This window comes from Callospermophilus lateralis, chromosome 10, assembly GCF_048772815.1.
Source record: "Callospermophilus lateralis isolate mCalLat2 chromosome 10, mCalLat2.hap1, whole genome shotgun sequence".
NCBI lineage: Eukaryota > Metazoa > Chordata > Mammalia > Rodentia > Sciuridae > Callospermophilus > Callospermophilus lateralis.
The window spans coordinates 64,835,480-64,907,568 of NC_135314.1; the positions used below are offsets into that span (position 1 = coordinate 64,835,480).

Below are 72,089 nucleotides of genomic sequence, written 5' to 3' on the forward strand. Positions count from 1 at the left end.
ATGTATATACTCACTATTAAACAAATTTTAAGTCAAAAGTGTTACAAAAAGACAAAAATGCCACTTAATATTGATAAAATGTTAATATGTTGTATACAATAGGTGATATACACTTATAAACATACACACCTAACAAAAAAGCTCCAGAATGCATGAAGTAGAAACTGACAGCAGATAGCAGAAATAGTTCTATAATAATTGTTGAAGATTTCAATTCCCTCCCTTCAATAATAGATAAAACAACTAGATAGATGGTAAGTATGGAAACAGAAGGCTGAAAGCACTATACACTACAATACGGCTAGACTCAACAGACAGATACACAACACTCCACCCCAAAACAACAGAATACAAATTTTTCTCAAGGGCACATGAAACAGTCCCCTGAATAGGACATATGTTAGGCCACAAACCAGTCTGAATAAATTTAAGAATGTAATAAGCTAAAAAGCATCTTCTCTGGAAACAATGTAATGAAAAGGAAATCAGTCTCAGAAGGGAAACTGGGAAGTTCACGAATATGTGGAAATTAAACAACTAATGGGACAAAGAAAAATCATGAGGAAATTAGGAAGTACATTGAGAAGAATAAAATTGATCTCAATATAACACTTAGGGGATGTAGTGTTTCTATTTCTTAGTGAAAAAATTATGACTATAAATGCCTATAATAAATAAGAACAGCTCAAATAAATAACCCTAAATGTACAACTTAAATAACTAGAAAAGAAAAACAAATTAAATCTAAAGCTAACAGAAAAAGAAAATGATAAAGACTAGAGTGGAGATAAAGATAAATCAATAATAGGAAAATAATAGTCAAGAGAACCAAAAGTTTGCTTTTAAAAGATAAATAAATTTGGCTAGTTGGCTAAAATAGAAAGAAAGAAGGAGGTTCAAATTTTTTGAAACTAGAAATGAAAGCAGGGACATTACTACTGACTTTATGGAAAGAAGAATTATGAGAGAACACTATGAATAAGAGTACACTAATAAATTAGGTAACCTATGTGAAATTAACAGCTTCTTAGAAACACACAAAGTACCAATACTGAATCAATAAGAATTAGAAAAATCTGCAGAAGGTCAAGGTAGGAGATCACAAGTTCAAGGCCAGCCTGAATAACAGAGTCCTTGTCTCAAAAACAAAACAAAACAAAACAAAAGGGCCAGGAATGTTCTCAGAGCATCTCTGGGTTCAACCCCCAGTACTTAAAATTAAAAAAAAAAAAAAAAAAAAGGAAATATGAATAGGCCTGCAACAAGGAAAGAGATTGAGTCAATAATCAAAAACTTCCTCACAGAAAAAAGGAACACGTTTATACTCTTGGTTGGACTGTAAATTAATATAACCAGTATGCAAACCAGTGCTGAGAGCCAGTGGAGTCTGTATGGCCCCTGGCATTTTGCCAACAGTATTGATTGACAGGCGAGGCATTACTATCCACCTCTGCCGCTACTTTTGAGTTCTCGCACTACTTTCGAGCTCTCGTGGGGATTTCCAGGGATTCCCCGGAAGTTCCCATTGGTTGAGGAAGTGCAGGAGGAGGGTTTTCCGGAGGAGATATTTCCGGCTGCCGGGTTCCTGCACCAGCCTCGGGGGATTCGGGAGAATTCCCCAGGAGCTTGTGTGAGGTTTTTTCTTGCAGTTTAAAAATAAAGTTTGTTCCTGCTTCAGTGGCTCGTGATTTGTGCCCAGCCAGACTGCGGCAAATCAGTATGGAGATTCCTCACAAGACTAGAAATGGAGCACTAAATGAGTCAGTTATACAACTCCTTGGTGTTTATCCTAAAGAATTAAAGTCAGTATGTTGTAGTGATACATGTATACCCATGTTTATAACATGTTTATAGTACAATTCACAATTGCCAAACTATGGAACAAGACTAGGTGTCCATCACTGAATGAATGGTTAAAGAAATTTTGGCATATACACATAATGGGCCATTAGGAAGAATGAAGTTATGTTGTTTTCAGCAAAATGGATGGGACTTGAGAGCATTATGTTAAGTGAAATAAGCCAAACTCAGAAAGTCAAGGGTCATATATTTTCTCTCATATGAGGACAGAAAAAGAAAGGTGTCAGAGGAATCACATGAAAGTTTAAGGGAAATCTGGTAGAGTAGAGTAAAGTGATGAGTGGGGTGGGTGCGGGGAGGTAGAGAAATAATCCTGGGGAATGCTATTGACCAAATTTTATTGTTAAAAAGTGTTCATGTATGACTATGTAACAGTGACTCTCGCTATTATGTATTATTATAATACACCAATAAAAAATATGGAGGGAAAGAACCTCCCTACAAATAAGGGCTCAGGACTAGATGACTTCATTGGTGAATACTACTAAACATTTAAACAGTTAACAAATTAAATTCTTCCAATACGTATAAGTGAACGGAGCACTTCCTAATTAATTCTATGAGAGCAACATTAACTTGATAACAAAGTCAGACAAAGACATCACAAGAAAATATAGAACAATATCTCTTACATATATTGATAGAAAAATCCTCTACAAAATCCTGACAAACATAATGCAGTAGCATCGTAAAAGCATTATACAGCATGTTAAGTGGAATTGAACCACAGAATGTAATGGTTCAACATATTAAAATTAATCAATGTAAGAAGCCACATTAATGTAATAAAGAAAAAACCCTACACATGATAATCTCAACAATACCAAAAAAAAAAAAAAAAAAAAGAACTACACAGAATCCAACACCCTTTCATGACAAGAACACTCAGTAAACTCAGAATACAGAGGGAACATACAAACATGATAGAGGACATTTATTGAAAACCCACAGCTGACAGAATGCTCAATGATGAAGTTCAGAAGCTTTGCCCCCAAGAACAGAAACAAGGCAAGAGGGCCCACTTTGTCCACTTTATTTGACATTCTACTAGAAGTTCTATTCAGAGCAATTTGGGAAGTAGAAGAAATAAACATTATCCCAAGTGGTGAGAAAGAAGTAAAATTACCTTACTCACATATGACATATGTCTTAAACATACCCACAAAGAAACCCCAAGCCCACGAGGACTAATGAAGAAATTCAGCAGGTTTTGGGGATACTAGAACAACATGCAAGAATGAGATGCATTTCTGCTGTATGCAGTGTAAATGCCTGTAATCACAGTGACTCAGGAGGCTGAGGCAAGAGGATCACAAGTTTGAGGCTTGCCTCAGCACCTTCATGAAGCCCTGTGCAATTTTGTCAGATCCTGTCTCAAAATAAAAAATAAAAAGGGCTGGGAATGTAGCTCAGTGGTAAGGCACTCCTGGGTTCAATTCCCAGTACCAACCAACCAACAAAAAAGAGATGCATTTCTATACATTAGCAATGAACAATCTGAAAAGAATACTAAACAATATTAAACAATTCAGAAGAATCTGAAAAGAATATTAAACAATTCGATTGACAAAAGCATCAAAAACATTGACATAGGAATTAATTTAATCAAGGGGTTACAAGACTTGTACAGTGAAAATTATAAAATATTGTCAAAAGAACTTCAGAAGATTTAAGTAAATGGAAATACATCGTATGTTCATGGGTTGGAGACAATATTGTTAAAAAGACAATACTTCTCAATAAGATCTACATATTCAATGCAATTCCTATCAAAATCCCAATGACTTTTTTCAGAAGTGAAAACCCTCATGTTCACATGGAATCTTAATTTAAACCAAAACAGTTAAAAATAATATTGAAAAAGAATAAAGTTGGAGGACTCACATTCCTAATTTCAAAACTGCCTACAAAGCTACAGAAATCAAAATAGTTTAGTACTGAAAAGATAGACACATAGGTCAATGGAATAGAATTGAGAGTTTAGAAATAAACCCACACTTTATGACTCACTGATTTTCTACAAATGAGCTAAGACCATTCATGGAGGAAGAATAGTCTATTCAATAAATAATAGCTTTGGTTTCTTTGGGCTTTGGTCTCTTTGGGGTTAATTTTTTATATGGTATGAATTATATGGTATTATTCACTACCTTGGATTTACAATAACTTAGTTGTTATGATACCATAAGGGCACAAGAATCTAAAGAAAACATTAAAAAATGAACTTCATCAAAATTATGACTTTTGTAGTACTGGTGGGTAAATATAGGTACTTGCATATGCTAGGAAAGTGCTCTACCTCTGAGGTACATCTTTTTAAAATTTTAAATTTTGAGATAAGGTCTCACTAAGTTGCCCAAACTGACCTCAGACTTGTGATTTTCCTGCCTCGGCATTCTGAGTAGCTGGAATTACAAGTGTATTCCATATATGTGGCATCAAAATTACAACTTTTGTGCATCAAAATATATTATCAGGAGAGTGAAAGATAACCTACATAACTTAAAAAAGAATTTTCAAATTATATGTAAGAAATTTTATAAATAACTTGTACCATTCGGAATAAACAATTTAATTTAAAAATAGCTGAAAGACTTGAACAGACATTTCTCCAAAGGAAATACACTAATAGTCAATGCATGCAATAAGATGGCCACTGTCACTAGTCATCAAAGAAATGCAAATCAAAACCACATGGAGATGCTACTTCATTCTCACTAGGATTGTTATAATGATAATTTTTAAGTGGAAAATAACAAATGTTGACAGTAATGTGCAGAAGTTTGAAAGCTTATATATTGGTGGTGGGAAATAAAAAAAAATTACAGCCATTATGAACAAAAATTTGGCAAGTTTTTAATAAGTTAAATAGAATTACAATATGGCCTTGAAATTCCACTCTAGGACCCAAAGAATTGAAAAGAGGTATTAAAAAACCTCTACAGTAATGTTCATAGTAGCACTATTAGGAATCGCCAAAATTGGAAACAACTCTCAAATCCATCAGCTAACAAATGTGTAAGCCAAATGTGGTATATCCAGACAACTGGATATTATTCAGTCATGACAAAGAATGTGTTTGTATACATGTGACATGGAAGAACCTTTGAAACATGTTGTATGAAAAAAGCCAGGTACAAAAGGCCACATATTATATGATCAGGTTTATATAAAATACCCATAAGAGGCATATTCATAGACATATGAAGCAGATGAGTGTTTTCCAGGGTTTGGGGCAGGGGGAATGGGGAGTGACGGCTAGAGGGATTCCCCTCCAGGTGATAAAAATCTCCTGAAACTTAGTACTGGTGGCCCAAGATACATTTTTTATTGTTAATTATAATTTCTACCGCGGATTAGTCAGTGTTCTCTAGAGGAACAGAATCCATACTGTGTGTATGAATAAACAAACAAACAAACAAACAAATAAATAATTTTGCCCAGGCTAGCCTTGAACGTGCAATCTTACCTCAGCTCCCAAGTAGCTGGAATTACAGGCAGGTGCCGCTGCACCTGGCTGTAAGTGCAAATCATCTAAAATTATATGGTAAAAATAATTCAGATTGATTTTTTGGCAATATTCTCAAGGTCTGAGAAAGGGTCCAACAGATTTGATTCTGGGAAAAGGACCTTTTAGGAGAATATTTTGGTGCATCAAGATGGTGATAAAAACACATTTGTTTTAGAGCAGGGGTTTCCCATTCATTAGCCATGACCCACAAAGCCTGCTGAACAATTAAAATGGGCTTAATGTGAACTGAAATGTGAACTGTGGAGCATGGGGATGGGAGACATGCAACGGTCCCTTTAGAACATGAATGAAAACGTCTCTACTGGTTTGGGAGTGTGTTGGTTTGCTAGGGCTACTGTAACAAAATACCATGAGCTAAATGGCTTCAACCACAGAAACATTGTTTTATTGTTCCGGAGCCTAGGAGTCTGAGATCAAGGTGTAGGGGAAGGGGATGTTGGTTTCTTTTGAAATTTATATAATATATATTTATATATTGTTAAAAACATATTTTATATACATGAATATATAAATTAGTATATATGTTATTAAAATATATATAAATGATGTATTGACTCAGTTTTGAGGCCCTTGTTGGGGCAACAAGTTTCCCTCTTGAGAACTGGTTGAAGCCAAACCTAAACCACGTCCCTTATCTGGGCTCTCATGCTCCTGGCTGCTATGCACCTGTTCTAATTGCCCTATGACCCTATACCAGACAACTAGGAATGGCCCTTATGCTTTGGAACCCACAAAATTATTCAAATTGCTGCACAAGGAGTCCAGGAAAGCTTGCCAGCATAACCTGGTTTGCAATAATATGCTGCCCCCACAATTCTAGCTGTGCCTGGTATGACCCTTGTGTGACCCTTTTGTGACTGTGTGACAATCCTCTCCTTTTGAAGTTGTCAGTAACAAGAGTTATTTTTACCAGAGCACTGTGTGGTGTCCCACAATCAATAGACTCTGAACTTTATGAAACAATTGGTGAGCAGAACAGCATGCTGATAAACTTGGTTCTGGCATAGCTTCTCAGAGGTCAGCTGTTGGCTTACTAATTGGTTTCAAAACCACCAGAAGAGCAGCTTGGGAAGGAGCTATTGCCTGTGGTGAGTTTTTGCTTTATATTTGCCTGCCGTCTGCTTCTATGTCTGCCTCTGGTTTCCACATCTCTCCTTTCCCACACTTCCTTTGTGTTGAAATATTAAAAATGAGCAGTTTGGGGCTGGGGTTGTAGCTCAGCGGTAGAGTGCTTGCCTAGCATGTGTGAAGCACTGGGTTTAATTCTCAGCACCACATAAAAATATATAAAGGTCTACCAACAACTAATATAATATTAAAAGAATTATGAGCACTTTTAATTGGCTAAACTTAGTGGGCTAGAGATTAGGCCAGATGGGGCTCTCTGGTAAGTCTATAGGAAGGACAGACCTCTTGAGTCACACTTTCCTGGACCAGGTGTTTCAGCGTGTTTCCTGTCAGCCTGTGGTTGGCAGAGGCCTATTCAGGAGGCCCTCACATTTTTGGCACTGGTATTTATTATTATTTGGGCAGCACCCTGGTTTGTTCTGTGTTTGTACAGCCCATATGGAGGAAAGTGGATGGGGCTTCCCCACAGAAGAGCAATGGTACCTGGGATACCAACCTATCTCAGGTGGGATAGCAACCTATCTATCTTCTTTACTGTAGCCGACCTGGCTGCTCTCACTGTGAACTTCATGCTCCCCAGACCCTCTTGAAGACCAGCTCCCGGTGTGGATTCTAAAGGAGTCCTCTGGAACAAGGGAACAAATAGTTCATCCTTATACTGCCAACCCCACCCCAGTGCTTGCCAAAGACACCCATTGATTAAACAATGTATAATCAATCCCCTGTTGGTGTGTTTGGGCCTTAACAAGTGCTACTGCATGACAACATTCAAGGGGACTGACACATGGGATTGTCTAAGTTAGGGTGCTAGAACAAAAATATCATAGATGAGGTGGCTTAAATAACAAATGTTTATTTCTCACATTTCTTACAGGAGGCTGCAAAGTCTAAGATCAAGACACTAGAAGATCTGTTATCTGGTGAGAGCTTGCTTCTTGGCTTACAGAAAGAATTCTTATATCCTCACACAGGGGGATACTTAATATATAATTTTTAGGGAAACACAAGCATTCAGTTCATAGCAGGAGCTTAATATGCTGTCTAAGGAGAGACATGTTTCCAGAGTCTTCATTTTTACTAAACTCACATTATAAAGCCTCGCGGAACACTGCTTATCCCCTTGAAAGTTCCAAATATAACTAATTGTAGCACACATTTCACCTCTTAAAAACACAATGCTGAACTCTTGGAAAAGGCATTCAGTAGAATTGTCATGTCCCTAATGAGACCCAAACAGCCTATTCAATGAGACATATTTATATCTTCACCTCATTTTTTAAGTCCAATCTGGCAAATGCATCCCTTAATAAGTCTTTATTTTGCTCCAGACCTTGATCTCTCATAATTTAAGGCCCCTTGGCCAATTCACACCGCACACCATTTTTTTTAAACTTTAACAGAATTCTTACATGTCCTTAAAGGGAGATTTATTCCACCTTCTAACATTAAGGACCAATTATATATGAAAACTTTTAATAATGTCTGATACAAGACCCATTTAGGTCTGAATTTCTACCACTCAAAACGCCCTCCCTCTATATTCAGATCATAGGGAGAGGGTAATTTATCTGGACTTTCCTTCTGCCACCCTCCAGGAAATTCAAATTAGTTCTCGAGGGTCATTACTGCAGACAGTTTGTATTACCAAGATGGAATATAGTCAATACAGTCTCCACATAGTCATTAAAAAATCATATTTACATATAATAGTAAAACCAATACCATATTAATTACAAACCCCAAACCATATAAAGCCTCCTTGCTAATAAGGCCTGCTAAAAAAAATCAGTATCAAACAATAAAAACCTTTCAAGTGGGCTGCACATCTTTTTGTTGCTGGATGCTCTTGTTACTATTTGTTTGTAGATTTGTGATCCAAAAACATAAACTATCCAAATAAGTCCTGTTTCAACCAAACATGATGAGTGCTTAGGCCTGCATGCTATCGAGTGGGGTTAATGCAAACCTTGCAGCCCAGGGGTCTCATTGGCTTGTCTATCATCAACCAAATTGACAACAGAGGCAAAGAGCCTGTGGTAATTGGCTGAACCAGAGAGCCTGCTCTAGTCTTAAGTTCCAATCTTAGCCCATATCTTAGTCTAATCTTAGACATTTTAATTAGCAAACAACTTGGCACTCTATCAGCTCAAATAAAGCTATATGATTTAAAATCTATTTGTAAGGGGCTACAGCTCAGTGATAGAGTGCAGGACTAGCATGTGTTAGGCCCTGGGTTCAATCCCCAGCATTCCCTGCCACCAATAGGATTAAAAATAAAAACTATTTGCAGCAAAACCTATATTATCATTCCAAACCTTAGACTGTTAGGAATTTTAGATTTGGCCATCCTTAACTGAAGTTTTAATTATGCCAGTGCATTCTGTGCTTTGTGCTTTATAGCAGTATCATGGATGCTTACATCACCTTTGTTTTCTGTGCACCCACAAAGCCCCTTGACTTTGAAAGACATTTGCAAGTCAACCTTCCAGGTCCAACATTGCATTTAAATTTTGTAAACTGCTCAACTTTGTATAATAGCATACAATCACAAAATAAAGACCTATATCAACCAAAATGGGTATCCACTTGAAAATAAGAGCCCTGTTCAATGTTGTAGAAGACATAGCTCCATCCCTGAGGGTTTTGGAACATATCATTCCAAGTCCTTTTGGATTTTAAAATTTTTGCTGAAAAATCAGAAGTATTTCTGATTGACTTGCCTCTATATGTGACCTGATATTTTTCTCTTGAGATTTTAAAATTCTATCCTTGTTCTGTATGTTAAGCATTTTAATTATCATATGTTATGGAAAGTTCTTTATTGATCTTGTCTATTTGGGGTTCTAAATGCCTTTTTAAAAATATTGTTTAGTTGTCAAATGATCTTTATTTTTATTTATTTATATATAGTGCTGAGAATGAAACCCAATGCCTTACACATGCTAGGCAGGCACTCTACCACTAAGCCACAACCCCCCTCCCCCAACCCAATAAAGTATTGTTGAAGTTTCAACATTGTTTACTTATGTGAGGAGCAAGTTGTACTCTGCTGATTTTAGCTCAGCAGCCAAGATTTTACCGTGTGAACTTGTGGTGTTCCAGTAATTTTCTGGCACCTCCCAGAAAAGGGTGAAACAAACAATACCAATAACAGAAGCAAATTACAGTATTACAATAAATACCTGGTGCCTACTATGACTTACACAACACTAATTACCACAGAAACAGGAATAGAGGGGTCCCCAACTGCCAAAAGCAAAACCAATAATTAGCCAGAAAGTAGATCTGGTACTAGAGTAAACTTCAGGTGTCAACTACTCCATACATAGTGTTAGTAAATTCAGCAACATGGATGGTGGGGGCTGGAATTGTATGAACCAAGTAACTCTAAAAGATGGTGAAAGTAGTTCACTAAGAGAAAATAAAATGTGATAGAAAGGTAGAGGAAAGTTGAGCATGTTCAAAATTTTAATAGAAAAAGCAGAAGAGATATAGCAAGTGATGGCTATAAAAAGGAAGAGAAATAATAAATAAAAGAATTAGTAAAGGGATTGAAAATGAGAGAAGAGAATTTGGCTATTAGAAGAAGAAGAGAGGAAACACTAGAAATAAGCACTAGAAATAAAGAGAAATAAAAACAAACAAACCCCAATCCCTCAAAAGACAAGACACAGAAAAATAACTAAATGCTAAAAGTGAGAAAAAAGAAACAAATATGTAAATGTACATATATCCACATGTACATCCATATATTCAGCTCAGCATGAATACACACACACATCACATAAATACCACCACTTCATGGAAAACAGACTCAATGAAAATGAAGAAATTTTCTTCACTGAGTTGGTCAAAACTGTCAAGGAGAATGTATGATCATTGCCTATTCCTGACTATCCTTTCCATTTCTTCCTGGGTGGTGTATCCCTTAGAGCAAGGGTTGAGTTTTTTCAAATCTTTTCTCTTTTTGTGTGGTTCATTGAACTGCCAGATGGCATGACCTCAACAGAGGCTGGTTGAAGTAGCTTTCAGCTTCCCTTCTCTCCAGTCTAAGGTAGGACAGAATGAGAAGTACGGTTGATAGGGATTTTGTCTGGACAAACTGGATCGAGACACTCTGAGGGTGGGGCTGCTTCAGAGATCTAAGTAGGCAGTTCTGGTGGCTTGGGTTTTCTTTTTTTTTTTTGTATTGAAAATTATTTATTCTTTTTTTTATTAATTTTTATTGTTGGTTGTTCAAAACATTACATAGTTCTTGATATATCATATTTCAGCAGAATACAACAGACACTAGTATGGCAATATGTAAATCAATGGATGTGTAACTGATGTGATTCTGCAATCTGTATACAGGGTAAAAATGGGAGTTCATATCCCACTTGAATCAAAGTGTGAAATCAAAGTGGCTTGGGTTTTCTAATCAGGCTTTTGGAACTTTGTTGGGTGGTACCTGCTCTAGAAAGATTAGATCAATGCACCCGTAGGGCCAGTCAGATGCCAATCTCTGCTGGATGGATCTCAGGAGCCCACCAAGAATTCTACTTTAATTTCACATTCTGCTGCCCACAAAATGGCCTTCCCAAATTCTATCCCTGAGGATATTCATGCCTGCCTGTTCAGTTTCCTGACCCTCTTCAGCTGGTCATGTGAGCCACCAGATTCAGCCTACCCTCCTTATGGTTAGCACCCCTCCATATCTCTGACTTGAGTCCTCCTGGGTACAATATTCTGTTTGTGCCTGTTTCAATTATGTTCTTGTAGGTACACTCTGGTCTTATGGTAGATAGATGCTTGCTAGGACAGTATGGCAATGTTTGCTCTGATCTTCTGAGCTCTCCAGCAGCAAGTTGCAATGTGGGCTCCTCATGATGGCTCCCTGTCTCATCTCTCTGTTTGCCAGTTGGGAAACAGAAATTTTCAAAGACAAGTTTGCTATGCAGTCTCTGAATCAGCTAAGTTCAAACTCTTTTCTATCCTACAGGTCTTTCCATGCCTTTGTCCATTATGCTTTTCTCTTTGTGCTATCCCTCCTCTCTGTGGTGAACTGGCACTGGTTCTGCAACTGGCCTGGCTCCAATGTACTCTTCCTTGTTCTTTGCACAATGCACCTAAATTTCTGAGTGTCTATGAGACTCTCACTTTATGATATTGAATTTCAGTGAATTCCCTCTTTGACCCAGAGAAGAAGTACACCTGCTGCTTGAATCCCAAGCAGTGGAGCAACGGGAAACTCAGATTTCCTCTGGTACATCATTTAGAGGCCTTGACTAGAAGCTGTTCATTTCCCTTCTTGAGCATCTGATTTAATTCCATGTCTCAACCACTTCTCTCGTGCAGATTTCACATTCCAGGTCATTGGTCACCCATCCTTAATTGTTCTAGAACCAGCTGTCGGAAAACTAGGAACCGCCCATACACAGCTATTCCAGATTTCATGAGATTATTCAAATTTTTCAATGTACAAGAAGCCATGGAGACCAGTCCCCTCTCCCTAGCTGGCCGTATATTCGTTGTCCTCTGTAGCTCCAGCTTGTTGTGATCGTATCTTCAGGTATAACTCCTGTGTAGACCTCTATGGGAGCCTTCTCTGATTTGTAGCTATAAGTAACAAAAAGTTATGCTCTTCATTTATCCAAGTGTCTTTGTGTTGTGGCCTTTTGTCAAATTAGTCTTTAAATTCTATAAAAACAAGAAGGAAGAATCCATTCCTTGTCTGTCTCTTCTACTTTCAGGTGTTCTGCTGACAATCTTTAGCACTTTTCTTAACTTACAGACAAAGGAATACCCTGGTCTCTGTCTTTATCTCACATGCTCTTTTCCTGTGTGCATGGTTAGCCTAATTTTCTTCTCGTTATAAGGACATTGGTCATATTGGATTTGGTCCAGGATTATTTCAATACACTTCATCTTAACAAATTATATTTGCAATGATGCCATTTCCAAATAAGATCATATCCCGAAGTAGTGGGGTTAGAACTTTAATATGAGAATGGGCAATTTGACTCAGGACAAGAAGTATTTATTAAAACCACATATACAACTTTCCTATGACCCATCAAATTCTTAAATTGTGCTTCATTTTATTTTATATTTGTTGTTTTTAGTTATACATGACAGTAGAGTGTATTTTGACTATTATATATAGAGTACGACCTATTCTAATTAGGATCTCATTCTTGTGGTTGTGGAGTTACACTGATAGTGTATTTATGAGCAAAGGAAAGTTATGTCAGATTCATTTTACCATCATTCTTATTCCCATCCTCCCTCCCTACCCTCCCTATGGTTAGCATCCACAGATCAGAGAGAACATTTGGCCTTTGTTTTTTGGGGACTGGCTTATTTCACTCAGCAGGATAGTCTCCAGATCCACCCATTTACTGACAAATGCCATAATTTTATTCTTCTTTATGATTGAGTAATATTCCACTGTGTACATATATAATGCATTTTATTTATCCATTCGTCTGTTGAAGGGCACCTAGGTTGGTTGCATAGCTTAGCTATTGTGAATTGAACTACTATAAACATCGATGTAGCTGCGTCACTGTAGTATTCTGACTTTAAGTCCTTTGGGTATAATCTGAGCATTGGGATAACTGGGTCAAATGGGGGATCCATTCCAAGTTTTCTAAGGAATCCTTAAACTGTTTTCCAGAATGGTTGCACCAATTTGCAGTTCCACCAGCAACGTATGATTAAACTTTCCCCCCGACATCCTCCTCAACATTTATTGTTACTTGTATTCTTAATCATTGCCTTTCTGACTGGAGTAAGATTGGGGTCTCAGTGTAGTTTTAATTTTATATCCTTAATTGTTAGAGATGTTGAACATTTTTTCATATTTTTTTGACCATTTTTATTTCTTCTTCTATGAAGTGCCTTTTCAATTCCTTTGCCCATTTATTCATTGAGTTATTATTATGATTATTATTTTTTGGGGGGGTTAAGTTTTTTGAGTTCTTTGTGTGTCCTGGATATTAATTGTTCTATCTGAGGTGCAGGTAGCAAAGATTTTCTCCCATTCTGTAATCTCTCTCTTCACATTCTTTTTTTCGGGAGGAGGTACCGGGAATTGAACTTAGGAGCACTTGACCACTGAGCCACATCTCCAGCCCTATTTTATATTTTACTTAGAGATTGGGTCTCACTGAGTTGCTTAGCACCTGCTGGTGCTGAGGCTGGCTTTGAACTTGCAATCCTCATGCCTCAGCCTCCCGAGCTTCTGGGATTACAGGTGTGCACCACCCTGCCAGCTGTCTTCACATTCTTAATTGTTTCCTTTGCTGTGAAGAGCTTTTTGGTTTGATACCACCCCCTTATTGATTCTTGATTTTCCTTCCTGTGCTTTAGGAATCTTATTGAGGAAATCCATTCCTGAAATGACATGATGGAGAGATGGGCCTACTTTTTGTTCTAGAAGGTACAGGATCTCTGGTCTAATGCCTACGTCCTTGACCCACTGTCAGTTGAGTTTTGTGCAGGGTCTTAAACAGGGGTTCAATTTCAATCTATTACATATGGATTTCCAGTTTTCCCAGCACCATTTGTTAAAGAGGCTATCTTTTCTCCAATGTATGTTTATGGAGTCTTTGTCTAGTATGAAATAACTGTATTTATGTGGGTATGTCTGTGTCTTTTGTTCTGTTCCATTGGTCTTCATGTCTGTTTTGGTGCCAATACCATGCCATTTTTGTTACTGTAACTCTGTGTTATAACTTAAGGTCTGATATTGTGTTGCCTCCTGCATACTTCTCTCACTATGAATTGTTTTGGCTATTCTGGATCTCTCTTTTTTTTTTCTCAAATGAAATTCATGACTGATTTTTCTATTTCTATGAAGAATGTTATTAGAATTTTAATAGGAATTGCACTAAATCTGTATAGCACTTTTGGTAATAGGGCCATTTTGACAATATTAATTCTGTCAATCCAAGAGTATGGGACAACTTTCCATGTTCTAAAGTATTCTTTAATTACTTTCTTTAGTGTTCTGTAGTTTTCATTGAGAGGTCTTTCTCCTCTTTATTAGATTCACAATTTTTTTGAGGCTATTGTGAACAGAACAGCTGATTTCTCTTGCAGCTGATTTGTCATTAGTGTATAGGAATGCAATCGATTTATCCATGTTAATTTTATATCCTGCTACTTTGCTGAATTCATTTATGAGTTCAATAAGCTTTCTGGTGGGCTTTTTTGGGTCTTCTAAGTATAGATTCATGTCATTGGCAAATGGGGACTGTTTGAGCTCTTGTTTTCTTGCTTGTATCGCTTTAATTTCTTTCTTTTGTCTAATTGCTCTAGCTAGGGTTTCAAGGACTATGTTGAATAGGAGCAGTGAAGGAGGGCATCACTGTCTTGTTCCAACTTTTATAGGAAATGCTTTCAATTTTTCTCCATTTAGAATGATGTTGGTCTTGGGTTTAGTGTATACAGCTTTTACAAAGTTGAGTTATATATCCCTAGTTTTTCTAATGTTTTGAGCATGAAGGGGTTCTGTATTTTTTCAAATGCTTTTTCTGCATATATTGAGATAATAATCATGTGATTCTTGTCTTTTTGTGATGAATTATGTGTATTAATTTCTGTATGTTGAACCAACTTTGCACCCTGGGAATGAACCCCACTTGATCATGGTACACTATTTTTTTTTTTTAATTTTGGTACTTGGTATTGAACTCAGGGGCATTCAGCCAGTAAGCCACATCCCCAACCCTATTTTGTATTTTTATTTAGAGACAGGGTCTCACTGAATTGCTCAGTGCCTCGCCATTGCTGGGGCTGGCTTTGAACTCACGCTCTCCTGCCTCAGGCTCCTGAGTCACTGGGATTACAGGTGTGCCCCACCACACCCAGCACACTATCTTTTAAATTTGTTTTTGTATGCATTTGCCAGTATTTATTAAGAATATTTGTGTCTGTGTTCATCAGGGATATTGTCCTGAAGTTTTCTTTCCTTGATGTGTCTTTGTCTGGTTTTGGTATCAGGGTAACACTAGCTTCATAGAATGAGTTTGGAAGGGTTTCCTCCTTTTCTGTTTCATGAATAATTGGAGAAGTGTTAATGTAAGTTCTCCTTTGAAGATCTGGTGGAACTCAGCTGAGAATCCATCTGGTCTTAGGCTTTTCTTTGTTGGTAGGCTTTTGATGGTGTCTTCAGTTTCATTGCTTGAAATTCATTTGTTTAAATTTTCTATATCCTCCTGATTCAATTTGGGTCATAAGTCTCTAGAAATTTGTTGATGTCTTCATGATTTCATATTTTATTGGAGTATAGACTTTCAAAGTAGTTTCTGATTACCATCTTTATTTCAATAATGTCCATGGTGATAGTTCCTTTTTCATCACAAATTTTAGGATTTGCATTTTCTCTCTTTTTTCTTATTTAGCTTGGCATGAACCACCAATTTTACTCATAGGTATATACTCAAGAAAATGAGTGTGTACATAGACCAAACAACATGTGCAAAGCATGAATGTTCATAAATAACTATATTTATGTTAATATTAAACTGGGATCATCCAAATCCACAAAGAAATTGATGAACAAATTATAGTACATTCATTAAAAAAACCCTACCACATAGCATTTAAACTTGAACTATGTAAAGAATTTTAAATATGTGATTCTATAAAACAAGCAAAATGAATTAATGATGTGGGGATGGGCATGTAGCTTAGTGGTAGAACACTTGCCTAGCTTCTGTGAGGCTCTGGATTCAATTTCTAGCACCATAAAAAAATTAATGATGATATAAATCAGAGTGGTATTGACCTCTGAGGAAAGAATATAGAATAGAATAAGTTATACTGCATGTATGTATAATATATAAAAATACATTCTACTGTCATGTATGTCTAAAAAGAATAAATAAAGAATTAAAAAACAGAATAGTGAGAAAGCATAAAGGAAATTTTGAGTAATGAAAATGAAAGCCACCTTGGTTTTGAAAATGTTTATGTGAGTGTATGTATATATGTACAAGTTCACCAAGGTGTAACCTCTCTGTGCATTTTATCATATATAATTTATACTTTTAATAATGTTACTTTTAAAATAAAATTTGACCAATTGTATTATGTGCATATACAAATATAAAGAATCTCACTCTTTGTATAATTATAATGCATCATTAAAAATAAAATAAATTGGTATGTCATTTATTTTTAATAAATAAATTAATAATTGATTTTTTAAACTAATGTCTTATGGATGTACATGATGTTGAGATTCAATGTGGTATATTCATATACAAATGTAGGAAAGTCAGGCTAGATTCATTTCACTGACTTTCCCTATCCCATAAATTGCTATGTAATTAATTTTGTTACTTTAGTGCTATGGGAGAATCAATGATTCTTGGCTTTTTTCATTTATCACTAACCAAAACTAATTGTATTTCCTTCCCATGACTAATCAGCTAAAATCATACAGAAAGAAAATGAAGATAACGATAAACAAAATGATAAGGAGAAATGACATGTAATCCTGTTGAACTGAGAGTAAACACAAGTGACCAGAAGGGAGAGATTCAATGAGCCCAGAGATTGATTCACAGTGGATTTGTGTTTAAGTAGAACACCACTCCAAATGCATACTTTGGAGAGTACTTTGGCTTTGAGATTACTGACCTCCATCATTGTCATGGTACCTGGTAAGTGTGACATTCTGACGTTTTGGGAAGAAAATAAAACCATCTTTAAATAGGGACAAGGATTCTCTTGATTCACTTGTAAGATGCTTTTTGAATTGTCCTGTAATGATAAATTTGTGCACTATCTGGCACATAGCTTCTGATGTCTCTTACTCCAGTGATGCACTAACTGTGGTCACCATGCAGTACAATAGACCACTAAAACTTATCCCTCCAGTCTAATTAGAATTTTGGACCCTTGGACCAACACCTTACCTTTTGCTGTTCCTCCCATAAACCTCCAGTGTCTGGTAACCATGTTTTTACTCTTTGTTTCTATGAGATTCTATATAAAAGTGAGATCATGGGCTGGGGATGTGGCTCAAGTGATAGTGCACTCGCCTGGCATGCAGGGCGCTGGGTTCTATCTTCAGCACCACATAAAAAATAAAATAAAGATGTTGTGTCCACTGAAAACTAAAAAATAAATATTAAAAATTTTCTCTCTCTCTCTCTTTAAAAAAAGTGAGATAATATAGTATTCATTTTCCTATATTTGACTTATTTCACTTAGCATAACAATTTCACTTAGCACTTCCATCCCTGTTGTCACGAATGACAAAATTTCCTTCTTTTTAAAAGGCTATTCTGTTGTGTGTGTGTGTGTGTGTGTGTGTGTGTAAAGTGGAAGATATATATATATATATATATCATTGCTTTATCTATTTATCTAGTGATAGACATTTAAGTATTTGCATATTTTGACTATTTTGAATAATGCTGAAATTAACAGAATAGTACAGATATACATGACATATGTATTTCAGATCTTTTGGATATATGGCCAGAAGTAGATTGCTAGATGATGTAAAGTGAGGAGGGGTGGAAGAAGAAAAGTACAGAAAAATGAATCTGACCTAATTTTCCTATGTACATGTATCAATATACCACTGTGAATCTCACTGTTATGTATATCCACAAGACTAATTTTAAAAACTATTAAAAACAGAATATGTATCCCCTTGTTGTTGAAAGTAGCTAGAGAGGTCAGTTATACCCAGTTGATTGATGGGATTATTGAGTTCAGTTATGGGTGTCCTTCCTGATTTTATGCCTGTTGGTTCTGTCCATTTTGATTTCTTCTTAATGTTATATCAGTTTTAGCCTCACACATTTTGACACTCAGTTGTTAGGTATTTATGTGTTAAGAATTATTAAGTCTTCTTGGAGAATTGATCACTTTACCCTTACACAATGCCTGTCTTTAACTCTGATACTTTTCCTTGTTCTGAAATCTTTTCTGACCAAATTAATGTAACTATTCACACTTTCTTTTACTAGAATTATCATAGTAACCTTTTTCCTCCCTTGTACATTTAAACTATATTGATTCTTATATTTACATGAATTTTGTGTAGATATAGTGCAGTTGGCTCTTGCTTTTTGACCTATAGTGAAGAATTTCTCTCTTAATTGGAGTGTTTAGATCGTTGATATTCAAACTGACCTGATGTATTTGAATTACTGTAGTTTCTACTGTTTTCCTTTTGTTGCCCTCTTTCCTTTTTTCCCCCTCTGTCTGCCTTTTATGGTTTTAGTGGAGCATTTTTAATAATTCTGTTTTGTCTCCTTTCTTAGTATAACAAATATGTTTCTATTTTTACTTTTCATAGTTGCCCTAAAATTTGCAATATGCATTTATGACTAACCTGAATATACTTTCATAAAACAGTATTTAGCTTTGTGATTAATACGAGTACCACATAATAACAAAATAATTTTAATTTCCCACTCCTGCACCTTGGATTTTTTTAAACACAATAAAGCAAGCTCTCAGTAATCATATTTAAGAGTGTTTAGGATTACTTTGATGAGAAAAAAATTCATCTCACCCAAGGGTCTTAGGAACCAAGAAGTTAGAAAGTTGAAGGAGGTAAGGACTTCCAACTTTGTACCCCCTTCTGACTTAGCATCACTGCCTCCCCTTTGTAAATTAAAAAAATTTGGGACAAAAGAGAGATAAATGAGGGCTGGGGATGTGGCTCAAGCGGTAGCGTGCTCGCCTGGCATGCGTGCGGCCCAGATTCGATCCTCAGCACCACATACAAACAAAGATGTTGTGTCCGCCGAAAACTAAAAAATAAATATTAGCATTCTTTCTCTCTCTCTCTCTCTCCCTCTCTCTCTCTTTAAAAAAAAAGAGAGAGAGATAAATGAATTCTTCTCAATTCTGATCCTAAATTCCTTGAGAAAAGGCTCTCCTTTTCCATCTAGGTGAGGTTCCCATCACTGGATCATATAACTTTAGTTAGGAGGTAGCATATACAGTTAGATGCCCATACTGTACCAATCCCCCTAGCTGGAGAAGGAGTTGGGGGTGGAAGAAGGGAGACAGGGTTACCTTGTATAAAATGGTTGAAAAAAAATGAGGGGTTCCATAGTGGGAAATCATTGATTAATACCTTCCAAATATAAATTTCAAGATATTAAATTACTTTTATTGCCAGATGGCATAATTTCTAATTTCTGTTTTGTAATGATTATATGATTTTAGTGATGGCTAACCAATTGTCTCTCATGTTGAAGGAGAATATGGAGAAATAATGGCTTCTAGTCTATTTGAGCATATAAAATTGATTTCATTTACTCTTCTCTAAATATTCTCTAGATTCAATTAGTTCATGCTTGGATGGAAATCAGAGGACACTCAGCCCTCAGCCAGAAGGTAATATGCTTCCTTATCGAGGGTCAGCACCTAGGGGATGGAGAGTGGAACTTTGTTAGAAACAGTGGCTGATGGCCTGGCTGCAGGCTAGCCATAAGATGAACTTTCAATGTGGTGATCTGAATGTTGTAGTTGAGATGCCCCAAGTGACCCTACCACTACTTGCTCCCTGAACAAGGCACAAACTTATTTGCTGCTACACCTCTGTCAAACTAGAGTGGTGGGGAGAGCATGGGTTGAACTTCCTGTCAGGACTGAGTTCAGGTTCCATTCTTTCTTTATCTAGTTATGTGATGTTTAGTTGACCATGAAATGTAAGCACTTGTATACACAAAAGAGAGAGTGACACTAAAACAGGAAAGGACAGGTATTAATTGTAGATTTTAGTGAAAGAACGTTTCATTCACATAAAAGGTTTGCTCTACTATAACTGTTCTGCCTGTATTAAGTGATGACATCAATGACCTCACCTTTGTTACAGGTGATTTGTGGCAGGAGCATTGTTGAGTAATCGCCTCTCAGTAAACCATGCTCAGTCATGGACAGCTTATGCTGGTTTATGGGAAGTGTGAGATTCTATGTTTGATGATATTTGTAGGTCAGAGGGCTCAAATTTTGCTTTAAAAGATAGACACAAGGGGTCAACTGTTATATTTAATTCTGAGAATTGGATTGAACATACTAAAACAAAATACATAAGTGCAGGTCATAATTCATCCATCTATGGGTATATGTTGGTCTAAATAAGAAGGAAGAAAAAATATCTAAAGTCTATGATAATATCACACCTTTGCAATAAAATCCTTTTTTTTATAAAAAATTTCCAAAGCAGAACAAATTTTGGGTTTTGTTTCTTAATTTACATAGCACATTTCTTTTTCACCTGAAATGAATATATGTAGACATCTCTTGTCACTAGGCATTGACATTTTTCTTTTTTATGTAATTACTAATCTGATGAAATAACAGATTATACTAAAATCTGTTGATTTCACTGAGTTTGTTATTCTCTGAAAATATAAAATGTTTCCAACTGGTTCAACCTGAATTCCATCTGAGTTACTTTTAATGAAAGTATCATATACTTTCTAGATGCATGTTTATCTTAAATGTTACCATGAGGGACAGATATTTAATTTTGATGCTACCAGTTTTTTTTTTTTGGCATTTATCAAATTTCTAAGGGAGACAACCACATAACTAATATTCTGTTTTCTTTCTTTCCCAAGGAGCATATATTGTGTGACTAATCCAACATTGCTCACCACTAAAACATTAGATTTAGGACATTACTTGTCCTAAATTGTCATTTTATCTAGAACTCTTTTTTTATGTCAGTCTGTTTTCAGATATCAAAACTCTGATTTAATTCCAACGTATTTATAATGCATTTTCTTTCCATGGTAATGCATAATACTGGATGAAATTGGTTAACATTTGGATCTGTATAGTATATTATATATATTTTGTGAAAGTTAATTTATTGTATAAGTCTAATATTTCTGGAATAAGATCACCAGGAAAGCAAGGTTCTAGCACAACTTTATGTAATCTTCTGTGAACAAATTGAAAACACAAAGTTCTTTATCATGGCCTCTTTTCTCATTCTCCTTGTGTGTGTCCAGGTAACACTTGGCTGGCTGTGCAGATGGGTACAAAGGCTGTGCTCTCTTGCCCTTGTATTCCACCAACATCAGTGTTGATAATAACAACATGGAAAATACACCTCAGAGACAAGCCTTCGTGCAGCATGTCCCTCCACAGAGAAACAAATCAGACCAGGAAAAACAACTGTACTGATGGGAGAATCTCCTGGGCCTCCAGACCTGACCAGAATCCTGAACTTCAGATCCATCCAGTGTCCATCTCACATGAAGGGGATTACAGGTGTGAAATGGGAGCAACTGATGGAAATCTTGAACATACATATCACCTCCAAGTGTTAGGTAAAGAAGGTCGTCTATTGTGATATTTTGGGTTACTGGGTTTGTGACTGAAACAGATGTCTCTGTAATCCCATAACCGTATGTTGAGACTGAAGCATGATTTCCCTTCCATCTCTGCAGTGTCCCCTGAAGTGACCCTGTCTCCGGGGAAGAACAGAACTGTGGAGTGCACAGCAATTGCAGGAAGGCCAGCTGCACGGATTTTTGGGTCCCCAGAGGGGGATTGTGTCACTGGGAAAGAATACCAGGACAATGGCACAGTGACGACCAGGAGTAGGTGCCATTATCCAGATGGCAGTGTGTCCACTGTGTCCTGCTTGGTCTCCCACCCGACTGGCAACAGGAGTCTATCCATAGATCTGCTTCCTGGTTAGTAATTCCTCTAGTTGTTAAACTTTGTTTGATTGTTTCCCATTCTTTTAAAGGAGTTATGTTAAGAAAGAAAATATGGTGAAATTTTATTCAGAGTTATTCTCTTCAGCTTCCATTTTATCACTCTTCTCTCCTTAAAGTAAAGAGGTGTCTAGAAGAATGTTAGAAGAATTTGTTTTAAAAAGCCATATTTTAGAATGCAGTGTATTCTCCTTTTTGAAATGTTTTTTAGTGCATCATAGTTATACATAATAATCAGGCTCATTTTTACATAATCATACATGCATGAAATATAATTTTTAAATTTCATTCCCCATGCTTCCTCTTTGCCTCCCTTCCTCCCTTCTCCTGTTACTCTACCTCTATTGTTCTTCCTTCCTTTTATATGTTGTTTTAAATTGGTGATTTAAAGGTGAAAGGTGAAATTCACTGGTGAAGTCACATAAGTACACAGCATAATTTGATCAATTTCATTCCTCAGTTTCTCCCTTTTCCTGTCCCTCTTCTCTCCCCTTCAATCTCTGTCCTTTATTCCACTGATCTTCCCTCTATTTTCATGGAATCCCCTCAGTTTCCCCTAATTTTGCTCTAGCTTCCACTTTTGAGGAAAAGATTCAACTCTTGACTTTCTGAGTCTGGCCTGTTTCAGTTGGCATAATGTTCTCCAGTTCCATTCATTTACCAGCAAATGCCATAAACTCATTCTGCTTTTTGGCTGAGTAAAACTCTATGGTACATATGTACTGCATATTCTTTATCCATTCATCTGTTTAAAGTCACCTGGGCTGGTTCTAAAACTTGGCTATTGTGAATTGCATCATCAATAGATGGGCAAAAGAATTAAATAGACATTTCTCAAAAGAAGAAATACAAATGGCCAACAAGTATACAAAAAAAGTTCGACATCCCTAACAATTAGGGAAATACAAGTCAAAACTACATTGAGAGTTCATCTCACACCAGTTAGAATGGCAAGAAAGGGAAGTCAGAGCTATAATAATAATAAATGCTGGCAAGGATGTTATGGAAAATGTATACTCATGCATTGTTGGTGGTCCTGCAAACTAGTACAACCACTATGGAAAACAGTATCAATATTACTCAAAATACTAGCAATAGAACCAGAATATGACCCAGCTATCCCACTTTTTGGTATTTATCCAAAAGAACTAAAATCAGCATAGTATATTGATATAGGCTCATCAATGTTTATTGCTTATTATTCTTTTAATGCTCCCTTCTATACTAGTATTGACTTGAATGGTGTATTTTTAAAAGTATATTCATGTTTTTAAAATATTATTTTAAAAATATTCTAATTAGATATACATGACAGTAGAATATGTTTTGACACATATTTCTCATTCTTCTGGCTCTACATGGTACTGAGTCACTCCAGTAGTGTAATTATACATGTATATAGAGTAATAATATCTGTCTCATTCTCCCATCCTTCCCATCCCTACAGCCCCATCTCTCCCCTCACACCCATCTATACAAACCAAAATTTCTTAATTATTCTCTGTCTCACCCATGCAACTATAGATCATCATCCACTTATAAGAAAAAAACATTCAGCTTTTAAATTTTGAGGATTGGTTTATTTTACTTAGCATGATATTCTTTAGTTTTACCCATTTACCTGCAAATGCCATAATTTCATTCTTGTTTAAGGCTGAGTAATATTCCATATTGTGTGTGTGTATGTATATGTGTGTGTATGTATGGATATATATATATATATATATATATATGTGTGTGTGTGTGTGTGTGTGTATGTATGGATATATATATATATCACAGTTTCTTTATCCATTCATGTGCTGAGGGCATCTAGGTTGGTTCCACAGTTTAGCTATTGTGAATTGAACTGCTATAAACATTGATGTGGCTGTGTCACTGTAGTATGCTGATTTTAAGTGCTTTGGGTATAAACCAAGGAGTGGGACAGCTGGATAAAATGGTGTTTTTTTTCTAAGTTTTCTGAGGTATCTCAAACTGCTTTCCATAGTGGTTGCAACGATTTGCAGTGTCAACAGCAAGTATGAGTGTACCTAGTGAGGACATCATCACCAACGTTTATTATTGCTTGTATTCTTGATAATTGCCATTTTGACTGGAGTGAGATGAAATCTTAGAGTAGTTTTGATTTGCATTTCTATAATTACTAGAGATGATAAACAATTTTTCATTTATTTGTTGATCAATAGTATTTCTTTTTCTGTGAAGTGTCTGTTCAGTTCCTTAGTCCATTTATTGATTGGGTTGTTTTTTGGGTGTTACATTTTTTGACTTTTTTATATATCTTGGAGATTAGTGCTCTATCTGAGGTATGTGTGGTAAAGATTTTCTTCCATTCTGAAGGCTCTCTCATCATGTTATTAATTGTTTCCTCTGCTGAGAAGAAGCTTTTTAGTTTGAATCCATGCATTTATTGATTCTTGATTTTACTTCCTGCACTTTAGGAGTCTTGTTAAGGAAATCAGGTCTTAAACCAACATGATGAAGATTTGGGCTTACTTTTTCTTCTATTAGGCTCAAGATCTCTGTTCTAGTGTCTAAGTCTTTGATCTACTTTGAACTGATTTTTGTGCATGGTGAAAGATAGAGTTTTAATTTCATTTTGCTACATGTAGATTTCCAGTTTTCCCAGCACCATTTGTTGAAGAGACTATCTTTTCTCCAAAGTATGTTTTTGGCACCTTTGTCTAGTATGAGACAACTGTATGTAGTGGGTTTGTCTCTGTGTCTTCTATTTTGTACCATAATACCAATACCATGTCATCTTGTTACTATAGCTCTATAGTATAGTTTAAGGTCTGGTATTATGATGCCCCCTGCTTCACTCTTTTTGCTAAGGATTTCTTTGGCTATTCTGGGTCTCTTATTTTTCCAAATGAATTTCGTGATTGCTTTTTCTAGTTCTATGAAGAATGTCATGGGCATTTAATAGGAATTACATTAAATCTGTGTAACAGTTTTGGCAGTATGGCCATTTTGACTATATTAATTGTGTCTGTGACATTTCATGTACTGTGCTGTCAATGGATTCTATTATTGTAGCATCTTTGTTTGGGGCACTTTCTTCCCTTATTATTCATGGTTTTAATTGAAAGATAAAGTATAATTTTAAAAAATGCTTATGGTTTTAGTAAAAGGATAAAGTTATTCAAAAAAAGTTGCCTTCATGAACTTTAGTGTGGTAAAATTTCTCCTCTAGGCTCTTCCTGATAAAATTTCTTAAATGCTTTTATAATCACATCTGTAATTTGGTTTCTTGGTTCTCTGCTTCAATCCTACCTTCATTTCCTTTTATTTAAATATTTAAATATTATTAACATCAATGTAACATACAGAATTAAAAGTCAAATTGTTATATAAGTCAGTAACTGAAAGATACCAGCCCTACTAGTGCCTTTCCAACCCCACAACTGTGACCTCATTCAAATCCCCAGAGGCAAGTACTTTGAAATCTTTAAGTGTTTCTTGTGGTAATTAACTCCATTTTCTTAAACCACATTCTCACAGTGCTGTTTCTTAGTGTGTTGAATTTAGACTTTATGTACTCACTTTCTTTTATGGTAGATGAATATTTAACCTTATCTTACTCCCTTTCCTCATCTTTCATGTTATTAATATATCAGCATTTCATTAACTTAAGTGGCCAATGTTTGCATTAATTTGTCATTAAGTGCTGAATCAAGAAATAAAGTAATTCTTTCTCTTTTGAATAACTTCTTGTTTTTCCTGGACTTCATAATTGCTTTACTTTTTTGGGATTCCTTAAAGATATATATACCTATTGTTACTTATTATTGATCTCACTGACTGAACTAGAGAACACCTAGTAATATTTTTTTCCCTCTGAAGACAAACTTTCTTGAAGTTTTTTTTAATGCTCTGAGACTAATAAGTTTTGCTGGTCACTTGACTTTCTGCAAAGCTATGGGCCTGGACATTCTCCTTACCTCAATCTTCTGCTTGATCCTATGTTTACTTAATCTGAGCTCCTTTTTTTTTTCCTGGATATTGGTTTGTTTTTCATCTTTTTTCCCCACATACAATACTTTTATTAACCCTTTGGTAATCCTTGCTCTCAATAAATTTCAAATTGAGCACTAAAGAACCAATTCAAAGCTGTATTATCTGATGGTGGGATTTACAAACCAATAAGTTTTGATACATGAACAAGAATGTAAATGATTTTTATCTGTAAAAAAATTGGTTCTTCCTTACATTTCTGAAGGTCTTTTTCTCTGGGACTGTTCAGACTCTTTGGAGAATTACTCTTCAGTTCTTTGCCCTGGAAGAATAAACCTGACCCTGGTGTTCTGGGAAGGGAGAATGATGTGTGTGTTCACACATTCCACTGTTCGTAGTTCAGACTTTCCTTTAATATTGCTCTTTGGTTTGGCACTTCAGCTCCACCCTTCCTAATGTCTGGATCCTTGACTCAGGAATCTCTGGTTTTACTATGAAGGTGCTCAGGATTATTTTCATTATAAAAAATATTATAGCACCCAAGGGAACTATTGCATGTGGGTCTTGGAACTATGAAATTAGAACATTGAAGTAGATAAGGACTCTCACCTCTGTTCCTCCCTCTTATTCTGCATCATTTCCCCTCCATATTTTTTTTTATCTTCCAAAGTAGGAAAAATATGGGAAAAGGGTAGACAAATGAAGTCTTCTCAATTCTGTTTCTAAAATCCTTGAGAAAAGGCTCTGCTTTATCTGTCAGGTTGAGGGTCCCATCATTAGACCAAACAACTTTAATTAGAGAGTGGCATATGGAGAAAGGAGTTGAGTCAGATCAATCCCTCTGGCTGGAGAAGGGAGACAGGGTTACCTTGTGTAAATGGTTGACAAGATTAGGTGTTTGAAAAATGTGAAACCTTTGATTAATACCTTCTGAATATACTTTTCAACATATTAACATAGTTTTATTACTAGATAGCATAACTTCTAATTTGTTTTGCAATGGTTATATAATTTTCATGATGGTTAACCAATTGTCTCTCATGTTGAAGGAGAATATGGAGAAATACTGGCTTCCCCTCCATTTGAGCACATCAAATTGATCTCATTTACTCTTCTCTAAATATTCTCTAGATTCAAGTAGTTCATTCTTGGATGGACAGCAGATGGCATTACCCCCTATGGAAGGTAATATGCTTCCTTATCGAGGGCCAGCACTGAGGGGATGGAGAGTGGAACTTTGTTAGAAACAGTGGCTGATGGGCAACCTCTTGTCTGGCTTTAGAATATGGCAATCTGAGTGTTTGGGTATGAGGTGTCCCAAGTGACCCTACCACTACTTGCTCCCTGAACAAGGTACAGTCTTACTTTCTGTCAGGACTGTGTTCAAGTCCTATCTCTTTCTTCATCTAGTTACATGATCTTTAGTTGACCACAAAATGCAAAGGCTTGAGTACCCAGAAAAGAGAGTGATACTAAAACAGGAAAGGACAGATATTAATTGTGGATTTTAGGGTAAGAAAGTTTCATTCACACAAAAGGTAATCACCTCTCAGTAAACCATGCTCAGTCATGGACAGTTTATGCTGGTTTATGGGAAGTGTGAGATTCTATATTAGAAGATGTTTGTAGGTTACAGGTCTCAAGTTTTGCTTTAAAAGATGGACACAAGGGGTCAACTTTTATATTTAATTCTGAGAACTGGATTGAACATGCTGCAGCAAAATATGTAAGCACACGTCATAATTCATTTATCTGTGGATATATGTTGCTCTAAACAAGAAGGAAGGGAAACTTCTCCAGATACTATGTTTGATAATATCACACATTTACAGTAAAAACTGGAAGTTTTTCTTTTTTTTATATATACCAAACTACTTTTTTACCATAAATAAATATTTTGAAGGTCTCTTTTCACTAGACATTATCATTTTTCATTTTTATGGAATGGCTGAACTGGTGAAACTGCATATTATTTCAAGATATATTGGTTTTACTGACTTGTGATTTGTAAATTATAAAAAATTAAAAATTTCCATCACGCTCAATCTAAATGCTATATTATTTAACTTTAGTAAAAGTGCCACATACTTCCCACATTTATGTTGTCTGGAATTGCACCCTTAGTAACAGGCATTTAGATTTGATGTTACTGATAGTTTTGTACTCATCAAACCTCAAGGGGAGATCACTGCCTGATAATTATTCCATTTTATTTTATCTCCCTAGGAGCATGAATTGTATGATAAAATCAGTATTGCTCACTGCCAAAATATAAGTATTAGAACACTGTCTTTGTCATTTAATTTAGAATTCTGTCTTCATGTCTGTTTCTAGACATTGAAATTCCTGATTTAATTTCAACATATTTTATAATGCATAGTTTCCCTAATAATTCATACTACAGGAAAAAATTGTTAATATCTGAATTTCCTTTAGTACATTACGTATATTTTGTGAATGTTAATTTCTTATGTAAATCTAATATTTCTGGAGTAAGATCACCAGCTAAGCAATGTTGTACTAGGACTTCATGTAATGTGCGGTGGATAAATCACACACACAGGTCCTTTATCAAGGCTTTCTTTTCTCATTCTCCTTGTGTATGTATGCATGTGTGTCCAGTTACCACTTCACTGTCTGTGCAGATGGGTACCAAGGTGGTGCTCTATTGCCCTTGTATTCCATTGACAAGAGTACTGATAACAGCATGGCAAATACGCTTCAGAAACAAGCCTTCATGCAAAATTGCTCACAACAGGGAAACAAATCAGACCATCAAAACCAGCTGTGTTGACGGGAGAATAACCTGGGCCTCCAGACCTGACCAGAGTCCTCACCTTCAGATTTATGCAACAGCCATCACTCATGATGGATATTTTAGGTGTCAAATGACAACATATCATGGGAATTTCCGTCGTGGATATCACCTCCAAGTCTTAGGTAAAGAATGTCATATGTTGTTGGGCTGGGGATGTGGCTCAAGCTGTAGTGTACTTGCCTGGCATGCACGGGGCACTGGGTTCAATCCTCAGCACCACATAAAAAATAAAATAAAGGTGTTGTGTCCACCGAAAACTAAAAAATAAATATTAAAAAATAAAAAAGAAAGGAATGTCATATGTTGTGAATATGATATTTCAGATCATCCGATTTGTGACTGAATTAAGTGTCTCTAAATTTCATATTTCTTATGTTAAGATTGAAGCATGATTTCCCTTACATCTCTTCAGTGTCCCCTGAAGTCCCTGCTTTCAGGGCAGAATAGAACTGGGGTGTTAAAGGCAGTTGCAGACAAGTCAGCTGCAAAGACTATTTGGACACCAGAGGGGGATTTTATCACAGAGACAATTCTATGACAGTGACACAGTGGCAGCCGGGAGTATGTGCCACTATTCAGATAGACACGTATCTATTATGACCTGCTTAGTCTCCCATTTGACTGGCAGTAGGAGTCTATCCATAGATCTGTTCCTGGTTTGTAATTTTTCTAGTTTGTTTTTTGTTTAAGAACTTGATGCTCTTACTTCTTCACTCTAGCTCTTGTCTTTTACTCATGTCCAAGATTCTCTACAAAACGGAACCTACATTTATTGTCTCTTTTATGTCACCTCACATCTATCCCTTGACATTTATTCCTTTGTGTCTACCTTCCCAGAAAGTAGTTGGACAAAAAGCATCAAATATTCCCCAGATGTCAAATAAAATATAAATTTTTCTTTGTGTGTTAGCTTAATTAGCTTTATTGTAAGTTTTCACAAATATTAATGTTAAATATTTACCGTTTAATGATGTTGAATAATTAGTAACTTTAAATAATATTTATTAATTCTTAATAGTTAATTTATTTTTTGATAATATTCAGTATGGTCACTCCTCCTTTCTCATGTGTTTCCCTCCCATTCTCACTTGATTCTCTTCCTTTTTCTTCTGTATATTTTTTGATGAATGATAATTATGCATAATAGTGAGATTAATTTTTACATATTTGTAAATGCACATGACATAGCATTATAATCAGGTTAATATCATTTCCCTGTATTTCTCTTTTCTATGCCCTCTGGTTCCCTTCCTCTATTCTACTGGTGTCCCTTCTATTTTCATGAGACCCTCCCTGCAACCTTTTTCCCTTTTTCCTCTACAGTTTTCACATATGAGGAAAAAAAACAGGACCCTTGATGTTCCAAGTTTGGTTTACTTTGCTTAACATAATGCTCTTAGGTTCTATCCATTTTCCTGAAAATGACATAACTTCATTCCTTATGACTAAATAAAACTCCATTGTGTATACATACCACATTTTCTTATCTATTCATCCATTGACATCCCCAGGCTCATTCCAAAATATGACTCTTGTGAATTGCCCTACTATGAACATGGGTATGCATGTACTATAGTATGCTGACTTTATTTCTTTGGGATAAATACCAAGGAGTGGCATAGCTGGGTCACATGGTAATTCCATTTCTAGTCTCTTGAGGAATATCCATTCTGATCTCTGTAATAGTGTACTAATTTATAATTCTAGCAACAGTGTAAAAGTGTTTCATTTCCCCCCACATCATCACCAGCATATATTATTGTTTGTATTGTTGATTACTGCTATTCTAAGTGAATATAAAATCTCAATGTAGTTTTGATTTGCCTTTCCCCAATTGCTAAAGACATTGGACACTTTTTAAATATATATGTTTGTTGTAATTTGTATTTCTTCTTTTGAGAAATGTCTGTTTAGTTCATTTGCTCATTTATTGATTGGGTTGTTTTTGGTGTTAAGTTTTTTGAGTTTTTAACATATGCTGGATAGTAATTATCTGTCCAAAGAGTAGTTAGCAAAGATATTTTCCCATTCTGTAGGTTCTCCCTTCACCTTCTTAATTATTTCCTTGGCTGTGCAGAAGTTTTTTTAATTTGATGCCATTCATTCATTAATTCTTGGTATTATTTCCTGAACTTTAGGAGTCTTATTTTTTTTTTTAATTTATTTTTTTCATCTTTCATACATTTGATTCATGTGAGTTATGCTTTTCCATTTTTACCCCAAATACAAATTGCAGAATCACATCAGTTATACATTCACAATGTTGAGAAAGTCATTGCCTATGCCTATATGTTAGAGTGTTGACCCTACATTTTCTTCAATGAGTTACCAAATTTGTTGTCTAATTCCTAGGTCTTTGATCCACTTTGAGTTGATGTTTGGGCAAAGTAAAGAAATAAGGATTTAGTGTCATTCTTCTATATTAGTATAACCAGTTTCCCCAACACCATTTGTTAAAAAGCCTGTATTTTTTCTAATGTCTGTTTTTGGTGCCCCTGTCAAGGATCACATGACTGTAGATGTGTGTGAGTCTGTTTCTGTGTCTTCTGTTTGGTATCTTTGGTCTATTTGTCTGTTTTTATGCTAGTTCCATGCAGTTTTTGTTACTATAGTTCTGTAGTACAAGTTCAGATCAGGTATTGTGATGTCTCTAGCATTGCTTTTTTTTGGGGGGGGGGTTAGGATTACTTTTGCTATAGTGCACTTTTTATTCTTCCAAATGAAATTTAGGACTGCTGTTTCTAGTTCTATGAAGATTGCCATTGGTATTTTGGTATTTTAATAAGGATTGCACTGAGTCTGTACATTATTTTTGGTTATTTAGCCATTTTAACAATATTAATTTTGCCTATCCATGAAAATGGGAAGTCTTTCTATCTTGTATCTTATTTAATTTCTTCTTTCAATATTCTATAATTTTCATTGTAGATATCTTTCATTTTCTTGGTTAGTTTCATTCCTAAGTATTTTATTTTTGTTGAAATTATTGTGAATGGGATTATTTTCCTGATTTCTTTCTTAGCAAATTCATTGTTGGCATACAGAAAAGCTACTGATTTTAGTATGTTGATTTTGTTTTCCATCCCTTGGTTCTCTTCTTAACATTCAGTTGACTTCTTTGTTTTCATCTATTCATTTTATGAATGAAAGCATTTCTATGGGTTGCATCCTTGACCTGATTCTCACTTATCTATGTTCCTTGAATAACCTCAAAATCATACCCATTGCTTCATCTATCAGCTAATTCTTAACTCTCAAATATGTGTTTTCTTTTTTCTTTTTTTGCCCAGATTTTGCTTTTTGGCTCTCCTTTGGTTGGTGATCAAAACCAACTTGAAACTGGACAGATTCACTTAGATGCATGAAGGGCAACTCAAATATTTTTACCCCTTCGTGAGTTCTGCATGTTTGTTTTATAACTTTAAATTTTTGTACATTCTTTTGTACAAATATTTCTGTACATTCTCTTCAATTATTTTCTTTTCTTCATATTTTTATTTGTGCATCATAATTATGCACAATAGTGGGATTCATTGTTACATATTCATACATGCACTTTAAAACTTGATAAATTTCTTAAGCTAGAAACTTAAACATATTCTACAACATCCTTCTTTCTTATTCCTCATATTCAAAACCAGTAACTCTGTTTTATTGATTTGACCTTAGAAATCATTCTTAAATATGGAAGCTTCTCTTTCTATCTTAGTTATTTGTATGATCATCTCTCACCAAGATTATTGAAATGGCTTAGAGCAAGACTACTGGCCCTTAGCTTACTTACTTTCAATTTATTCCTGGATTATTTCACAAGGACCTTTCTAAAATGAAAAATGTTCCACTCCTCTACTTACATGACCCCCAAGGCTCCTTTGGCTTCATGGAAAGCTAAACCCCTTTGACAGCTTGCACTACAGCAGCTCTTTTGTGCCTCATGTCTCACTCTTCTCCAGTCTGCACCCCATGCATGTGGTCTTTTTGGGCTTTTCAAAAGTATTCTGCTCTGTTTCTCTGTTGCCTTTTACACTCAGCTTCAACATCCTCACAATGTACCTCTTACTCTGTGATGGTTTCTTTCATTGCATTTGATCAATTCTTATTGAGGTTTTGAGACTTAGTTTGCCATTGCTCCTCGGGGATGAATTTTTTCTTCAACTTGAAACTTAGTCAACTGTTTCTTCTCTGTATTGATGTCATGCTTCATTCATGCCTCTTTTAGGGTACTTCCATACTCCTGTCATTGATGGCTCTGAACTATTTTCACTCACAATACTCTGACACCAAATGAGCATGGTTCTTTTCTTTGCACACCAACCAATACTCTAAATCTCCAGTATTAACTAGGTGTCTTGCAATTCAATTTAATTCTAATGCTAACTCCTGGGGTTAGAACAGATCCCACGCTTAGGGAGTCAGTCTCACATACTGCCCCCACTTGAGACACCAGTAACAGGTCTTAGTTGCCACCTGTACTTATAGCTAATTGACTAGAAATTCAAGGAGTTCCCACATTCCTCCAATCAGATTCAATAATCTGCCAGAATGGCTCACAAAACTCAGGAAGGCATTTTATTTACTGTTATTCATTAGTATAAAGGAAACAACACAGGAACAGCCAAATGGAAGAGATACATAGGGCAAAGTACAGGGGAAGGAGCCTGGAGCTTTCATACCATCTTAGAGAAAGCCATTCTCCCAGCTCCTGGATATGTCTTCTAATGCAGAAGCTATCCAAACACCATTGTTCACTGTCTTTATGGAGACTTCATTATATAGGCTTGATTGACTAAATCATTGGTGTTTGGTGATTAACTCAATCTCTAGCCTCCTTAGAGCTCAGTGATGGTGGTTGTGGTGGTGAGAGAGGCTGAATGTTACAACTGTAATCATGTACTTTTCTGATAACTAACCCTCATTCTGAAGATATGTAAGGTCTTCCAGACACCAGTCATCTTGTTAGCATACAAATGATACTCTTATTATAGTGGTATTTCCAAGGTTTTAGAAGTTATGTGCCAAGAGCCAGGTAACAAAGACATTATATTTCTCTTTGTATCACAACTACAGATGTCTTTGACTTCTAGTATGTTGTAAGTTCCTCGAAAATAGGAACCACTTTTTTTTTTTTCCAATTCTATATCACTAAGGTCTGTCACAATACCTGACACAAATAATTGCACAATTAGGTTCTGATTATCAGAAAACCCAATGTCTACATTTTCCACTGTATGCCCCAAATCCTCAAAGCCTTAAGTTGTTCCTTTCCCTTGAAACATCCTTCCTTCTTCTCTTAACCTGTTTAATACTGCAGACAGCAAAGCTCAGTTTAAATCCCACTTCTCTCTGACCCCTGGAGTTGATGAACCATTCTTATTCCTCAGATGGTTTATAATCTAATGCTCACCAGCACCATATGCTCTCTCATGACTTCTCTTTCATTTGTGTGAATTTGATTTCTCCAGTTAGACTCTGAGCTTTTTGGGGACTGCATTCATATTGTCCTTTTTTTAAAATTTATTTTTAAAAATTTTTAAATTTTATTTATTCTAATTTGTTATATATGACACTAGAACGCATTTCAATTATAGTGCACATTCATATCTCTGGTTGAACTCAAAGTAGTCACACCATTCATGTCTTCATACATGTACTTAGGGTCATGATGTCCTTCTCATTCCACTGTCTTTCCTACCCTTGTGCCCCCTCCTTTTTCCTCCCTCCCTTTTGCCTTGTCTAAAGTTCATCTATTCCTTCCATGATCCCCCACTCATCTCCAGTGTGAATCAGCATCCTTTATCATATTGTTTTCTTATCCCCTCATTGTGCCTTTTCATAGAAGAAAAGATTGCAGAATAATGATCCGATTAGTCTGCATTTATCTTTTAAATAAATCCCAGGGGGCATTTTACAGATGAGTAAAACGAAAGTAGAAAGACATAAAACACTTTATTAAAGTGGTTCTATCTACTCAGTGACAAAACCATTTCACTGTGTGTTGAAAGTGTTATCAGATCATGCCCAAAATATTCAGAATAAGACTAAACTTTGCAAGGAAAAATTTGTTTTTCTTTTTTTTTTAATATTTAGAACAATTAAAAATGCTTAGAATATTCTTATTCTTTCAGAAAATATGTGTTAAAATGTACCAAGTACAAAACAAAGATATGGGTCCTGAACTCAGTCATGAAATAATGATACATTAGTAATATTTGAAATATAATTTAGAATTTTAAAAAAAAATTTTGACAATCTATGAACTTTTAGGAATATTTTTAAAGTATTCTTTTAAACCATTGACTCTAATTTGTTAATTATAAGAATCTTCAAACAGACTTTTAACTCTTACCTACATTTAAAGGTCTCGGAACACCAGAATCTCCAGGTTCAACTCTGCTGATCATTCTCTATGCGAAACTCTCTCTTCTTGTGGTCATTCTGGTTATTGTGGGATTTGCTTTCTTCCAGAGGATAAATGATTGCAGGTAGGAACTGAAGATTGAACTGGTAAGACTCAGTAGGAAGCAAACATCACTGGGAGACTTTTGAGTTCCTTCTGTGCTGGAATGAGCTTGACAAATTTCATGATACATTGCGCTGGCTGCCTCAGCTGCTTCTTTAACATTAGGCTTTGTGAACAACTGGAAGACCTGGCAGAGGTGTCCACAGAACTGGGGCCAGAGCTTTTTTGTGATTTTGAACCAAGAGAGTCCTAGCCTAGCACACTCCTTGAGATTGCAGCAGGAGGTTAAGAGGCTGCTGGTACTTCTCAAGAGTTACTTCCATGTTTTCATGATTCTGATGACTTGTTTCTTGCATTATTATTATTATCATCATTATTAATATTATTGTTATTATTATGTTTCTTCCTAGAGAATAAAAATCAGAAGATCTGGAAGTCAGTTGATGAGACATAACAAGAAAACAGCCATTTATAATCAACCTCATGTTCAACATTTAGCTGAAGTGCACTTTCGTACCTAAGCGTTTATGAGAATGGACATAAGTTAGCAAGCTGTTTCAGTCTCTTAACATACAGTATTTACACATATGCAGAAGCTTGGTGTTTGCTATCATAAATGTCATGGATGCTTTGTCTATTCTTCCCTTTCCTTCAGTGAATGCTTATTAGACAAAGTAAAACAATCCTGCTTCCCAGCCTAAAGAAGAAGATGGCTCAGCAATTCAAACAACAATGCTGAGCAGTTTTTTCTATATGCCTTGAGTCCTTTGGATGGTGCTTTCATCCAGCTTCTTGGTTCCTTTGCCACTTGAGATGCTAATCAAAATTGTAATGGCTGGAGCCACTATAAACACCGTCTGCAAGTTGGCCAGTAGCGAACCTTCTGTCCTTTTTTTTCTTGCTAGCAAGTACCAGGGCAGTCACATTGCATATTTGGACTGAATCCTAAGTGAATGGCTTAAAGTCTTTTTTAGCAATAGTGGCATTTTAGTAGAAATTATAAATTGTTCCCAACTAAGGAACTGCCAGTGTCCTTGGAGACAATGCTGAAGGTCCCCTGCCCTTTTAGAGCTCTGAGTGTCTGAGTACTGTTTGTTGTTTATATTCTAAGTTACAGATTGGAATGGATTAATGAGGGTAAAGGGTGGGATATTGGTGAAGCCCTAATATCTTGAAAGGCTGCTGATTCAGATGGTAATCCTGTAGTAAAAAGTGTTGTTTTACCTAAATGTATCTTTCCGCCCCCCCCCCCCCCATACTGTAGATTGAACCCAGGGATGTTTCACCACTGAGCCATGTCCCCAACCCTTTTTATTTTTTATTTTGAGATAGAGTCTCACTAAAGTTTCTTAGGACCTTGCTAAATTGCTGAGACTACCCTCAAACTTGTGATCTTCCTCCCTCAGCCTCCCAAGTTACTGGGATTACCAGCAGGCACCACCATGCCCAGCTAAAGGAATCATTTCTTATGTAAAGTTGTGAGTGATTTGGGCTGCTAGTTTTGTTTTCAATAAAACTGTAGGGGAGAAAATGAATGCTTAATACTGGAAGATACTACACTAGTCCAGTACTCTAATTAGGTGGTGCTTTCATCCTAGATTCTTGTTTGCCCACCAAAAAAGTTTAATTCTTACTCAAATCACACTCCAATGTAGTTGGTGGGTCTGGGACAGTGGTTTGACAGGTATTGCTCCAAGCTAGCATTTTATCCTCTTTATGCTGTGACTCTGATTTCCTCAGAGTACTCTCTAGTCACCTGGTGAAAAGGCAGCAGGATTTTATGTGGGAGGATTTTACAGGCCAGACTTGGAGTAGCAATTACTTCTACTCGAATTCCATTGTCTAGTGTTCAGTCTGAAGGTCATGGTAACTTGTACAGAGCTTGGAAAATGATCTGACTGCTTTGGAAGAAAAGGAATCAAGCTTGTTATACATCTAGCCAATAGTAAATAATAGGACTAGTGCTAAGATTAATGCCTACTCTATTTGTCATCTAACATGAGTTAATAAATATTTTCATTAGTAAATATCATATTTATTAGATTTTGTATTAGATTTTTTTCATGTTTATGATAGCATATTGAAAGTGAAGGAGTCTTGTAATTCAATTCTGTAATAGACTGAAAAAGACAGCAGAGATTGCAAGTTGCCTGGTCCATTGTGGTCCTACCCTTTCTCTTTGTGGCCATTGATTATGTTCACACCCCCTTTTACCCATGTAAGCTTTCAGCGGATTTCAAAGTCCTTTCCGTAAGGAGAGTACATGCTTGTCCGCCATATGTAATTTGCTTTGGCCAATAAAATGACGCAGCAGTGGCAGGGTACCATCTGAGCATGGGTCTCATGAGGTCCTTCATGTTTCTGCCTGCTACTCCAATGAGAACATGTCTGGCCTAGCCTGCTGGGGAGTGAGAACCACATAGAGTATAGCTGAATCACCTCACTCTAACCTGCCCACCTCCCTGTTGAGTTTTGGCAAATGAAATATAAGCACATTTTCTGGAAAACTTTTTGAAAGAGAAAGGAAGGGTGCTTTTCTGCTTTTCCTCCTTATTTCTTGGACTGCAACATTGGTGTGATGACTGGAGGTCCAGCAGCCAACTTGAGCTATGAGTGACCCTTGAGGATGAAGACTATTCACTGAGATGGATTTTAAAAAAATGGAAAAAGAAAGATGGAAGCATCCTGGGCCTGATGACCATGGAGCTGCCCTACCAACCCTAGTCCATCTACCTATTGACTTTGTATAAGAGAATAAACTATTTTATTCATGGCATTGCTATTTTGGGTTTTATTGTACACAAAGCCGAACTTAATCCTCATTGTCATAAACACCTAGTTGGTCAATCTGAAGGTTTGTTGTCAATCTTGCAAGAACAGGTTATGTTCTCCTTATGTGCATATAGTGATCTATTTTTGTTCTTGACTTAGAGGTAATAAAACAGGCATAAAGTCAGAGGTTAGGAATCACAGAGCCATTTCTATGAAGATTTTGCAAGAACGGTTGGTTATGTAAAGTTAAGTGATGCTGTGGCTTGTGGTGGGTGGGAAAGGACTTGGGAATCTGGGGCTGTGAGAAGATCATCTAGTTGTCACTAGACATGTGAGGACATATCTGCTTTGTAGGATTGGAAAGAAGAACATATCATTGTGAGTAAGAGACACAGAGGAGTCAAGATCTATTGGACTTTATTGTGTTAATTCTTTTTTTACCAAAGGAACTCAATCATTTGTGGGAGAGACTTACGTGAATTCAGGCCACCTCTCTATCCCATTCTCACTGGCAGGATGTTATTGGTGGCACTTGATTGGAAGAGTAGAAAACTATAGCCCCTCCTTCCAAACCCATCTTCCTATCTCTACATAAAGATAATAAAAGGTGCCGGGAAACCCATATTATTTTTCTTTCTTGAACACCCATATGCATATGTATGCACGTACAGAAAAATTAATCATGGTCTCAAACTAAAGAAAATTTGGGGCTACTTGTGGCAAGACACAATTGTGGGCCACTAGATGGTGCTTCAACTTAATTCTTTTAACATTTTGAAGCAAGTTAAAAAAGCTACTTAACCTAAGGCAAAATAATCCTGTATTTTTTTTCTTTAATTTTTCCATACAACTGCCCTACCATTTACTAATTCTTCAGGTCTTCTTGGGTGGTTTTGAGACAATTACATCAGCAGTGGGTGGGAAATGTTCTAACTTAAAATTAAGGAGAAAAAAAAAAACGTTTTTTCACTTCCTAAACTTGTAGTACTCTTTTATTTATTTATTTATTTATTTTTTTTATTGGTTGTTCAAAACATTACAAAGCTCTTGACATATCATATTTCATACATTAGATTCAAGTGGGTTATGAACTCCCATTTTACCTCAAATACAGATTGCAGAATCACATCGGTAACACATCCACATTTTTACATAATGCCCTATTAGTGACTGTTGTATTCTGCTACCTTTCCTATCCTCTACTATCCCCTCTCCCATTCCCTCCCATCTTCTCCCTCTACCCCATCTACTGTAATTCATTTCTCTCTTTGTTTCTTTTCCCATTCCCCTCACAACCTCTTATATGTAATTTTGTATAACAATGAGGGTCTCCTTCCATTTCCATGCAATTTCCCTTTTCTCTCCCTTTCCCTCCCACCTCATGTCTCTGTTTAATGTTAATCTTTTCCTCCTGCTCTTCCTCCCTGCTCTGTTCTTAGTTGCTCTCATTATATCAAAGAAGACATTTGGCATTTGTTTTTTAGGGATTGGCTAGCTTCACTTAGCATAATCTGCTTGTACTACTCTTTTCACTAATTTAGTAGAAACATTTTCTTTACTGAATGAGGTAGGAATGGATTTTAACAGCCTGGCTGCAGGGAAAAAGCAGTGTGAGTCTTCATGGTAAACCAAGATGACTACTCATTTCTTCAGATGAAGAGTTGAGATCACCCAACTCTTAAAACTCGAACTGCTCGTTAAGTGTTAATGGCTCCAGATTGTTAGAGCTATGGATAAAATTAGCTGGCCTTCTGCACTTCCTAGGGCCCCCCCCCAGCATCTTTGAGAAGCATATTTGGTATTCTAAAACTGGAAGGAAGCTACAGATAAATTAGGTCAACTTCCTCATTTTTCAAAAGAGGAAACGGAGACTCTCAGAATTCAGTGGCTACTGGGTCTTAGAAAGAGGCCTATTTTTCTTGGTGCCCAAAGGGAGGCAGGCAGCCATCATATGGCAACAGACAGACCATGGCACTTCAGAGGAAGAGGAATGTCCCTCTCTTTCCTGGATTCTGTCTTCCTAGTGAAAACCCAGAACCCCCATGTGCTTCTTCTCTCCTTTGATGGTCAAGGCCACGGGACAGTTAAGAAACAGATATTATGCTTATGTTGATGGAGCTAGGGCTAAGATCAACAATTTTCACCAGACACATGTCTTGGTGGGAGAGATGTGAGTGGAGACCTGAATAAATTGGGGGCATTGCTAAGAAGGTAGAAGTGGGGAATGGGTGTGAAGCCTCAGCGAAGGAGATGGTAATAGTCAAATTGAGTTTTATACGATGCCCTGGTGGATCAGGACAGGCAAGAAAGACTGCCAGAGGAGAAGACCTCATGGGCAGCAGAGACATATGTCAGGGTGCTTATCTCTCCAGGCGATGGGGAAACTATCATCTCATACAAATCTTACGTTTCATGAAGTCATCTGGGGACAGAGGACAGTTATTCTACGAAGAATGCCAGGAGAGTTTTGCAGATCCAGCAAATCTTGATGAATTTATAATGTTCCCTGAACAGAATGTCCAAATCTTCAGACTGATTCACCCAACACTGACTTTAAGATCAAATGAGGAGCCAAGAACATTGGTCTGTACACAGAGGAGAGCCGGAGAGGCTGGGAGAGGCTTGGGTCTGATGGATAATGTCGCTGAGTCTCAGAAGGGTGGGACTCGCTTTCTGAGCTGGGTGAAGCTGGCAGAGCTGAGTCGTTTCTCCTAATTCTGGTTTTGCCTCATGAAAAAGGAAAATAATACTAGCTCTTAGTGTAGCTGAAGAGAGCGTTTTGAAGATAATCTTTATATATTTATAAACGTCCTTGTGGAAAGTGGTCTAGGAAAACAAGATCTTATTATTTAGCCTACCTGCTGCCAAATGTACCTCCTGTACACATGAATGTGTGTGTGTTTATATATATATATGTGTGTGTGTGTGTGTGTGTGTGTATTCTTTTCTCCTATGTAAGAAACAGAGAGCCCATGGGTACCATAGACACTGGATTCCATTTCTAGTGTGCCTTCTCTATTCCAAAGCTCCCTCATATTGAAGAGAGCTCTTCAGAGACACAATCATCACCAGGGAGAAAAGAAATGAGCATCTTTGCACAGTAGAGGGAGGCTATAGAGCAAAGCAAGATAATTTGCAACTTTAACTAGAGGAAGAGAAAAAACATTCACAGGTTCATATTAAAAACAAACAAACAAACAAAAAACAAATGTAACCGGATATGCTAAAACAACAGGACTTAATGAAATTCAATTTAGTGTTCTGACTTTTAGGGAAAAAGAAAATAAATCACTTTCTAAATTGCTGTTTTGATTCACCTGTTGGTAAGAATGGGATCCCCCTGGGAAAACAAGGATGTACATGAGAAGCCAATCATTTACTGCTACCCTGTATCCTGATGAAAACACTTGAGGACATCATGACTTTGCAGTTTCCCTTTCATGCTATCTTTCTGAAAACAGAGCAAGAAACCTACTGAGGAGGGTGGTCTGTGACTAAGACGAGTTTTACTATGATTCTGAGGGGCATCTAGTCTGCCATGCAGCATGCGGGCGTTCAGTGGGGACCACAGAACCTAGAAAGGAAGTGGGTTTCCTCCTTTGTGGGTACCATGTGGCAGGCCACGTTATTGGGAAGACTAACCTGGTGTGTGGCTGTGAAGCCTTTCAGTTGACATGAATGCTTCTGCAGTTCTGAGGGAGGCTGGGTGGGAGTCAGGTGGAGATGAGGTTATATATTTTGTGTCCCCCTTCAAGAACTTACAGTTTATTTACCAAAAATTCCTGCATTCCCAGTTTTAAGGCTTTTGGCCCCAGACAACACCATCCACGACATGACACCTTTGAAAAAATTCTGCCACAGACTTTCCCTGTATTCCTTGTAATGGAAAATTGCAACATAATTTACAAGACATTGAAAACCAAGGAGCAGCCCAAGATGTCAGCTCCAAGAAGCTACAGTAAATGTCTTGGGACTAGAAAGAATGATTAAACAACTAGCATTCCAGCAAGAAGCATCTGTCTTTTGTCATTCTCCCCACAGCTACATAAAATGTGCAGAGGAAGGCCGCCATTTCGGTGGAGGCGAGGGAGGTCAGCTGTTTGTAACATTTTCCACTAAAGCACACATCCCAATACTCTCCAGCTGCCTATCAAATGTAGCTCAAGACAGCCTGTTGCTGTCCACAGTAACCCATGACAGCCATTGCATCCTGCAGGTAGAACTTAGGGAGGATTGGATAGGAAACCTTATTCTTAAAAAAATTGGGCCTGGGTTTTAAAATTTATTTCAATTTTGCTTTTTTTTTCTCTCTGATTTCTACCCCAAACATGCTTTCTTTGGCAGTCTCCCCGGAAAACTGTGAAGTCATAGAGCATAAATTATTTAATTCTCACCTCTACAGGATGGTAAAACTTGCAAACCACAGCTGTTCTTGGGCAAGAGCTCTGGAGAGGCAGAAATCAGCAGATCCCTCAGCAATGCACACGTAGTCGCTGGATGGACTGTGGGACAATCCATCTTCAGCTGTCATCACATGTCAGGGTGAGGCTATCTAGGTTTACATGATCTCTCCAAATTTTTACTTAATTCCTCATAGCCAGTAGTGTTCTTTTCTTTAATGACTGCTTCTCAAGGAGACTAGGAAGTGAATTTATTCCCATTTTTCTTATTTATGGGTAAAAGATTGAGACAGCTATACCCTACTTTTGTGTTCTGTCTTCCTCTATGATCCTCTTATTTCGATCCACACACCTATTATCCAAGTTTCCTGGAAATTTATCTCTAGTCCTTTCTTGTTTAATTTTCTGCTTTGGTTTGTGGTATTCCTGCCTTTGTTCCTACCCCTGCCTTCTCTTCAGTGTAACAGTATCCATAAAACCTTTCCAGATGCCTTGTTCTAAGTGAGGCATGGTCTCACCATAGAACTTCTTAAAATAGTATTTTGTGGAAATATCCTTGATTTTTATAGGTATTTGTGAATATTTGTCTCCAACACTAAATTGTAAAATCCATGAGAACAGATGCCACAGGGCATTTATTTTTATGTTTTCTTGCTTAGCATAATATATATGTATATTATATGTATTATACATATCTTTTTTGCTTAGCATAGTGTGTGTATGTGTGTGTGTGTGTGTGTAGATATATATACACACACTGAATTTTTGAAATTGAACTTAAACTTTCCTCCAAAACAAAATATTGAAAAATATATGACCCACAAAGGGATATGTGGATACTTTTGACTATATGAATAGATGGAATTCTACCCATGAAAGACAGAAAGGGAGGAAATATTTGCAATATATATAAGACAAAATATTATTACCTTCACTCTGTTAACTCTAACAAATCAAAAGAAAAAGACAAAATAAAAATCCCTTGGAAACATAGGCAAAAGATATGAATAGCCATTTTATAAGATAGAAAATAAAAATATCCAATAAATAGCAGGGAACAGTGGCACATGTCTGTAATCCCAGTGACTCAGGAGACTCAGTCAGAATGGAGCCAAGTTTGAGGCCAGCCTCAGCAAGTTGGCCAGACCTTCAGTAACTTGTCTCAAAATTAATAACAAACAAACAAACAAATAAATAAATAAAAAGGGGATATAGCTCAGCCCTGGGTTCTATCCCCAGTACTCCTCATCTATCTATCAAATAAACTTGAAATGATATTCAAACTAGTAATCAGGAAAGGGCCAATTAAAAAGAAAACCTATATATATATATATTTACATATCACACTGGTAAAAATAATAAGTTTGTAGTATCAACTGTTAAAGAGGCATTGGAGGACAAGAGGTTTCTAAAGGGAGTGTAAGATAATGCAGCCATTTCAGAGAGCTGTTGGCAAGTAAGACCTCATGATTCCTCCTTTCAGTATCTACTCAAAGTACCATTGCTCATGTGCACAAGAAAGTACATTTTACCACATGGTTTATAGTAGCAAAAAATGGGCCCGCACCTCACCATCCATTTTCGGGGGGTGTAACATTGCACAGCACTGACGCTGCCTTAGCAGAGAGGCACTCCCACAAAGCGAAAGGCCCCAGAGGGAGCATTGTCAAAATGAACACGGATGGCACTGGGGCATTCTCTTTGGCGGACACTACAGTAGAAGACTGATTCTTACTTCTTTCAATGATGATGTGGCAGGAGCAGTCTCCAGATCCAAAAGAGGTGGGCAAAGGGGAACAAGGGTTTCCTCCCTAATGCCTGTGGCATAGATGGCATACAGGACCAACCAGGTACTTCTCTGATGACCACCAAATTTAGATACACAGGGTGAAAACGAGGAGAGAAGGAGCTGACAACTGGGAATATTTTTTTTTCATGTTGCTCAAACAAGTCCTCGAAATGCCATGATTTTTTTTGCATACAAGAGTAAGAAGCTGAGCTTTTCACCTGTACTATGATTCAATATGTACCTGGAAAGCCATCTGGAAGATTGCAAGCTTGATGGTGGGTGATGTGAAGAGAGGCTTGAGCTGCAATATTTGAGTTTTGCACCGAGAATATATCCATGTAATTAAAAAATGCATTTTCCCAAAAAGTAGAAAGTAAAACAACCTAATGTACTTTCTTGGCAGAAGGTAAGGCAAAAGTTCTAGGGTTCGCTAAGACAGACTAAGGGCAGATCCAAATAAGGCTGCAGGGTAGCCAACCAGATATGACCTACAGGAAGCTGTGATTCTGTACTTTTGTTTTTTCTTCATGAAGATCAATTTTTTTTCTGTCCTGCTTACAGATTTGTTTAGCAGTTTAAAAATACTAGAATTTATGAGAGTTTGTAACTCAAGAATTAATGAAAGACACATGGTAGGAAAGATGAACCATTAAATCCAAGTACTGTCATGCATATGCCTTTTTAATTACTTGAGAAAACAGCATAAAATCTGAAATTTATGACTATCTCATACATTTTAGCTGGTTTCAACTTCAAACCTGCTAAATTGTGTACATATTAAATTTCATGTTCTTGGTGTTTTTGCTTTAACTAGCATGGCTTTGGAATTAATTTTATTTTGCATTTCTTGATACCTCGGTTTCTTGTTGTTCATGACAGGTTAGAAGTTATTTTAGTAAGTTAATAAACATTTAAATACAAGTCTAGTGAAGGAGAACTTAGACTGAAAGCTTTTTTTTTTTTTTTTTTTAAACAAACCACTAGTGTTTGAGAATCCCAAACCCCTGGTGCACTGATGTATACCTATAATCGTTTATTTTAGAAATTGTGTCCTTTTACTTTATCTTTCCTTAAGGTGACACAGTTTCTCCCTGTCCATTACATTGTACTTTTGAAGACAGAGTCAATCAACCAGAATGAGATAATCTTCTCTCCTAAGTAGTTCCTGTTGACAGCAGATATTTTACATATCTGATTCTTCCTTCATGTCTTCCATTGTAACTACCACGATGTAGTGTGTATATATCAGATACATATTTAAGCAAAAAATAAGTCTACTAAGTAGCTCATAGAATCTCTGATCCTGGAAAGCTAGTACTGGGAAATGGGCAGGAACAAAGCCATCTAGTAAAGAAGGGCACCAATGTCATAACCTCTAGACCACAAGATGCCATAGCTTACAATGTTGCCATGTGGCCAACAGATGTCAGACACTTTACCAGCTCTCATTGCCTGCATGTTTGCATTTGCTAGCTCTTGATGTAAGATCCTAAGTGGACAAGTGCACCTGATGAGTCATGCCTAGGACCCTTGTTCAAACCTCAGCTGCCAGAGGTTTGCAAGGGAAGGAACAGAAGCTTCTTGCTGACATTGCCAAAGTAAGTAAGTGTCTGGCACCTTGCATTTGCTAGGTCTAATGCAGTATCTAGGAAATGCATTATCTCTTACCAGAATCCAGGAGGTACAGAATTCACAGAGGAAGGGTGCTCAAAGGCCAAGGAGTCACAAAAACCCAATAATGTCTATCACAGGGATTAAAATGCAGCCTCTTAGGGCTGGGGCCGTAGCTCAGTGGCAGAGTGCTTGCCCAGCATGAGCAAAGCACTGGATTCAATCCTTAGCACCATATACAAATAAAATAAAGGCATTCTGTCCATCTACAGCTTCAAAAATTTTAAGAAAAAAAAATGCAGCCTTTTAGCTCTTACTGACCACGAGAGGTTTTTAAACACTGGTTCTCAGAATATTAGCTTTTAAATCTCTAACTGATTATATTAGTTTTGTATTGCTGCATAGCAATTTATCCCCCGAAGTAGCAGTTTAAAACAAAAATAAACACTTATTCTTTCACACAGTTTCTATGGGTCAAGAATTTCAGGAAGCTGAAATAGAGGGTTCTTGGAACTCTCGTGAGGTTGAGTCAAGGTGTCAGCTGGGGCTGCAGTTTTCTGCAGGCTTGATATGGGTTTGGGCATCCAGTTTGAAGATGGCTCACTCACTTGCTGACAGTCCATCTGGTGTTGGCAGGAAGCTTCTGTGCCTTGCCACGTAGACCTCTTTGCAGGGCTGAATGTTCTCATGATGTGGAAGCTGTTAGGAATCCAAGAGTGAGCAAAGCAGAAGCTGCAACATCTTTTATGACTTTTCTACACCACAGTCTGTTGGTCACACAGTTGATTCCTAGTCAATGTGGAACATGCGCACCAGGTTGCAAGGCAAATAGAAACTTGTGAATTATCTATTTAATTTCTTAATCAGAATGGAAAGTAAAAAAGATCCATTCTCCATCTGACTCTGAGATATGTAGACATATTTGGTTTTTTTTTTTTTTTTTTGCAATGAGGATATCATTATTACTCGATTTAAAGGCCAAAAGTTTTGCTGACTCCATTAAGTTAGAATGATTAAACAAAATCCAGAAACAATTCAAAGCCTATCAAACAGATTCAAGAATTTTTTTCACTTGAAGCCAATTTGGAATTTCTTTATGGAAATATACTTCCCATTTCTCTTCCAAACTTGTCAGAATAAAATAAAATTAAAAACCTAGAAAATTAAGGGGATTTGCTCTTCCTGAAGCATTTTATTTGGCTGATCAGAAAGTTTTAAATTATTTTAAAAAATTAGATTCTTTTTGCCTAGAATTATGAGCAGTCATGAGGTTTTGGATCCATATTGGGAACGATAAAGACCATTGTTTTCCAGCTTTAGGACAAGTCTTAGCCTTTTTTTGTTCAACTCTCATGAGTTTGGCTCTGTCTTTTTAATCCTATTGCTCTCATGAGATCAGAAGAAATGATAATTTAGACAAAATTTTCCTTTTGGGGTCTCAAGTGAAAATTTTTTGTATATGTTTATCTTAGTCCATGTAGGCGGCCATAACAGAGTACCAGAGACTAGGTATTATAAGCAAAGGAAATGTATTTCTAACTTGAGGACAAGGGAGTTTTCGGTAATCTCTTTAAGAAGGGCCTAAGTACATGTATGGAGATGCAAATGGTGTGATGCTACTTTGTGTACAACCAGAGAAATGAAAAATTGTGCTCTATGTGTACTATGAATTGAAATGCATTCTGCTGTCATGTATCACAAATTAGAATAAAAAAAATAAAATTTTTTAAAAGAAGGGACTTTGAACTGAGCATGGTGGCACATGCCTATAATCCCAATGACTCAGGAGGATGAAGCAGGAGGATCACAAGTTCAAGGTAACTTTCTGCAGTTTAGCAATACACTGTCTCAAAAAAATATGGGTATGGGACTATGGATGTGGCTCTGGGTTCAATCCCTGGTGCCAGGAATAAGGAGCTCTTCCCTTGTGACCTGATCACCTAACCAAAGATCACCTCCTAATACTATCATATCAGGGGTTAGGATTTCAATATGAATTTGTAGGGGACAAATAGTCTATAGTATGTCTCTTTGGTTTTAAATAAGTAACACAGCATTTAAGAGAGTAATAAAGAAAGGAGAGAAGAAAGACAGAAAATACTTACCGATCATCAACTTCTCAGGGGCAGAGAAAATGAGTTTTGATCTAAGGAGGAAAGTGGACAGGTTCTAAACTAGAGGTGTCCCTAATGCTGGAAGCAGGGCATAGTAGAAGTTCCTATGAAACTTCATGGTGGTTGCAGAGTCTGAGAAGATCTCTTGAACAAAGAGAAAGAGCATTCAACTGGAATGACATCAGTCATGTGCTGGAGCCTGCTCTTGGTAGCTTGTGAGATTTGTTACTCATTATTCAGATAATTTGTGAATTGGTTATTAGACTGTTTGTAGCTTGAAGTAGGCCATTGGGGCAATATTCACACCACAGTGCCATCAGGGCTCCCCCCCCCCCCCGTGCCCACCTAGAAAGCATCAATTAATCAACATATTGCAATGAGGATACCCTGAGAAAACAGGCTATGATATGGAGTTCACAGCAACACCGTGGTGGGGGAACCAGAGGGGAAACCTGAGGAGCCTTGGGAGACAAAACTGGGTGAACCAACCAAAGACAGTGCTCACAGGACAGAGAGAGCTAGTTCAGGGAGATGTACAGGGATTAGAGCCAAGGAAGCTTTTAAAAAAATAATAAAGGTGGGGCTGGGGTTGTGGCTTAGTGGTAGAGTGCTAGCCTGGCATGCTTGAGGCACTGAGTTCGATCCTCCACACCACATAAATGTAAAATAAAGATATTGTGTCCACTTGAAAAACTAAAAAATAAATATTTTTAAAATAATAATAATAATAATAATAATAATAATAATAATAATGGTGACCTCAGACCAGAGTGGTATAGTCTGCAACCTAAAGGGGGAATTTAGAGTTTAATTAGGTAAAGGAGACAGGAGCCAACACTTATAAAGAGGCACTTGCTTCACAAACTTAATTGTTTCATTAGTCTTTTGAGGTAGATAGTTAGTACTGTTTTTTATATATTTTACAATTAAGAAAACTGAAGTTCTATTCATCTGTTGAAAGGTACCTAGTTTGTTTCCATAGCTTAGCTATTGTGAATTAAGCTGCTATAAACACTGATGTGGCTATGTCACTGTAGAATGCTGATATTAAGTCCTTCGGGTATAAAACCAAGGAGTGGGATAACTGGGTCAAATGGTGGTTCCATTCCAAGTTTTCCAAGGAATCTCCATACTGCTTTCCATAGTAGTTACAACAATTTGCATTCCTACCCAGCAATTTATGAGTGAAACTTTTCCTCACATTCTTGCCAACATTTATTGTTATCTGTATTCTTAATAATTGCCAATGAATGGAAAAAGAAAGTGTGGTATTTATACACAATGGAATATTACTCAGCCATAAAGCAATACACTGAATAAAAATATGGCATTTGCTGGTGAATGGATGGAACTGGAGACTGTCATGCTAAGTGAAATAAGTCAATTCCCCAAAGCTAAAGGCCAAATGTTCTCTCTGCTATGTGGATGCTAACACATAATAAAGGAGGTGGAGAGAAGAACAGAAGTTCTTTGGATTAAACAAAGGGGAATGATGGGAAGGGAGGGGAATAAGAATAGAAAGACAGTAGAATGAATTGGACATAACTTTCCTATTTTCATATATGAATATATGATCAGGGAAACTCCCCATCATGTACAACTGCAAGAATAGGATCCTAATTAGACTGTTATACTCCATGTATGTATAGTATGTCAAAATATACTCTATTGTCACATATATCTAAAATGAACAAATTTAAAAGAAAAAAAATTTAAAAAGATAAAAAACACAGAGAAAGAAAGTTGAAGCTCCAAAGGCCAACAAGTAGAGTTGAGGTCCTAACGCAGAGTTTTCCCACAGTCCAGTAACCTCCTAGATCTTCTTCTAAGAAGTTGGAAAGGGGAAAAGGAAGACAAAGTGGAATTGTTCTGGGACCAGCAATCTCCAGAAGGAGCAGAGAAGTGGAGGCAAAATCAGTGAAGAAAGAAGTGAAGTTCAAAGGAAGAATGTCTGAGTGGATTCCTCACCAAGAGAGGAAGGTAGGCTGGCTTGAAAAATGGGTTTTGTATCTAAGTTTCTGCTCTAGAGCCAGGAAAGGGTACACAGAACTCGAGTATCATGGAAACAAAGGAGCAGCTTTATAAATTAGACCAGGGTTGCCACCATGTGCAGCAACCCTATAGCTATTCTGCAGTCCCTACCCAAAGAGTCCAAAGGAAATTGGTGAAGACTTCTCCTTAGCTTGAGATGGACTGATGGTGAGCTTCTCTTTGTCTCCACTTTACTTCTGTTACGTTTTTTGAACCTCAGGTTGTGTAAACTGGCCCTCTTTCTGCGTGAACAAGGAATGAGATTCCATGCTCCTGGAGGGAGGAACTTGGCCTTCTTCATGGGTATGTCTCTTGACAGCATGACATATTGGATGAACAACAATTACTTTTCAGATAAATGTGTTGAGCAGACATCTAAAGCCTCTGCTAAAAATAAAATTGGCTGCAGGTTTTGTCGCTCTACCTCTGTGGTCTCACTGCACACACATATGTTTTAGATCTGAGGCTATTAAGGACATGTGTTCTGACCTATTATTTATAACAAACTGAAATGGAAAATGCAACCAGAAGCTTAAAGAATTTGCCTGTGGACTATAAATGCAGGCTGTGAGGTGGCCAAATCAGGGATCCAGGAATAATCAGAAAGCATTCAGTAAAACTATGTGGCTCATGACCCTTCGGTGGACTCTTTCTGTCCTGCTGTGTTACTTACCCTACTGAGGATCTGAGATCATGCACCTAAAGTTTCTTAGAACTTCAAGTGCTGGTTTATTTTCATTCTTGCTCAAAATCCAGAAGATTTTGAGTTTTTAATCTGGGCAAGAACAGCCTCCTATCTCTGCCTTTCCAGGGATAGCTACAACTCTTCTGAAGTTAGTGATGCAGGCTAAACCATTCTTATCCTTTTGTCTTGGCAAATAAAAGTACTAGCAGTGGAAACAAGATGATTGCTAAAATCCGGTGTTCATGTGTTTCCTAGTTTTGAATGTAGAAAATAAGGGAATGAAAGGTCACAATTAAAGGGAAACTTTGAATCCCCTCCTGTTGCTGAGGAAGCCTCAGGATAGTTACGACTGTTGATTCCAAACATATGTGCCCATCCTTGCTTTTAGACATAACGCATTTGCGCTGGTCAGTTTTATGTTGCTGTGACAAAATACCTAGAATCAACTTAAAAGGAACAAAGGTTTATTTTGGCTCACGGTCTCAAGAGGTTTTGGTCCATCGTCCCTTGTCCTACTGCTTTGGGCCTGTGATGGCACAGTATCTCATGGCAACAGAAAGCAACAAATAAACGAATAATAAGAGAGGAAGGGTTAGGGTCCCAATATCCCCTTCAAGGAAACACCCCCAATGATCTAACTCCTAGGTCTCACCTCTTAAATAGTCCATCACCTCCCAAGAACACCACAGAACACCTCTAGCATTTAGGCCTTTGGGGAATATTTAGATCCAAACCATAATACCATCCATGATATTTTTGAGATGCTTAGATAGTGGACAGTAGATACACAGAATATATTATTCTAGTCCAGGATGTTTTCATTTCCTTTTTCTTTTGCCATAGATAGAATATAAATATATGAAATACTTCTGAGTTTGAACTTAAATTTAACAGATTTCCTTTCAATGCATTAAGAAAATGAAAAAATTGAAGGTTTGACAATGGTTCTAAATTCTTTTCTTCTTTCAGGAGATTGATAGGGGACAACACCAGAATTTGTTTGTGAAATACTGGCAGTCTAGAAACCCACATTTTTTAATGGAAGGCATCCCAGCTGAAAACCTAAAGATCTGAGTTTTAACACCAGGTTTCAGATACTAAGCTTTCCCATGCCTTAGTTTGCTATGAAATGAAATTTAGATAATGCTTACCTAAATTGATTTCCTTCTGAGGTCCTAGGCTTCTGTGGTACCTGGATATAAATTGCAAAACATTAGTCTAGAAGAAGAGTCTGGATCCAAAGATAATGGGTCTTAGATCTGAGTTTGTACATTTTGTGGTTTTATTTCCTCATCTCTGAAAGAGTAATATCTGTCATTTGGTTACAAGTGTGATGTCAGATTACACATTTCCTTGAAATAACTTACAGTATTACAATTAATTGCAAAATACTTGTAATACTACAATTTGCAGGTAAAAAACAAATGGAAGTCTTCCCTTTCAAGATATTAAAAATATGAAAAGCAAGATTAATGAGATACAATGTAGCATCTACATAGGAAAAAGCAAAAGATTCAATATGTATCAGCAGGTATTTTATTGAAGAAAAATACAAGTAAATAACACACTAACGAAAAAGTACTAAGTAGAACTACAAGTCAAAGAACTACAAGTCAAAGAAATACAATTAAAAGCATCCTTTGTTTAACACATAAGTGGAAATGTTCAACATCAAGTTGGTAAAGATATAGAGAAACGAATACCATGAATACCAACAGTACACTGTTGTTGAGAATATGAACTGATTTTCAGGAATTTTTTTACTTAAAAAAATTTTCTTAGTTCTTATCAGTTATACATGGCAGCAAAAAGCTCATCAATTCATTGTGCACATATGGAGCACAATTTTTCACTTCTCTGATTGTACATGAAGTAGAGTCATATCATTCGTGCAATCATACATGTACCTAAGATAATGATGTCCATCCCATTCCACTATCTTTCCCAACTCCATGACCTCTCCCCCACCTTTGCCCCACCCAAAGTTCCTCCACTCATCCTGTGCTCTCCATGGCCCACTATGGATTAGCATCCACTTATCAGAGAAAATATTTGGCTCCTGTTTTTTTGGGATTGGATAATTTCCCATAGCATGATATTCTCCAACTCCATCCATTTACCTGCAAATGCCATAATAATTTTATTCTCTTTTAATGCTGAGTAATATTCCACTGTGTATATGTACCACATTTTCTTCATCCATTCATCTGTTGAAGGGCACCTACTCTGGTTACTTAGTCTAGCTATTGTGAATTGAGCTGCTATAAACATTGATGTGGCTGCATCACTGTTGTATGCTGATTTTAAGTCCTTAGGGTATAGACTGAGGAATGGGAGAACTGGGTCAAATGGTGGTTCCATTCTAAGTTTTCTAAGGAGTCTCCATACTGCTTTCCAGATTGGTGGCACCAATTTGCAGTCCCAACAGCAATGTATGAGTGTGCCTTTCCCCCACATCCTCACCAACAATTATTTTTGCTTGTATTCTTGATAACTGCCATTCTCACTGATGTGAGATGAAATCTTATAGTAGTTTTGATTTGCATTTCTCTAATTACTAGAGGTGTTGAACCTTTTTAAATATATATTTGTTGATTGGTTGTATATCCTCTTCTGAGAAGTGTCTCTTCACCTCTTTAGCCCATTTATTTATTGGGTTGTTTATTTTTTTTGCTGTTAAGCTTTTTGAATTCTTTATATATATCCTGGAGATTAGTGCTCTATCTGATATGTGTGTGGCAAAAATTCACTCCTAAAACGTACACTTTCTCTTTACCTCATTGGTTGTTTCTTTTTCTGAGAAAAAGTTTTTTAGTTTGAATCCATCCCACTTATTGATTCTTGATTTTATTTTTTCACTTTAGGAGTCTTGTTAAGGAAATTGGGTCCTAATTCAACATCAGGAAGATTTGGGCCTATTTTTTCTTCTTTTATGAGCAGGGTCTCTGGTCTTATTCCTAGGTCCTTGATCCACTTTGAGTTTGATTCCTGCCACAATGAAGTAAACATTGTCTTCTACTTCACGCTCTTGCTGGCACGATGTATTGTGCCACCACAACAGGGCAAGGAATCATAGACCAAAACCTTTGAGACCAAGAGCCAAAATAAACCTTTTGTCCTTTTAAGTTGATTCTAGGAATTTTATTACAGCAACAGAAAGCTGACTAATGCAGAAGTGGTTCAACACAAGATTGTATATCCATAGCAAGGAGTACTATGCAATTGTTAAAAAGAGTTAGCTATCTCTTAACAGACATGAAACTATCACTAAAGCATACTGTAAAGTAAAAAGATAGTTATAGAATAGTTTAAATTACTTATGCATGAACACATACTAACAAAAATATGCATGTATGTGAAAATGCCAAGAAAAAAGTTCTGGAAAGATACACAGTGAGCTGATAATAATAGTCACTTTTGCAACTTTGAGAAGGGGAATGGTGATAAAAGGGACTTGTGCTATCTGGAACATTTACATTTTGTGTGTGTATGTGTATGTAAGAAGGCATTCTTGCATTATTTAGACATTAAAGAGGATTTTTTTTTCCAAATTGAAGAGAGTAAGATCAATTGGCTTGAACATTTTCTATTCAATAAAACTAAAATCTGTCTTGAGTTATTTTCTTTCAGGCAAGGTTATATAAACTTCCACATGTACTTCATGTGCTTGAATCCTTTAAATAAATTCAGGATTTCATAAACTTTATTCTCTGATTTACCCCAAAATGCAGCCATTGATGGTAAAATTTGATTTCCCAAGTGTTCAGAAACTATTATTCAGACTCTGTTTAGGTAAAGATAATTCTAGGATTTAAATCATTATGGAATTATTCAATTTTATTGAAGTTGAAAGCATAAGGTCAGAGAATGTGGTGATATTTCTCCAGAGGTGGATAATTATCTTAATCATTGTTGTTACAAGTACTTTGCTATAGAGACACTGTTTGCCTTTGCAAAAGAGCAGATTGCAGAATTCCAGAACCTAGCTATAATTCTTCCACTGGACTTTTAAAGGTCTATCCTTTTCATCAGAAGTTAGTAATTTGAGAAAACACAAATGCATGCTTAACAATAGTTGTTAATTTTAGAAACATGAAGAATGCAGAACGTGAAGTTGGTGACTCACAGTGACAAACTTTGTCCCCTTCAACAATCTTGAAAGTAGAGAGGGAAGATATTGTTATGTCCCGTTTTGTGCATTAAAAAAATCAGACTCAAAAAGTTCAGAAATTTGTCCAAAGCCACCTGGCAAGTAGTAAGAACAATTTAGTTTTTCTCCTCAACTGCAAGTCTAGCATTCTTTGCACTCTATTTAATCCCTACCGTCTTGAAACTAGGAGCTGAAATTTGAAGTTACAAGTCCAAGTTGACCTACTGAGTCAGCTCACATGCCACCTAACATATTTTGACTGCTTACCAGGCATCTGGTTCCATTCCAGATTCTTCCATAATATTCTCTTGAATTTTATCAGAACTATGTAAGTTATTATGATCCCTGGTTTAAAAGTGAAGAAATGAGGCAGTTTACTCATGCCACCTCACCAAGAAGTGGAGGGGTAAAGCATTCAAGCCTGTGACTTCCTGTTAGCAACTCACTAGGAGTCATTCTCGGCAGCAGACAATGCAATCCTTGAAGAGTTTATCCCCAAATAGACTTATGCCCTTGAGTCTAGGTTAACTGCCTTTTATAGGACACTCACCAAGCAAAGCAGTGTGGCCAGCGTGGGGTGTTTTTATATATGGCTGGGAGTCATCTGGTCATATTAGCAAAACAAACCATTTAGAAATAATGGCATCTGTGAGCCAACAAGAGATCCTTTCTTTCACTTCTCCTCAAGGGGCCTCTCCACCTCCTCAGCTGGAATGAGTGTTAGGGCTCCCCTTATACTGACCCAGAGTAATTTGTTTTAGTAATGTCTGAGCACTCTGAGGTAATAGTCTCATGACCTCAACTAGTGCATTTAAGGAAGAAAGAAATGTGACTAAGTAGAACACTTTTTTTTTTCCTTTTAGTTTCTAAGTTCAGAAATAACTAGAAAATCATGTGAACAGTAAATTCGGGTGCATATTACCATAAGTCTCAGGAAACCTATTTGAATGAGAATATTTTATTACAGGGCAAATTTGAAAATGGCAGATATGGGGAGAAAGAAAGAATAAGAGAATCAAAAGAGGCTCCCCTAGACTGGTGATTTGTCTTGATCATGGCCACATTATTTACGAGCACTTACTGCATATTAGGCACTTCGAATGAAGTAACTGACTCCATTCTTCTAAAAATTTAATGAGGAAGGTTTGTTTTAGTTCCACTGAATAATGAGGAAACTGAGAATAAATCGTGTCTATGTCAGAATGCAAACCTAAATCTATCTCTGGCTTTAAAAATTATTGTTCCTTCCCCTACTGGCTCCTGGGGTGTGGGCAGAGCATGTAATCTATACTAGTGGTTTGCTGAGTGTTGTTCAAGAAAATCCAGGCAGCACTTACTTGTCTATGATGGACTTCTGAATTATCTTCCTTCTTTTATATGAGATGTAAGCTCATTCACAGCCAAGATCCAAAGAAAGCAATGCATTCCAAGAGTGCTTGGCCTATTTCGACAGATGGCATTGAGCTCTGGGGATAGTGTAAAAAATATAGGGTCGGGATTGTGGCTCAGTGGTAAAGGACTTGCCTAGCATGTGTGAAGCCCTGGGTTTGATTCTCAGCACCATATAAAAATAAATAAATAAAATAAAGGTATTGTTTCCAACTACAACTAAAAAATAAGTATTTTTTTTAAAAAATATGATATATTAAAAAAAGTAAAACCAGAAGATATAAACAGTAGAAGAGAAATTCCTGACTCACTTCTGGGCTTGAGAAACAAAACTTGACAAATCCAGTAAAAGCCTTCTGTGTGCCCCACTCTGATTTCATCTGCTCTCTCCCTTCTAGAGATAACCACTATCTTTCATCTAAAGTAAGTCATTGTGTTGAATTTTTTCACAGCTACCACATATGTTCATTTGTATCTTTATAATACATTTTATAATTTTATATATTGTAGATTTTAAATTTTATATAAATGGCCTTATATTTATGTATTTTCTGTTCTTAGATTTTTTTACCTTTTTTTGATCTGAAGAACTGAAACACTATCTCATGATTTTAAAAATGCATATTTTAATTATTGGTGATATTGAGTGCCTTTTCATATGTTCATAAACCATCTGTTTTGCTTGTTCTGTCATTTGCCTATTCATTTTAAGTATGTATTGGATTACCAGTTTTCCTTTTGATTTATAGGTATTCTTTATATATTCTAGAGAGGTCTATATGTAGGTATATAGATATCTAGATAAAGATATATAGATATATGTCTGTATATACTTTCCAAATAACTTCTCCTGGTTTATCTTCTTTGTTTCTTGACCTGACTGTTGGTAATGCTAAGTAAACAAAAGCAATCATAATTTTACAATTTCTGGTACTACCATTTTCACTTATGAAGAACATTAAAATAGGGCTGGGGTTGTGACTCAGTGATAGAAAGCTTGCCTACCATGCAGGAGGCATTGGGTTCAATCCCCAGCACCACATCAAAAAACTAAATAAACAAAATTATGTCATTCTACAACTAAATTTTTTTTTAAAAAAAGAACATCAAAATAGGCTTTCTAGAAATTAAAGAAGACCATAGAAGATGGAAAGATCTACCTTGTTCTTAGATAAGCAGAATTAATATTGCCAAAATGACCATACTATACAGATTCAATGCAATTCCAATCAAAATCCCAATGACATTCCTTATAGAAATAGAAAAAGCAATCATGAAATTCATCTGGAAAAATAAGAGACCCAGAATAGCCAAAGCTATCCTTAGCAAGAAGAGTGAAGCTTTCCTATACCAGACCTTAAACTATACTACCAAGCAATAGTAACAAAACCAGCAGACTATTGGCATAAAAATAGACTGGTAGAGCAATGGTGCAGAATAGAGGACACAGAGTCTAACTCACATAATAACAGTTATCTTATATTAGACAAAAGCACCCCCCCAAAATACACTGGAGAAAAGAGAGTCTCTTCAACAAATGGTGCTGAGGAAACTGGAAATCCAATGTAACAAAATGAAATTAAACCTCTATCTCTCAACATGCACAAAACTCAACTCAAAGTAGATTAAGGAATTAGACCAGAGACCTTGTGCCTAATGGAAGAAAAAGTAGGCCCAAATCTCCATCATGTGGGATTAGGACCCAACTTCCTTAATAAAATTCCTTTGGCACAGAATTAAAACTAAGAGTCAATAAATGGGGTGGACTCAAACTAAAAAGCTTCTTCTCAGCAAAAGAAACAATCAGTGAGGTGAATAGAGAGTCTACAGAATGGGAGCAAATCTTTACCACAAGCACATGAGATAAAGCACTAATCTCTAGGATATAGAAAGAACTAAAAAAAAACTTAACACCAAAAAAAGAAATAACCCAATCAATAAATGGACCAAGGAACTGAACAGACATTTCTCAGAAGAGGATATACAATCAATCAACAAATATATGAACAAATGTTCAACATCTCTAATAATTAGAGGAATGCAAATCAAAACTACTCTAAGATTTCATCTCACTCCAGTCAGAATGGGCAGTTATCAAGAATACAAACAATAATTGTTGGTGAGGATGTGGGGGAAAAGGCAATGAGTGTACATTGCTGGTGGTACTGTAAGTTGGAGCAGTCAATCTGGAAAGCAGTATGGAGATTCCTTGGAAAACTTGGAATGGAACCAGCTATCCTACTCCTTGGTGTTGAACACTGACACAAAGAAAAGACCACCGTCTCCAATTTTAAATCAAATTAAAGCATGCTCATGTTTGTGTGTGGCAAGGCTGGCCATCGACAGTCTCACCTGAAATTCCGGGCTAGAGATAAGTACCCCAGCTTTCGAGGGACACGGTTTTATAGCACAAAAAGTTGCAAAGGGGGGTATCTTGAGAACTTACAGATAACAGGATTTTGACAAGCATAATACAAAGGCAGATAGCAGGTTAATGATCTAAATGGCATGACATTTCAAGGTAGGGAGTGAATTCAAATCCCAACATCAGAATTTATGAGGTGCCACTAACATTTCAGAGAGGATTATTATCTGGTCAGGTAAAGCAAGGCATGGGTGAGTTCAAAGCATGGGCAGGAATTCCAAACAAGTTTAGAAATTGCAGTAATTTATAGTAAAACAGAAATGAACTTTTCATGACTTTGTGATGAGATGGCTCCCAACCTTAAAATGGAATCAGGCTGGGTTCATCACTCAGTTTATACCCAAAGGACTTAAAAACAGCATTCTACAGGGACACAGCCACATAAATGTTTATAGCAGCACAATTCACAATAGCTAAATTGTGGAACCAATGCAGGTACCTTTTAGTAGATGAATGGATATGGAAATTTTGGTGTATATACACAATGGAATATTACTCAGCATTAAAAGAGAATAAAATCATAGTATTTGCAAGTAAATGGATGGAGTTGGAGAATATAATGCTAAGTGAAGCAAGCCAATCCCCCAAAACCAAATGCTGAATGTTTTCTTTGATATGAGGATGCTGACTCATAATGATGGTGGTGGTCGGGGGAGCATGGGAGGAATGGAGGAACTTCAGATAGGGCAAAGAGGAAGGAGGGAAAGGGAGGGGGCAAGGGAGTAGGAATGATGGTGGAATGAGTTAGACATCATTACCCTAAGTACATGTATAAAGACGTGAATGGTGTGAAAATATTTTGTGTACAATCAGTGACTTAAAAAATTGTGCTCTATATGTATAATATGAAATAAATTGCATTCTGCCATCTTGTATAACAAATTAGAATAAATAAATAATTTTAAAAATAGGCTTTCTATGAAGACTACTGTGGTTTAAACCATTAATATTACTGGTACTTGCAGTAAGTTTCTGTAGAGGTCTCTGTTTTAGATATATTTGAACTTCCATGTGATTTTCCTATAAAATGAAATGATCTTCATGTGATCAGCTCCTTAGAAGTTTTTGCATGTGAATAACTTGGAAATAAATTTATATTTGGGTGCAGTGGTACATGTCTGTAATTCCAGCAATGTTTGGATTATCGAAGAAAGGCTGAGGCAGGAGGATCACAAGTTCAAGGCCAGCCTCAGAACTTAACAAAACTCTCAGGAACTTAGTGAGACCCTGTTTCAGAATAGAAAATAAAAATGACTGGGGATGTAGCTGGGTTAAAGTGTTCCTGGTTTCTATCGTCACCACCAAGTGATGATGATGATAATTTATGTGACTTTTTCCCTTGCTCCAGGGGATGAAAAAAATAATGTTTTCTGCAAGGCAATTAACTTTATCATTTTTTTTTCAGTACTGGAGATTGAACCCAGAGCCTGTGCATATTAAGCAAGAGTTCAATCACTGAGTTACAACCCCAGTCCCAAATTTTATTATCTTTTTAAAAACTGTTCCCAGTTGTAACTGGAAAACTTACTGACTATGCTTATGAGGGGGGAATTCTCTTCAAAGTGAAGATCAAGATTAAAGTTATCCTCCAATTCATGAGGGTGGCTGCTCAGAGCTGTTTTTGGTGACCTGTTGCCAACTTCCATCTATCCTATGTGGATAATTTATCCTAATTCATCCCACCTCTTTGGGAGGAAGTAAGGTACAGTTGTTAAGACTTTGGGGTCAAAAGCTTCATCACTTTCCAAGGGAACTTTTTGGGCAATTTATTTAAAATATATGAACCCTATTTTCTGCATTCAAAATGTGAAAATGCTTCATTTGTCACAGCCTTCCTTAGAGGTTAAATGAGATCACATCTATCTGGTACCTTTGCATTAATTGTTGTTACTAGTACACAGTTCCTCTGAAATCCTCATCCAGTTGAAAAATAGGCTTTAAAAATTCTCTAACTTCTCAAAGAAAACATGCCTCTTTTTTTTTTTTTTTTAAATGGAGGCACAGGCTGGGGACAAAAGATTTTTCTGGAAAAGATACAGCTCTATGAAAGGAACTGAAAATTCTCTCCTTCTTTCTCAGCTTCCCAAATTGAACTATTGGTCTTGTTTGGCCACTCAGCTACACAGGAACTCAGTGTATTAGGCTGGACCATAAAGGCCAATAGAACCTGAAAATATAACCTGTTCCTACTGAGATGATAGAGGGCTAACCCATGTTGCCCCTGGCAGAACATTTTGTTTAGCCACAATGTTTTTCAAAGCTACAGAACACTCTAGTTGTTCTGTTGTATCAATGTGCTTATTCTTTGGCCTTACTAGCTCTATATTAAAGCTTATTTGCCTACCCCATGGACACTTCTAACACACACACACACACACACACACACACACCCAATATACACACAAATGCTTAAATTGAACTAGGAGACTATAAATAGAAAACAACTCAAGATAATAAAGAAAGGATCAGCTTAGATTTCCCTTGCCAACTGTGATTCTATTGGAGCTCCTCAGAGACACCAATTTACTTAGAATTTTATAAATATATGCCTAGTTTTCCTAATAGGGACTCAGCCCATCTTGCTGTTAGGAAGTTTTGGTATTCTTGAAGAATTTATCTTAAACTAACCAGCAAATCTAAAAACTTTTTGATGAAATAAACATCGGAATAGGTTACAAAATGGGTGAAAAGAAATAGAAATATTATCTTAGAATCTTGGACTATATAATTTACTCTCTGTGGGACCTGAAATAGTCATTTATTTAATCCCCCTTGCACCTTATCTAGTCTGTAAAGCGGACCTACTAAGAGATATAAACCAGAGTAAGAACTCGGGCTGCTGGTGCCTGGACCAAAGTGAAACGTTACAAATACTTACGAAACATAACTGGTCCTTTTTTAGACTCTCTGTCTTAGGTTATGCAAATCTATATCCTTCTACACTTTCAGGTATGTCATTTTTCAGGAGAATAGTAGGGGGTTTCCACAGAACCCCTCTGATATCTTATGTCAGAGTTCAGGTGTCAAAGGGACCCAGATAGCACCAAAGCGTCTGGTTCTGAAGGTCATCTCACAGTCACCAGAGTTCAGGAAAGAGGGGAACAGCAGCCATGCCCTAACTCCTTTTCTCCTCTCAAGTCCGTCCGTGCTGGCCTGGGGGAAGTGTGATGTCCACTCAGTGCCAGGGCTTGGGCTGCTTCCACCCAATGGGGAAAGCTACAATTTCTGTTTTTAAGGCAGTGGCATCTGGCAGGAGTCAGGTAGGACAGGGCCTGCCTTTGGCTCACAACCCAGAATTATTGCTGTCATCTCCTAGAGGGCAGGGGTGGGGCAGGAAAACATCCTCCTCAATGTTTACTTCTCAGAGTCCATTCAACACCACATCCTGGCAGGCAGGTCTCACAGGGTGGGCAGGGAAACTGAACTCAAGGGAAGGTGGGCTACTCCACCCTTAGCAAGAAGCAAGCACACTGTGTTCAGAGATCCCAAGGTCATTGCAGGTAAGTAATTTTTATGGTGAGAATCTCAGTTGTGAATTTTCTGCTTGGAGGAAATAAAAGGCTCACAAGCATTGGGATAACATGAGAAATGTTTCTCCAAGAACAACATGTGCAAATTCAAGATTGTCTCCAATGCACTTAACCTCAGACTCGGCCTAATGTTTCAGTAGAGGGCCCATTGTATGACCTGAAAGGAGCCATTTTAAAAGGCCCATTTCTTGCTACTTTTAGCAATAGCTGATACAGCTGTAGTAGCTGAGTATTTTTTATTGAGATAGTAGTATTTTCTTCTTGCAATATGTTTTCCCCAGAAAGCCAGCTTGCCCTCTGAGCCCCTCCCTTGTCTCAGGGGAGGTTTGTGTGATGGGCACATGAAACAAATATTATTTAATGTAGATGAGAAAGGCAATGTCTCTTTCTGACTCGGGGACTGCGCTTCTTGGGAGGATTATGCCAGAGAGATGGGAGAAAAGTGAGTACTCTTTGAGAAGGTGCCTCCCAAGACAGGAGCAAATGGAAATCTGCATAGGAGAGGTAGGATTTACTCCATGGACCAAGGAGACAGGAAGGAAGGAGACAGGACTGAGGAGTTTGGACCCTCACAAAGAGTTCTGCCTTAGCTATAATTTCTCTGCCCTCACACAGCAGGGAAAATAGTGGGGATACCAGATCAATGCTATTTGGACAATGAATGCATCTCAGCAAACCCAGGGTGGAGCTGAAGTTCTCTGAAGAAGTCACATCTCCATTAAAGATTCTGAAGACTGACATTGACTGAGTACAACATCGTGATTGAGGAGAGATGAAATGCTACAGGTCAAGAGCCAAAATTATCTCGGGCTATCTTAGGCCTTTCAATAGCTACTTTCATCCTCTGTATTTGACCTAACATTCTTATGACTCTTAACGTAAAACTACTGGAAGTTATGCCTAAGCTCATCAGACCTCTGACTTCCACAAACCCTAAAGCTAAGACTGCTATGAGATAATATCTGAAACCCACAGGAAAGATATCCCTGCATTACTGGAATCCACCTAAATAATGCCCTGACCAATGTATTTGGTAATTGCATTGATTTATGATTTCCTCTTTTCCTGTGACCTTAGATCTTTATGTAACCTCTTTCATGGTGGAGTATGTTATTCAGGGCCATCTGAATCAATGTTCCCAGACCTTGGTCACTGATATTTGACTCAGAATTATCTCTCTCTTATTTCCTTTGAAACAAGATCTGTGTTTTTTTTTATTGATGCCAGAATGATCTGATGTTTGATTTTTCTATGATCTCAGGAAGGAAGACTCTTATCAGACAGAAAAAAAAATTCTACCCACTGAAGTTTGGTCTTGGAGGCCTGCTAATTAAGCTGGCAAAAAGATACATTCAGAGGCTGGCGCTATAGCTCAGTGCAGAGCCCTTGCCTAACATGTACTGGGTTCAATCGTCAGCACCACATAAAATTAAACAAATAAATAAATTTTTAAAAAGATATGTTCAATACATGACTGATTTTTACTTTGTCTATATATAGGAGTTCAAAGAAAAATGTGACACAAGGTGTTTAGAATCTGAGGTTTATATACCATCTTAGGGGAAGGGGAGGGAAAGAAACCAAAGAAATGAAATAGTTTTCTCATCTCTGAGTTCATGGAATAAAACTTGTACAGGCTACAAATGCAACTGCCCCTAAGATATATAAAATATATTCACTTATTACCAATTATTAACACTCTACTGCATATTATTCATCGTTAGGTTCAAATTAGAACTAGTTCTTTGAAAACAGGAAAGAATGGCAGGAAAAATTTGAAAAGCTTGAAAAGAGATAGCAAGAAATGAAGGCTCACTGGTGGAGTTGGAAAATCATCAGGCCATTTAATTGGGTATATGACCTTTTCTTTCCATCCACAGCCGAAACCTCCCCTTGAGTTTCTTTCCCTTCAAAAATAAACAATTATTAGCATCTGGGGAAAAATACTGATTGGTGCCTAGGTGTTCCTCTATGTGAACTTGATTCCTCTCTCTACCTTCAGAGGATGGTGTGTGTAAAGTTCTTTTAAAACAGGCATTCTGCAATAAATGCAACCATGAGAACACAGGAAAGAAATCAAACTAGAAGAGTAGATAAGAAAATGAGAATTAGAAAAGAAAGAAACATTAGAAAAGCAACAAAACGACAGACAGGATTTAATACATACCATTCAACAATAATCTTAAATATAAATGGTATTAATTTTCCAATTAAAAGACATGCACTGGCAGATTGGATTAAAAAACAATACCCTACTCTATGTCACCTGTAAGAAACTTACTTCTTTGACAAAGACATACACAGACTGACAATGAAAGGATTGAATATAATATTCCATGCAAATGGAGTCCCAAAGCAATAAGAGTAGCTACACCCATATCTGATAAAGCAGACTTCAAGCTGTTTGGTTGAATTATAGTTTGGATCTAGAATATTCCCCAAAGTCTCATGATAAAGACTTAGTCCCTAATGCAACAATGTGGGATTCATAATTTGGTGGCATTGTCAGAAGTGGCAGAAACTGTAGGAAGTGAGGATTAATTGTAGGAAGTATACCAAAAAACACACCTCTGGCCCTTTTAATTCTCTTTTTGCTTCATATCTGCCATGAGGTGAGTAGCTTTGGTCTTCTACATCCTCCTCACCATGTTCTGCCTCACCACAAGTGTACTGGAGCCAAGTAATGACAGTCTGAAACCGTCAAAATAAATCTGCCTTCCTTCAAGTTGTTTTCCTCATTTATTTTCTCACAGAGAGGGGAAAATACACAGGCCAAAATTAGAAGAGACAAAGAACATCACTGCATATTGGTAAAGGGAAAAATCCACCAAGAAGATATAATTATAAATGTATACATAGAACATCAGTCTACCCAATTTCATAAAACACTACATAAAAGGATAGATAGACTCAAATTTAATAATAGTGGATGACTTCAATACCCTACTCTCACAAATAATAGGTCATCTAGACAAAAATATCAACAGAAAAACATCAGAGTTAAACTACACTATAGATCAAATGAACTTATATCTACAAAATATTCTGTACAATAGTAGAATATACATTTTTTTTAGAACTCATGAAACTTTCTCCAAATAGATCATATTTCAAGCCATAAAGCATGTTCTAACATATAAAAATTGAAATAACATCTTGCATGATATCAGATCAAAATGGAATGTAATTAGAAATCAACAAGAGAAACTATACAAACAATTCAATTTTAGATTGAAGAATAAATTTTTGAATGATTAAGGGATCATTGAAGAAATCATGGGAGAAATTTTAAATATCCTAGAAACAAATAAAAATAGAAACATGGCATACCAGAATTTGTGGGATAGAGTAAAGGCAGTTCTACGAGGGAAGTTTATAGATGAGTGCCTATATTGAAAAATCAGAGAGGTCTCAAATAATGCCTCTCAAGGTCCTAGGAAAAACAAGAACAAATCAAATCTAAAACAGGAGAAAAAAAAAGAACTAATATGGAGCAGAATCAAAATTGACAAAATAGAGACTAAAAGAGCAAACAAAGGATCAGTAAAACAAAGAGTTGGTTTTTTTGAAAATATGAGATTGATAAACCCCCTACCCAAGCCAACCCAAGGAAAGCAAGAGAAGACCAAAAGTAATAAAACTAGATGTGAAAAGGGAAAATTACAACAGATACCACTGAAGTTCAGAGGATCATTAGTGACTATTTTGAAAATTTATGTTCCAGTAAATCTAGAAAAAAAATGGTTAAATTTGTGGACACATAAAACCAGCCATAATTGAATCCCAAGGATATAAGAACCCAAACAAATTAATAACAAATAGAACTAAGGCAGTAATAAAATGTCTCCCACCAAAGAAAAAATCAGGACCAAATGGATACTCTGCTGAATTTTACCAAATCTTTGGAGAATTAAATCCAATGATCTTCACACTGTTCCATGAACAAAAAGGGAGAGAATGATTCCAAAGTCATTTTATAAAGCCATTATTACCCTGATATCAAAACTGGATGAGAACACACAATAGCAAATATAGACCAATATCCTTGATTAATATGGATGTAAAAATCTTCAATAAAATACTTGCAAACTTATTTCAACAATACCTTAAAAAGATCATAAGCCATGATCAAGTTGCTTTCACTCCAGGGATGCAAGAATGGCTCAATGTATACACATCAGAAATGGAAAAAATAACATGATCAGCTCAAAAGATGCATAAAAATCCTTGGTAAAATTTAACATCCCTTCATCATAAAAGCCCCAAAGAAACTAGGTATACAAGGATCTTGCCTCCACATGACAAAGGCTATGTATAACAAGCCCATAGCTAACATCAATCTTACTGAATGGGGAAAAACTGAGATCATTTCTTTAAAATCCAAAATAAGACAAAGAAGTCCACTCTCACCACTCTCACTCAATGTAGAAATTTTGGTCAGAGAAATTAAATCAGAGAAAGAAATATAAGTTATACAAATAAAAAAAGAAGTAAAACTTTTCCTATTTGCTGAAGATAAGATCCTATACAGAGAAAATCCTAAGGATTTCATCAGAAGACTTTTAGATCTGATTTAAAAATTCAGCAAAGTAGCGAGATACAAAATCAACATACAAAAGTCAACATTTTTTTATAAACTAATTATGAACCTGCAGAGAAAGAAATCAGAAAACAATTCCATTCACAATAGCTTAAAATACACACACACACACACACACACACACACACACACACACACCCCTAGGAAAAAACCTAACCAAGGAAGTGAAAGACCTCTACAATGAAAATTATAGAACACTGAAGAAAGAAATTGAAAAAGCAGTAGAAGATAGAAAGATCTTCTATGATCATGGATCTGCAGAATAATGTTCAAATGGTATATTATTAAAAGTGATCTATAGATTCTATGCAATCCCCATTTTAAAAAAACAATGTATTCCTTACAGAACTAGAAAAATCAATCCTAAAATTCATATGGAAGCATAAAAGATCCAGAATAGCCAAAGCAATCCTGATCAAAAAGAGCAATTCTGGGGACATCACAATACCTGATTTCAAAAGTAACAAAAACAGCATGGTTCTGGCATAAAAACAAAAAAGAAGACCAATGGAATAGAATCGAGAACACAGAAACTCACATAGCTACAGCTACAGTCATCTGATTCTTGTCAAAGGTGTAAAAACCATATGCTTGAGGAAAGATGGCCTTTTTAACAAAAAGCACCAGGAAACTGAATATCCACATGTAGAAGATTGAAACTAGATTCCTATCTCTCACCCTGTACAAAAATCAACTCAAAAATATCAAAGACCTAATACAAGGCCTGAAACTTTGAAACTGCTGAAAGAAAACACAGAGAGAACACTTCAGGATATAGGCCCAGGAAACAACTTCTTGGATAGGACTCCTAAATTCAGGAAATTATAGAGTCAACAAGTGGAGTTGCATCAATTGTAAAACCTTCTGCACAGCAAAGGAAATAAAATGGATGAAGAGAAGGCCTACAGAATGGGAGAAAATCTTGACCATTGTTCTTCCAACAAAAGATTAACATGCAGAATATGTGTAAAACTAAAAAGATCAAAACACACCCACAGACACACACACAAATAAACCAATAGATAAATGAACAAATAAACTGAACAGACACTTCTCAAAAGAAGCACAAATGGCCAATAGAACCAGTTGAAAACTAAAAAAGTTCAACATCTTTAGTCATCATGGAAATGCAAATTAAAACTACTTTGAGATTCCATCTCACCCCGGTCAGAATGGCTATTATGAAGAATACAAAAACCAGTAAGTACTGATGAGGATGTGGGGGGAAAAGGAAGGTTTATGCACTAGTGGTGGGAATGTAAGTTACTACAGCCACTCTAAAAATCATTATGGAGTTTCCTCAAAAATACTCAAAGTAGAACTACCACATTTTCCAGCTATACCACTTCTTGATATGTACCTGGAGGAGGAGTTAAGGTCGGCATGTTACAGAGATACCTGTACACCCATGTTTATAATGGCATGATTCACAACGGGCAAGTTATGAAATCAGTCTAAGTGCTTTTCAACAGATGAATGGATTAAAAATGTGGCATATATACACATTAGGGTATTCTTTTAGCCACAAAAGATAATGAAAATACGTCATTTGCAGGAAAATGGATGGAACTAGAGGTTATCACATTAAGTGAAATAAGCCAGACTGAGAAAGACACTTATCACAAGTTTTCTCTTACATGTGAAATCTAGAAAATAAATGATGTGAAAAAGTAGAAGGGGCTGGGCACAGTGGTGCATGCCTATAATCTCAGTGGCTCAGGAGGCTGAGGCAGGAGGATTGTAGATTTCAAAGCCAGCCTCAGCAAAAATGAGGCACTTAGCAACTCAGTGATACCCTGTCTCTGAATAAAATACAATATAGGACTGGGGATGTGGCTCAGTGGCTGAGTGCCCCTGAGTTCAATCCCCAGTACAAAAAAAAAAAAAAATAGTGTAGGGGATACCATTAGAGAACAGGAAGGGAAATTGGGGGAGGGGAGAGTGAAGAAAGACAATGGGGGGATGGATATGATCAAAGTAAGTTATATGCCATAATGAAGCCAATTTTCTTTATAATTAATATGCACTAATAAAAAACGGGTCTTCTATGATTAGGTGATACCTTGAGGTAAATCATTATTTGGAGTTTCTTTTTTCTTTTCAGTAGTTTGGCCCTGCTATGTCTTTATCAGTGTGTGGTAAAAATTTCAGATGGTCTCTGAATGTAGTCTTTCCTACCCTTTCTAATGTCAACACCTCTGCATTTTCCTGAACCACTAAGAAAAGAGAATTATTAAGCAATATATTATTTACTGAAACTCTGGTAAGGATGACAGAAAATAAAGTCATCTTATAATGCACAGTGAACTCTTTAAAAACATTGTTTAAAATCTCTGTTCCCCAAAATTTTCATTTTAGCTACTCAGCAACTGTATGTTCTGCTTTTTATTTTTTCCAAACATGGTCAAGCTTCTACTCTTCTGCTGAGCAATTCAATTCTTCTCCTAAACTTTCAATCCCTAGGTGCTCAATAAATCAAAGTCTACAGTGTATAGGACTTCCCTCTCCTTTCAGGAAAATGTTGAGCAACTGTTTATTACTGCTTAAAAATGAACTTGAATATCTCACTCTACCCTCACCATGTAGTTGATTGAAATGTATTTCTCCAAATATGTAAAATGATTTTTTGTAGAAGAATGATGGTAAATATACATTTCTCTTCCTGATTGCATAATAATGTGGCTGCTTATCAGGGTCATTAACTGTTAGCAAATTCTAGGAATGTCACGATGTTGAAAAGTTCAAGAGTCTCAGAAAAGATGTTCCTTCCCTGAGAGTGACCAGTAACTTTTTATTTTCTTAGGTTCTGAAACAGCCTGAAAATTTAAAAGTAATTCTGAAATAATTCTATTTTGGCTTTGTTGTTACATAAAAAAAAAAAAAAAAGCTACCATTTAGGCGTGGGGTTGTGGCTTAGTGGTATAGCACTTGCCTAGCAGGTGTGAGGCACTGGGTTTGATCCCCAGCACTGCATGAAAGTAAATAACAAATAGGTTTCCATCTACAACAAACAAAGAATTTAGTGACTTGAAAATGATTTTATTTTTGCTCAGGACTTTTTGGTTCAGAAATTTGGTAAGAGCTCAATTAGATGGTTCTGGTTTGGGATCACTGAAGAAGTTGAAATTAGACATCGCTGGGGCTGTCATCACCTGAAGGCTTGACTAGTCTGGATGGTCAAGAATAACCCACAGTGCTTGTGGTTGATACCTTCTGGAAGCAACACCGGGAGTGTCAAATGCAGTACCTACATGTGGTCTTTCCACAGAGTTTGGCTTACTGTTGGCAGAGTGATCTTCGGGTTTCTTATGTGGAGCTCTGTACTACAAATGGAACCATTCTGGTGAACAAGGCAAAAATCACATTGTCTTTTATGGACCAATCCTGGAAATCACAAAGCATTGCTTTTGCTATACTCAGCTATTAGAAGCAGTCACATGTCTTTCACAGATTCAAACCAAAGGGAATTAGACTCAGTTCTTGATAGGGGAGCAGCAAAGTCGCATAGAAAAATGGAGATATTGTCGGTAAAAACAATCTCTCCGATAATGCAAAGAGGATCAACTGTGCTGCTTGTTTAAACACTATGTACGTGAACAAAAATGAAGTGTGAAATAGGTTTATAAAAGTCTTTTCACAAAACTCTCTTCCATTGCCATTGTCTCCAACCGAATCATTTATCATTGCATCATAGGAATTTCACCTGAAAAGATGTGGCTTAGGTTTCTAGGGCTCTCAGTAGAAAGAGAGTGTGTAGTGGTCTGAAGGTATAAGATAGATTTCTTTCTTGAGATTTAAGTTCACAATTTCATATAGAAATAGGAATGATTTTGTTGTGGTTGATTGGACTTAATCACATCAGAGCATGAACCATCTGTTTCACTGGTGAGGCCTACAGATGTCCAAGGAAATACTAGATCTTCAGTGTATGAAAACTTACATTGTATGTAGGACTTTCTCTAATAATATGTTTCTCCTGACACCTGTTACAAAGTCCACAAAATACCATATGCACAGGTTAGGCTGAACTGTTATTGGAACAAGGTTTTAGACTTGATTTTACAAAGCTTCTTGCTGGGTTTGTTTCATGCTACAGAGAGGAATAGAATGTCCTAATTAGGTCATCCAACTCTGTATCAAGTAGACTCCAGAGCTAAGCTACATTAAATGGAATTAAACTGCAAAAAGTGTGTGTGTGTGTGTGTGTGTTTTAATCTATAGTGCCTTTTCTTCTGATGAAGAAATTTTAGAATTTCCTCTTCTATCATATTCAGATTCCTGCATTACAGAGAGGGACACTGTTTAGTATGGGAACTTTGTTCTCTCCTAAAAGAAAATAAAATTGCAAATCACACTGAGCAAACTGTTTACATTTCTGCATAACTGAGGAGTTCAACTTTATTTAATGGGATCTTTGGGCTCAGCATAGTGGGAAAAAAACAAAACAAAACAGGATACCATATCTGACAGAGAAATGTGACAGTCTTGCAAAAATAAACTTTTGATAAAGCCATAATCCCTTTGTTGGTTTAACCATGATTAGATTTAAGACTCTGGAAAAGTCCACAAAGGACTTTCACATAGCATGGACAATAAATTTGTTAAGCACATATTCACAAGGGAAATAGGGGAAGAGTTATTAGGCCCTTTGCTAAATGCATCATTTCAGCAATGCTTTAAAGTTGGACATACCCCTAATTCTGAGAGATTTGAAGCTTTTGTCTTATTCCCACTCCCCTGAGAACCAGATGGGTTTAGTTGGCATGGCAATAAGGGAGGCAGAAATGAATCCATGTCAATCTAGATTATGAGAAAGAAGATGATCTTAAATGATTTTATTATAGGTTTGAATTCAGCTTGACTCAACATCTTGTTCAAGAAGCAAACTGTGTTCCAACAGGAAGTCTTCTTGTCCCATGGCTGCCACCTAGTTTAGGGGGATAGTCAGGCTCTGATTAGTCTAGTAGTTTGGATCTCTTACTAGTAAAGTTTTATATTTTATTAAAAAAGGAAAATGGAAAATCTAGCAGTCTACAATATAAAGAAGCTTTAATTACTTCTTAAGATTTGAATCCATTTGGAAGGTGATCTATGCAAGTTACCAGGAAACTCAGTTAAAATGCCACAGCAATCAGGA

At 36.6% G+C, this 72,089-nt stretch overlaps 1 protein-coding gene across 1 annotated transcript; it reads left to right on the top strand.

The window, feature by feature from the left end:
* The first annotated feature begins 17,165 nt into the window (after positions 1-17,165).
* Positions 17,166-53,934, top strand: LOC143407846 (cell surface glycoprotein CD200 receptor 2-like). The gene is made up of 6 exons (XM_076867019.2): positions 17,166-17,175; positions 21,505-21,825; positions 21,946-22,194; positions 27,310-27,363; positions 35,355-35,478; positions 53,820-53,934. The coding sequence occupies exons 1-6, from the start codon at positions 17,166-17,168 to the stop codon at positions 53,932-53,934; spliced, it is 873 nt and encodes a 290-aa protein (XP_076723134.2).
* The last annotated feature ends 18,155 nt before the right edge of the window (positions 53,935-72,089 follow it).

Excerpts from the sequence above, each read along its gene's own strand:
- LOC143407846 (XM_076867019.2), top strand. Across the intron at positions 21,826-21,945 it reads ATATCACCTCCAAGTGTTAG|TGTCCCCTGAAGTGACCCTG; the intron begins GTAAAGAAGGTC and ends CCATCTCTGCAG. Across the intron at positions 35,479-53,819 it reads CAGAGGATAAATGATTGCAG|GTCCTTGATCCACTTTGAGT; the intron begins GTAGGAACTGAA and ends TCTTATTCCTAG.